Below are 72,089 nucleotides of genomic sequence, written 5' to 3'. Positions count from 1 at the left end.
TTCACATTCTTATGTCATGACATACACCATATCATATCATAATTGATCTTCATGATTGCTGGAGTCATACCTATAGCCATGAATAGTGAAATAGAGTGGATCCTGTCTTAGCCTGCTGGGTGGTACTAGAGAACTTGGTGAGTTTCAGGATCTACCTCACAGGATTATTAAGAAAGCCAAAGGACAAACATATGCTCAGGTAATATGACAAATCCTCAATGCACGCTAAAGGTATTATTGTATTATTTTACATTAAAGAGTAAACTTTTAGGAATCTTGATGACTATGCCTCCATCAATTTATGACAGTAAGTAAGAGGAATACAGACTAGCTTATTTAAGAAAAAATAGACTCTAGAATAAATATCTACCAAGTATTTAAGAAATAGATTACCATTTTGAATGAAATTTGGGAATATATGTATATATATATATAAATTGTAGCAATATTCTTCCAGTAACTCTTACTGGAAACTTGTTCAAAAGAGATAATCAGAAATGCATGCAAAAATTGATTTGCTCATTCATCAAAGACATGGAATGTCTATTAGATGCCATGCACTATATTAGACTTAATATCTATTGAATTTTTATTATAAGGCAAAACTTACCAAAGCCTAATTATTAATCAATACAGGCTATGTACCATGGAATATTAAACAATTGCAAAATAACGTTTGTCAGATGGCATTCAGTGGGTTCATATGAGGCTGTTTTATAAAAGTTATGGTACTGGAAAGCCAGAAGATAGAATCCAAGTATGCTTTACATTTCCAAGGAAATGCAAGAGAAAGCTGACACTGATTTATTTCAATGGCAATTTAAATTTTCATCTTGAGTGTTTAAAATGTGGTCAAAGATTTTAATGAATATATATTACCTAAACATTATAAGCTATATATTATGCTATGTATTATATATATTATATGTTATACATTGTATATTGTCATGTTATATTATAATCTCTATATTAACTAAGAGTACAGAAAAATTTAACTGTTGTGCTTGAAAGGAGTGGGAAGTAAAGAAATATATTCTTCCCAAATGTAGGAAAGGAAAGAACTTCTGTGTTCTCATAGGGCTCACAAAAGAGATGCAATAACATTTTGTGAAAATGTTGACATAGTTAAATCTGGGTCCTACCTTTTCCACCTCCAACAAAATACTACATCTCTCTGTGTCTCTAGATTCTCAATCAAAAAAAAATGAGACAAACTGTCTCACTGAGGAGACTTAAGCAAACAGGATTTCTTTTTCTTAAGTCCAGCCAGTTTCCAAGATCCTCTGGGGAATTCCTCCAGCAATTCTTCTAAATGTAAACCAAGCATTAGAAACATAGGCCTGGGAAATACAAGAGAAAAAAAACCAATCACCCATTTAAGTGGGTGGCTTCTGCCTCTGATTTCTCGTCCATCCCCAGAAGATAGAAATGAAACCCAGCATTTCACTAAGTGACTTTGATGATTCTCATCGATGACACTAGAGGAAGAGTTCAAGGGACCATCCACCATCCCCAGAGACCAGACCTCCTACCCATCTCTGATTTTTCATGCTCATTGAAGGATACATTGAACAACTGCATTCATAATTAGCACTTTTTGTCATTTAAAGTTCATCAGATTTGTAGTCAATTATTGGCTAAAAACATTTATTATTTGCAATATATTATTAGTTTATTATGGCTCATTGCTCTAAAATACTTCGTTTAATCCTTTGCAGGTCCTTAAACACAAATATGGCAGCTATTAGCAACCTCTTTAGTCAGGCATAAAATTGTACCCAGAGGCCTCATAAACAATCGAGTGCTTTGCAAAGATTAAATCAGTGTACACAGCTGTGAAGGAGGCCATTAGGAAATGCATTATCATTCTGTTTTACTGTTACTTTGTGTGCTACCCTGCTCTTGTCAATCTATCTAGCTAGCCTGCCTCTGCCCTTTGAGGGGAAATGCTTTAGCATCTTACTGTGGAAGAGGCAGCCACCTGGAGAGGTGGGCCCCTAGTCTCCTACAAGGGGAATTAGGTGCTGCTGATCAGGGTCAGCCTGGGAAAAGCACAGCATCACACTGCATACTTCTTGCAACAAGAGACAGGCATCTAAGTTCAAAAGAAATATTTTCTTGTTTGTCTTTATTCAATAATAAGGGAAAGGGAGGCAAAAAATATCATGGATGAAGCACTGTTGATGCTTGGATTTTCTCAAATAGGTACTTATTTATTCTGCAGAATATATTCACTTTGTAGATGGTCCTAAATCCACATGGAAGCTTTATAGGGAGCTCGGTATCTAGTGGAGGAGACAAAACACTAATCCATATCAGACACTATACAAGTGATACAAAACTTCTAGGAGAAAGGACACTTTAGCTAAGTTTAGGAAGATATAGGAAAAGCACAAGCAACAAGAGCTAGAGGAGCTACAGGGATGGGAGACAGAAGTAAATTCTAAGCTGTAGATCAGTGTATACAAAGACACTGAAGAAACCAGAGGGTAATCCTAATTAAGTCTTCCCAGGTACCTTGTTATATGGGTGGCATCCATCTACAGAATGATTCTTCCTGCCAACCATATGCAGTATGTATTGCCCTTTGGAGAAAAGTACTCCAATGAGCTGGTTACTGGTGGCTCATACCTATAATCACAGTTACTCAGGAGGTTGAGATCTAAGAATCACAGTTCCACACCAGCCTAGTCAGGAACGTCCATGAGACTCTCATCTCCATTTAACTACTGGGAAATGGGAAGTGGCACTGTGGCTTAAGGTGGTAGAGCACTTACCTTAAGCAAAAGAACTCAGGGACAGTGCCCAGGCCCAGAGTTCAAGTCCCTTGACCGACCAAAAATAATGTCTAATGACTAGAATGTAAATTCTGGATTCGTATCCAGTAGAGTTTGAGCTCCACTTTGGCTATTACCTCCTAATTAGGTTATCTTTGATCATCCCTTCTTTGAGCCTCAGCTTCCTCTCTGCAAAATGGGGTCAATAATATCTACCTCAGAGGATCTCCATGGCACTTACATAAGAACTGATGTTAAAAGTCTCTCTTGTATTATCTATCACATTGCATTGACTTATAATCTGTTGATTTCCTTCTTTATAGGTATCAACTTAAAGCCTTCCAAGATTCACCACTTTAGCCATTGCTAAGGGTAGGAAAATATCCAATGTAAGAATTTCCTAAAAAAAAAACTTCATAAACAAAATTATTTGAAGAAAGATCAGCTAAGCTGAAATGGCTTAGCTTTAGACCCAGCAGACATAAGACCTTCCTCTTTGGGAACACAAAGCCTTTCTCTCTCCATAGCTGCCCATTGACCCCTGGGATGCCTTTCTTTTTGCTTTGTTCTTACAGATCTGTGGGAGGGAACAGGCAGGAATGGCAAAGCTTAGTCTATCTAGAAACATTTCCTCATGACTTGGTATATAGAATTTGACCAGGGTTGACCCTCTGGGGAAGTCTTCAAGTCCTGTAACACATTGATGTTCCAGCTTCAATTATTTTCTAGCTGCTCCTTTGCACACATCTCATTCTCATCAGACATACCCCAGCATTTCCTTGCCATCCTCCGAGTCTGCCTGACCCCTCCTGACACTTTAAAGGCCCTCGTCCTCTCCACCCTGAATCCCCAGGTCAGCACTCATTTTACACCTAATGCATTGAAATAACTGACTTATGTCACTGTTTCCCTTAGCATACAGGGAAGGACTAAAAGATCGGGGTCCTGCCTCTTTCATCTTTATCTTCTCAGTATTTGCAATGAAGTACAGCACTTCGAAAATCTCTGGTGAATGAATGATTATGACTCTTCACATCCAAAAGAATTTCTTCAAACACTTCAGACACTGAGACCAGCTTATCATTGGCAGTAATTGAAGAGCCAATGGCATCTGCTTTCAATTACACCAAATTGAAACCCCTTTGTACAATTACTTAAAGATAAAACTTTAAAAAGATATATTAAAAGAGAAAAAAAGAAAATGGCCAAGTGCTGCTGGTTAAAGGATCCAGTCTAGTCACAATATTACATCTCCATGATAATCAGCAAGAACAACAGGCCAAAGGCAAGGTTAAGGGGTAGACCACAAACTGAGCAGACAAGCTAAGCAAGAATGAGTCCCAGAGTTCAAACCTCATGACAGGAAAGAGAGACCAAGACAGGGGAGGTGGAGAGAGGGGAAAAAGGGAAAAGGAGAAGGAGAGGGAGACAAACTGAGCAGACAAGCTAAGCAAGAATGAGTCCCAGAGTTCAAACCTCATGACAGGAAAGAGAGACCAAGACAGGGGAGGTGGAGAGAGGGGAAAAAGGGAAAAGGAGAGGGAGAGGGAGAGGGAGAGGGAAAGGGAGAGGAAGAAAGGGGGGAGGAAGGAAGGAAGGGAGGGAGGGATGAGGGAAAGGAAAGAAGGAAGGGAGAGTGAAAGAAAGGAACTAATAAAAGAAGGAAGGAAGGAAATAAAAATAGGAAAAAAGGGAGCTGAAAGATTTCAGTCTTGCTCACCATCTCTGGTGGTCATGCATATATGATACTGTTTCAAAGACAGCATAGTCAAATGAAAATAGAATGAATTCTCCAGAGAATAGAGACTTAAGTTTAAGCTAGAGTCAGTCACATGCTAGTTTCAGTCCATCTGGGCAAGTAACAATTTTGAGACTCAATTTTTGATATCTATATGATGAAATATATCTATGCAATAGAATAATCATGCAAATAATAATTTTGTGGACACTAAAGAGAACTATGTAAGATTACAATATATAATATAGCCTGTCACAGTGTCTTGGAGAATATATATCAAAAGTGATTGTCTTTTTCTCTGGCTCCTGACTGATATCAAGTGAATAAAGGGCTTATTTTTCAATAAAACTTATGTTATATCTTAGTTTGAACTAAAATATGTCTTTCTATAACTTTTACCCATTGGAGTTAGTCCTGCTTTTCAAAGCCAAACAGAATAAATCAATTCACTCTTCTAAATGAAAATCCTTCAAATATTCCTGTTTAATAAATTGAATAAATAGACTCCACTTTAATAAATTTGCCCTAGGCCTATGGGCCTTTGCAAGGTAGGCCAATATAAATGAAGATGCTGTCTGCACATGAAATGCTTTGTGGGCCACATGGCTGTCATTCTGCTTTAGACAGGTGAGCGAGGGGAGGGTCATTTAAAATGAACTGGTAGTAGTGGACAGAAGTATGAGTTTTCATCTTTCTGGATGAAGGCATCTCATCACTTGAGTTTCAGAAAATGCACCATCTTTAAATGAGTCCTATCTTCCCTTTCTCCTGCATTTTCATTCCCTCTGTGCATTTATTGAAAATATATTGAATACTAATTCTGTGCCATATAATTTGCTAAGCTGTTTCTATGCTTACTATCTTTGAGTCCTTACTCGGAGATATATTAGTGTTCCATTGTGCAAATGAGGTTCCTTTGGGTGAGTGTCAAAGTTCCAATCAACAGGGTTTGAACTCTAACTTAATCAGGTTTGTCCATTTGTGCTGTGTAATTCTATTTATAGAAAAAAATGGAGCAGGATAAAGAGAGAGAGATAGAGAAGCAGAGAAACAGGGAGACAGAGAGAAAGAGAGAGATAGAGACAGACAGAAACAGACATGCAGAGAGACAGAACAGAAGTAGAAGACACACAGATATACATAGACACACAGAGAAAAACAGAGACAGAGAGAGAGACAGAGGCAGTGACAGAGACAGAGACAGACAAAGAGATAAAAGAAATTACTTCTCAGCCTTCCCAGGCAAGGAGAAAATAGTATGAGCCAAAATTGGGCAAGATTTTGGACTCTAATATAAAACACTGGATTGTGACAAAGCTATGGAACTTGGTTTATATACGACCAGCTCAAGGCACAGCCTTCACTGTCCTTGGAGATATATGACCAATTTGATTGACTTCCAGACTCAGCAACCTGGATGCCAACGCACCACTACACGTCTGTTACTATAGGAGCTCAGGGATCATTTTTACAAGTTCGCCTAGTATTGGCTAAAACAGATGTTTGGCTTTTAAATCACAGAAAGGAAAAAAAGAATGAAGATAAGCTTGCCTATTCAGAAAAAGACAGAAAACAAAGGAAGCCCCAAGAAAGTATAAAGAAGAGAAAGCATAAAACAAAGAGACAGGAATAAGACCAAAAATATCCATTATGACAGTAAATATAAATGGTTTAATTTCCCCTAAGAAAAGACAAAGTCTTTCACAGTGAGTTAAAGGAAAAATCCTACCGTATGCTGCATGCAACAGACAAAAAGTCTAACGAAAACTGGAAGAAAAGGAGGATAAAGTTGGGCTAATATTTATCAATCACATACACAAAAATATGGCAGCAGTGATTGGCTACAGTTCAAAGATGAAATCAGGATGAAAAGCATTTTCTGAGACAAGGAAGGTTATCTTATATTGCTAAAAGCCACACTTTACAATAATGAAAGAATTAAGAGACATGCTGCTCTACAGTGGTAAAATACATAAACACAAAACTCAAAAGGAGATATAGATACATATACTCTTGATATTGACTTTAATAACAAAAAGATGAAATAGATATTATTGATACATTACATATATCTCTTAAAATTACACAATTAACTTAATTGAGTACTTAGAATTTCCAATGCACTATTCACACTATTATCTCATGGGATGCTCAAAATAGAATTATGGATTAAACAGATTATTCAATAGAAAAATGATTTTCCCTGTATTCATGACAAGAAAGCTAAAGCACAAGGAGGCTGACATATTATCTGAAATTGCATATGATCTAACTACCACAACTAGTATGAGAGGAAGGATGGCTCAAAACTGAGGAAGGTCTGCAGAGCCTTCCCTGTTAACGATTGTTTTAAACTACCACAGAGAATAAATACATATCTCCCCCACTTCTTTCTCACTACTTTCCCTCCCTCCCTCCCTTCCTTCCTCCCTCCCTCCCTTCCTTCCTTCCTTCCTTCCTCCCTTCCTTCCTTCTTTCTTTCCTTCCTTCCTTCCTTCTTTCCTTCCTTTCTGCCTGCCTGCCCTCCTTTCCTTTCCCTTCCTTTCCTTTCCTTGCCTTGCCTTTCCTTTTTCCTTCTTTTTTTTCCTTATTTCTGTACCAAGTACTGGGAGATATTCCTTAGCTTTTTCACTCAAGGCAGGCACTCTACCACTTGATCTGTAGCTACACTTCTGTTTTTTTGCTAGTTAATTTGAGATAAGAATCTCATGGAATATTTTTGCACAGGCTGGCTTTGAATTGTGATCCTCAGATCTCAGGTTCCTGAGGAGCATGAGCAGCTCCTAGCAGCATATTTCTTTCCAAGAACATAGAACAGGTGTTGGTGGCTCATGCCACTAAACCTAATCATAATAGCACATGTGTGCACATATATTATACAAAACAATCATAGGAAGATGATACCAAAAGTCTAAGCCAAACACTTGAAAACTGAGAGACCAAAAATAAGTTCAGCAGTAATTTCAGACAAAACTGAAACATTTGTCATCTTCTACTGGAAAGTAAGTGTTAGATCCTGCACCAAGGCAAAATAACAGTAAGAATTATGAAGGGATCAGTCTGCCCAGACCAGTCCAGGAATTTGGGCAGTCTCTCCCCGCAACTCTGTCAAGAAAACATTTAGGACAAGACATAATTCAGCATTCCTGTGGTTAGCCCCACTTATCCAACTAATGATGTATGATTTAACCTATCCTGTAACCGCTAAGCCAGAAAGTCCCTTCCCTTACTGGAAATGATCATACCCCTAACCAATGAGCTTGAGACATCCTTCCCCCTGCCACATACTCAATAAAAACCCTGCTGAACATGTGGTAGGGGCTCACAACTCTGACCCACTGCGTCAGTGATGATTGTGAGTCCAAGACAGAACTTGCAAATAAACAACTCTTTTGCTGTTTGCATTGGTCATGGCCTCTGGGGGTCGCTCAAGGGTATCAAGTTCGAGTCTAACAAAAGCCTATTTCATCTTTAAACTAAAATAATCACCATAATGATGGAATTTGTCTTAGCCTACAGAGGTAAATATGACACCATAATGTTTCTTTATTAGTAATTCAAAGGAGAAAAGCACAGGAACATTTTGATAGAGCAGCATAATTCCAAGTTGCAGCCTTGTAAGCTTAGTTCTGAGATGAGGTATTAAGGAAAGGTACAGACAGACAGTGCTGCCATATTCTATGAGGTGCAAAAAAATCAGTAAGTAATTAAAATAGAAGTAACAATGTAGACATAATCTCAAATAGCCACACTGGAGTAGTAGTGTTAAATAAACCTTCACATTTGGGGTGAGGTGGCTGGGTGTTTGGAGCAGAAGGTGGCTGAATGAATATGACTGGACAAAGGAAGTACTAATGCGATTAGACACTGATTAGCCTTAGAAATTCCAAGAAGGTCCACTCCAGGATAGAATCATACCTGAAAGAAGAAAATGCTATGACATTGAAAGTCATGCCGAAAGATGCACTATTCATAGCTACGTAGATACTGCCTCAAGGGAGGCTTTGAATCCTTAGTAAACAGAACAGCATTATGTTTCTGCAGTAGTCTAGATCTGAGTTTCTAAGTCTCTTAAAAATGTGCTGTTGCTTTGGTTCACCTTTTGCAACAGCGAGACTCACAGACACTATGTTAGAAATTAACTTTACAGCCTGGGGAGAGGAGAGTTAGGGAGGAGGGAAAGCGGGAGAAAAACAAGGCTGGACAAGAAATGTACTCCTTACCTTACTTACATAACTGTAACCCCTCTGTACATCACCTTTAAAATTAAAGTAACATTTCTTGAACGTGTTCATTCTCTAAAACAACAGCCCTTTATCAGTAGAGTATCTTCAGAAGGACAGCACAAGCCAACCAGGACAACAGTGGAGTAGAATGGTCAGTTGTGAGGTAATCAGCACACCAACTGTACAGGGAAGACACTGTTTGGTCTGCTCATAGTCTCTGCTTCTCTCTCTCTCTCTGTCTCTCTCTCTCTGTCTCTCTCTCTGTCTCTCTCTCTCTCTGTCTCTCTCTGTCTCTGTCTCTCTCCTCCTCCTCCTCCTCCTCCTTTCTCCGTCCTCTTCTCTCCTCTTTCTCTCCCTCTCCTCTCCTATTCTCTCTTCCCCCATCTCTTCTCCTCTCACTCTACTTCAGTCTCTCTGACTTTCCTCTTTCCTTTCCCTCTTTTCTCTCCTCTCTCTCCTTTCTCTCCAGCTCTCTCCTTCCCACCCACTTTCTCTCTAGCTGTTTCTTAGTTTTCATCTGGATCTATCAGCCTCCCTCCCCAAAGCTCAGACTAACACATACCAAGAATCCTATACACACACAAAAAAATAAGGCATTGAGAAATGTAGCAAAATATAGTACAAGAAGAGGCCACCATCTAATGAAGAATCCCCATTCCTTCTGAATTTTAAGTCCAACAGAAGAAGACAGGTTTCATAGGCAGGAAATAAGAAGAACTTGAAAAATATTCTCAATTACAGACAATAAATAGTCCTTGTGAGGGGCAGGGCACCAGTGGTTAAGGAGCAGGTTTGAAACACAGCTTTATTGATTTCTTGAACCAATACACTCATGAATTTTTTATCAGGTTTATTTCTTCCACTAAAAATATGGATAGTTTGATAAAACCTCAACCATGACTAGAATTAAGATCTGGTAACACTTTTTAAATCTTTTTTGATTGTTATTGTAAAGGTGATATACAAATGGGTTACAGTAACATGAATCAGTTAATGAGTACATTACTTTTTGAAGTGTCACCTCTTCCCTCATTTTCTCCCAGTTTTCCCCTCCTGAACCCCCGACCCCTGCCCCACGCCAAGTTGTACTGGCTTGTTTCCTTCTAGAAATGTTTTTCTTTTTCCTAGCTCACTATAACTATGTGTATGTATTCATGGATAGATTATTATAAGAATGAAATGGAAAACAATTCACATTTTGTATCCTAGATTATTATTCCATCGATACAGGTGGGAAGGGAGAGATTTTTTTTTCTGGTCCTGGCACTTGAACTCAGGGCCTGGGTGCTGTCCCTGAGCATCTTGGTGCTCAAGGACAGCATTCTATCACTTGGAGCTACAGTGCCATTTCTGGTTTTCTTGTGGTTTATTGGAGCTAAGAGTTTCACAGACTTTCCTGCCTGCACTGATTTCAAATCAGGGTCTTCAGATCTCAGCCTCCTGAGTATCTAGGTTTACAGATATAAGCCACCATGCCCAGAAGGGAGAGATTTTTGTGGAAGAAATGAGGTAGAATTGAGAAACAGTATAAACAGAGCAGCTGAACTTGAACTCAGCAATGAAAAGATCTCTAGGTGAGGACTCACACATGAGGCTTTCCCTACCAAGGAGAGAATCAGGAGAAAGTACAGAGACATTGCTTCTAGACAGCAGCCCACCTTCTCTTCTGTGGAGGGAAGTGCCCATAAAGCAGGGGAAAGGGAATTGAGGCAGAAGTATACAGTGGGAGAACTTGAGTTTGGGACCTGGATTTGCATCTAAACAAGACTATTTACAAATCATAGGAGCTCACCTGGTATGAGGTAGGGATTAATCAGTATCAGGGTGTCTTAGCACCCCTGTACCTGTAGTTACAGACCTCTAGGATTTATACTATTCCCAGTAAAGAAGCTAAGGTTCAGACATGCAAGGGAATTTGCCTTATGTCGAACAGTGAAAACAGAACAAAGCTAGGATTTAATCTCCAAGATTGCTTAACTCCAGATGAGGTTGTTGCTTTTTGATTAAGAAACTTTCAACTATTTAATAATGTGACTGATCCTTTATAAAATTCATTCTTAATAACTAAAAGACTAAGCCATACATCATAGCTAAAATGCTTTGATTTTTAACCCTTAGGTTCCATGGTCCCTCCACAAATGTTGTAGTTTGACCTGAGTACTTTGAAGGCCCAGGCCTGGTCTGCTGGGCTGTTAACCATGCAGCTCAAGTGTATATTCAGTGTGATACACTCCCATGCTCACATGCCTGCCTGCTTCCCCTTATCTCACATAATCTTGCTTCCCAACATCTTTTTTTTTCTTATTTGACTGAGTGGTCTGACCTAGAATAGCTGTGCGTGACTTGAAATGTAAGCATTCCTCTTTCAACTCTGATAAGAATCTTTTCCCTTTAATAATGATCCCAGTGGCTTCTCGCCCATTCCTTTTCATTTCTGCTAGGTGCTTTTAAGTTTGGTTTTCCTTCCACCCCCTGCAAGCTCCCCAAGGCTCAGCTTCAGAAACCAAGCTCTCCTAAGACCCAATCAATTCCAACATTCAATTAAGCTAATTTAATTCAGGTTGCCATCAATATATTTCTTAATTATGGTTTAAACATAGGTAAAAACCTAGAATTGCTCATCAACAGCCCTTAGCCTCAGCCGAAAGCTAGCATCTACCACTAAGAATTCCCATGAGTCAAATTGAAGTTCTGACAATAGAGAGAAAGACCACATGTGTATTTGCATCGAATTTGCATACATCTACATAGGTTAGTCTCTTCGAAGTACATTTCCAATTAAAATGTTATTATTTCGGCCTTGAAGTTGTTGTTTCCTGATTTTCCTATTCTCAAGTACATCAGCAACACCTGTTCACTTTGACGTCGATTTCTGCAGAAGAGGATGACAGGGCAATGAAGAAAAAGGACATCACCAGCCAGCAATGAGAGACACACATGTAGCACACACATCTGAGATGGGCTGACCCTTGCAAGTAGGAGAGAAGACCTGAGGCTATCCAAGTGGAGTCTTAGTCACTGGCAGAGCCAGTGCTATAAAGAGGAATAAAAATATACTTATGTCTGGGCTTACCTCTTATCCCTAGTTGCCTCTTACCTTCTACCTGAATATGGTGGAAGCATTTGTTTTCTTCCAATGAGCCTCTCTGCCTGAGGAAACATACATACCAGAAACATCTATCTGAAGATCTATTTATTCAATTCTCTGGCTTCAAGGGTGTCTCCAGGGCTGATGGTGCAAAAGCTACAACCCATGGCATGATTTGCCGCTTCCTTTATGACAACAATGCCTCTCCCTGGTCATGTCTTCTGATTTCACTTTGCCTTCTGAGCTCCTATTTCCTCTGGCATTACAATGTATTTTTTTCCCTGACATCCCACAAATGGCTAACTTATATACTGTATTATACGCTGAAGAGACTTTATGCATTGCTTCCTCTTATTTCCATGTTGCTGTTCAGCTCTGAACACCAAACACTAAAGCACAGCACCGTGGCATGCTCAGGACATTGAATTGAAATTCATCAGGAAGACCTGTGAAATAAGGCCTCTCTGTCTACATCTTGCTTTCCTGTCTTCTGCATTCTCCCCTCACCCCTACTCCACGTAGATCATAGAAATGAGAATGCCTTTCTAGAGCAACCCATCCGAACATAGAAAAGTTGCTTGTTGGTCTTTTCCCTTTTCCCTTGATCTTCAGGTGACAAGTTTCCTACCCCATACCAAGAGAGTAAAGAATGCCACTCTGTGTGCCAAAGAGAATTTTTACAGATCAGTTTCATTTGGATTCACCCTTCAGTTTGTTGCCATTAAATCATCCCATTTGGTCTAATCCTCACAGCTGTCCATTTCCCTGTCATTTGAGTCTTTGGATCCCCATTTCTAAAGCTTCAATAAAACTTTATTAAATAAGCCTGATCTGGTTTTCTCTTGTAACTGATCTTTTGATATATGAGTATCCATCATGATCCCTGTGATGGATGAGGAAATGGTTATGTCCACTCATCTGTACTTCCATAGCTTCTAGGGGTTCCCACTATTAAAACCCAGCAGAAATCCAAGGATCACTGTGCATCCAGAGAAGACTACCCTTGGTGGCTTGCCATAATACCATCAGCAGGAGAACGAGATGGCCCATTCCTGGGTCATGCTGCTCTTCCCTTCATCACTCAGCAGCTTAGTTTGGTTATCTGGCTGGAGGCCATTGGAAATAATGTCACATAACACATGAATGAATAGCCCCAGGGATCTAGGCCACCCTTTAATCTAATATTTTAATCATAGGATAGATTCATGGACAGTGTTAACACAACTTCTCTTGCCTCAACATAGATTGCTTTGCTTTTATTATATTTATCATCACACTCATATTTTAACCTGTTTTTTATTACTCTGTCCTGCAGCATGTACAGTAAGTATGGAAGTATAGTAAGTATGGAATATCATCTGTTTTACAGACTTAAGTATCCAAACACTTAAAAAAAATGATTGACATGTACTATGTACTCACTGAATGCATGATATGAACATTTACAACATTATACTTAGTGTGATAATTCATTAATACTGCCTATTCCCTTTTTTGTCAAATATGGTAAAGAAAATACAGTAAAATTATCTGTCAAAGGTGTAAAAATAATAGAATATGATTAATTATACTACTTTTATGACCAAAAAAGTTATATAATTCTAAATGTTTACAAACAAGACCACACTAAAACTACCAGCACAACTATGTTTATTGCAGCATTATTTACCATAGCTAAGATATGGAACCAACCCAGATGCCCCTCAGTAGATGAATGCACAATGGAATTCTATGTTTCCATCAGAAAGAATGACATTTCCCCATTTGTTAGGAAATGGAAAGGCTTGGAAAAAATTATATTAAGTGAAGTAAGCCAAGCCCAAAGAAACATTGGTCCCATGGTTTCTCTTATTTGCAATATCTAGTATATGTATGAGTCAAGCAGAAAAGGCCAGATAATGTGATGTTAGGAAAATGAACCCTTAGATATGTATTTAAATGTTTTTTTTCTTTCATGCATTTGTTTCTAACTCATTTATAAGATTATTTCTTTGTTGCTTTGTATGTCCCTCCCCCACAGTATAACCCCTGCTTTCACTATATTTGATGTCTGTATAATTTGTGGAGGAGATGGGGAAAAACAAGTCTTTTAAGGATACAGGTGGACCTGTTGCAACTAAGTTGTATTGTCAAAAACGAACTTTACAACTTTGGTGGGGGGGGGAGGCTGGGAAGGGATGTGAAGGGTAAACAAAGGAGGAGGCTGCAATGCTTGATAAGAAATGTACTCATTATCTTGCCCATGTAATTGTAACCCCTCTGTACAGTATGTTCACAAAAAATAAAAATTAAAAAAATAAAATAAAATATTCTGTCACAGAAAGTAAATATTCCCATCCCCAAAGGGAGGAAGGCCGATATAGAAATGAGGGATTAAACCACAAAAAGACCAAAGCCCAGAAGGAAAAAAGGTTAAAACTGTAATTCTATACCAAGCTAATTAGAAAATTTTCCTTATGCATTCTAAGAAGAAGAGGCTAGCACAAAATCTTTTGTATGGCTGGTTGGGATAAAGCATTTAGTAGAAGCATAGGAAAAAGACTAGTATGCCACAATATACAGGAAATGATCTTGGATGCCTAGAAAAAAAATGTCTTTTGGTTGACAATAAACAGGAGAGGCAGAGAGACAGGAACAAATGGGAAGATGTGATTCATTGAATTGCTTTTGAATTGAATAGATCCATAAGTATAAATATTTTAAAAGCAATTTTTAACAGTTTTTGCTACATAGTAGTGGTATAGTTTTCCTTTTGCTCAAGAAAAAGTTCAGTGGAAATTTACATTGCTATTGTTGAATGTGATACCTTAAGAAGGAAGGAATTAAAAGGAAATAAGCAAGACACTCTGCATTCCTTAGGAATGATACTTCAGGAAGATATACCAGGTCCATCACAGGCTTGATATGAACAAATGAACAAATGAGTGAAATGAACAGCAACCAGTGGGTAGAATCTTCAAGGTGTTGTAGGTTTAGTCTCAATATTAAGAGCTTCTCACAATTCAATTCTAATTTGTCAAGAATTAAAGCAAATGGTTCCTTTTCCCTGAATTAAAACAAAGGGTTCCTTTTCTCTAGCAGGTTTTTCAAGAAGCCATAAAAGGACCATTTTATCAAAAAATACTGTAAGAAACGGCACTTGTGGCTCATGCCTAAAATTTAGCTATGAGGGCTTCTGAGATTGAAAGAATCACAATTTGAACCATCCCGTGTATACATTTGAAACCACTTCTCAACCAATATATGGTTGTGGTAATACATATCTGTCAGCCTCGCTGACATTAGGAGGCTATGATCAAGAGGAGCACAGTTCCAAGCCAACCTGGAGGGAAATGTCTGTGTGATGTCATCTCAAGGGAAGAAGCTGGGTGCATATGTATTTGTCATCCCAGCTATGACAAGAAATACACATAAGGAGATCACAGTCCAGACACGGATCTGGGCAAAATACTCAAAACTGTATGTCAAAGAGCAAAAAGGACTGGAGGCCTGGCTCAGCAGAAGAGTACCCCCCTAGAAGCACAAAGCCCTGAGGTCAACTGTCGGTAACAGAGACAGAGACAGAGACAGAGGCAGAACAGTCGGGAGAGAGGGAGAGAAACAGAGAGAGACAGAGATCTGCAGTGGTGATGGATTTAGACCACAGACTGTGTGTGCTATGAGCAGCTAAAAGGTGGTGGTAGTCTTGTTTCCTGGGGAAAGGTAGCTGGCTCAGCAAAGAGATTTCTAAGACCTCCATATTGTTTATAACCACAGAAGCTCTGCTGTTGTGGGTACTATACATTTATTCCTTCATTTTTTTATTCATTCATTTATTGAACATGTGTGTGCATATATGTAAATATGTACATATATATATATATATATGTTCATTCCATACCATGCTTCCAACAGTGCTTCTCTAATGTAATTCCTTGAAATTGTTTTAAAGTTAAAACAAACTACCTGACACTAGAAATCTTATGACTTTAAGTCTTTGGCAATTCTACAAGTTGAGATATAAATGATCAATGTGCTACTGTGTATTTGGTGCTAATAAAGTCCCATTACTGGGCCTGTTTTCCTGTTTCTACACAGGAAGGCCTGCAAATATTACTGCTGTCAGCAGGAGCCAAATGGGAAATGGGAGAGAGACACTTCTACCTTATCTTCCCAACAGCACACTTTTAAATGATCACTTATTCTAATTATCATAACAATCCTAAAAAAGAGAGTTTATGGCTAATAAAACAGAGGGTCCCAGACTAAAAATGATTTATATAAGATCGTAAACATGACAGACTTGGATGTAAACCCCAGGCACTGTTGCCAATACCCTACTTCTCTGGGATACACTCAGATGTTTGCAAACTGATGACTGGGTTGCTTCTGGATCTCTCACATGAAAGGGAAACTTGAAACGTGAATGTGATGAGTTTCACTAGGGATGAGAAGGAAGACCTTCCTAGAGATTTTAAGGTCTACCTAGGGTGTTAAGATGCAAGAGTCTGGGACGCTAAAACAAGACCCTGAACACAGTTGATTATACTAACTTACCACTTCTTCCAGGAAGAAATAAAAAAGTAAACAATGCAATAGTTTCTAGTTGTTGTTTTTTTTTTATGGTGACAGTCTTGGAGCTTGAACTCTGGGCCTGGGCACTGACTATGAGCCTCTTTGTGCACACTTCCACTGGAGCCATAGCACCACTTCTAGCTTTTTGAGTAGTTTATTGAAGATAAGAGTCTCATGGACTTTCCTGCCCAGGCTGGCTTTGAACTGTGATCCTCAGATCTCAGCTTCCTGAGTAGCTAGGATTACAGCTATGAGATACTGGCACATCGCTAGTTTCTATTGTTGTGCTTTTAACCCTGAGAAACAAATATATTGACTTTGCTAAAACAGGGGGGCAGTTTATTCCAGAATGAAGATACCTAAGAAAAGGATCACCGGGAGTTTAGATTTTGCTGAATTTCTCATGAGAGAGAAAAAAGGCTGGAGATATATATAAGCACACAGGCCCCTCAGTGGGGCTAGAAGTGGCCATGAAAAGAGCTGAAATGAGGCAGTTAGAGCATGATGTGAAGCGAAGCTCAGCATTTTACAAATATGCTTTTCTTTGATCCTCATTCATTTCATTATTCCAAAACATCTTGTCCTATGCCCTTCAGAGACAATATTCATCTGGCAATGTAGGAATGACAAAGCTTATAATGTTCTTGTCCTCATGGACCTGATATTTTAGTGGAGAGTAATTTAGTAAATAAATAATACTCATTTCTGACAAAGGGCGATGTTAGGAAGGTATGAAGACAGGTGAGTTTATAGAATATGCTACTTCAGATTTGATTATTAGAAAAGTCCTCGAGAAAGGGAGAAAACTGCGGACTCGAATGGAATGAGAAAAAGACCATCCCCTTCTTGTCATTGTGAGGAAGAGGCATCAGGTCTTTACCTCCGATGTGGCCAGCCTGAAGATGCTTAAAGAAATCAGTTGCTCAGTCTGCACAGGGCAAAGCCTGGTAGGTAGAAGCTGGAGTTGTGTGAGCACTGAAATGCCTTCAAAGTAATTTGAGATATTCCTAAGCATAATACGGAGACCTCAGGGAGATGGAGAGAAGGACTAACATGATCTGCCTGGGATTCTGACATGATCTTTCTGAATACTCTGCACAAGACTGGTAAGGCTGGACCATAGAGACCCCAGAAGCAATCTCAATAATCCAGTGAGTTATGATGCTGGCATGGATGAGAATGAAAGGGATATGAAGTGGGTAACATGGTGATACTTTCTGAACGTGGCATATTTAAATTTTTGCTGTCACTTGGACACATGGTGGGAAAGAAGTACAGAGATTCATGTCTTGGGCCCCAACTAGGACTGGGATAGGGAATCATCAATGGAGAGGTGGTACCCACAGCTATGGAATTGCATGTACCCCTGATAATAAGTGTAGCTAGGTAAGAGCAGAGGTATTGTGTTGTCTCACAGGAGTCTGAGGAGGTAAGTATGATTACACCCACATTAGAGATAATAAGTGGCTTCAAAAAAGGTGCTTCTTGTCAGCCACTAAAATTGTTTTTTTCAGAAATTCATTGTGTTTATATAAGAGAACTTACCACAGATGTCAAACTCCTTTTATAAATATAACTTCCCTGAGACAAACTACTATACAACACTAAACAGCAATGGTCGTTAGCTACTCCATGACTTTTCTGGCATCTGTGATGTGAACAAGGGATAATCAGACTCAGATGTAACTGAAGAAAGCCAATTTTATGGGTACTAATCAGACCCCCCCTCCTAATACCAGTCCCTCCTAGAATTGGTAGTCTTAACTCCTTCTAGGACAGATGCTTCTCAGAGGTTGGCTGTGATATCTAACATAGTTAGAAATCTAGGAAACATCACCTTTCAAAGGTCTTGCTGGTGGTTGACTTCCTTGACTAAATTCAAGCTCTTTTGCTTTCTTTGCTTCTAGTAACTTCTCCACATGACTCCCTGAATCAAAAAGCCAATAGGCAAAGGGAATCAAAGATGTGCTGAGGTTTTTCCTGATAAAGTCACATGGGACCTTCCTAAGCGAAGTCACCTACCTGACCTTCAGCAGCCATGATTTCTGGGGCAGAAGGCAGACTTGCCTTTGATAAACCTCTGTTTCTAGAGCATCCTTTCCTGCCTTATTCTCATATTAATAACCTATTTTCCACCAGGCACTTTGCATGGGATTGTCATTTCAACCTGAAGGAGACAGTGATGTTTGGTAAAGGCAAAGGCACTGGGACAGTTTTTCTAAGTGCAAAGGCTCTTGGCCTGCTCTGTACCTTTCTGAATTCAGATGTTGTTTCCTGGTCTGGATGCTGAATTATTTCTTCCCACCAATTTGCCTGCTGCCTTCTCCTTTTTCTATCTCTTGATCACTTACATTTACTTCTCTAGCTAGTGGTACAGATTTATGACTTAAATCAAATATTTTGAACCATTCCTACAATTTGAGCTATACTTTTAATCACTATATATTATTAATGTTGTATTAAATGCATATCCTACATTGAGACCAGGAATCTATGTGTTAGAAAACCTAACAGGAACTTTGTATTCATTGCCTATGTTTTCAACAACTTTTTAAAGTTTAACTTTATAGATAGAAATGACAAGGCTTAGAAAGTCCTCAGAGGTAGAAAGTGATAGACTAAGAACACTTGAATTCATGTCTATCTTGCCTTGAAATCTAACAACTTTGCACCAAGTTATATAACTCACATTTATCTTTTGGGTAATTCTGCCCTTGGGTTCTCTGACCTAACTAGTTTAACTACATGCCCTGGGATCTCTTCAGCTCTAGTAATAGGCTGGCTGTCTTCATATTGTAGATGAAATATATTTTCTGAGACCAACACAGGGATTAAAGTGATGAATAAGTCAGGGGATAAGATGGTAAAGAGATGGACATGAATCTGATTTCAAATCTCCTTTACCTAATATGATCACCAAGGCTGTATCAGGATGAAGATAAGAGCTACCCCTATACATCGGCCTCTAGCAAACCTCCCATTGCTGCTCACCTCCACTCAACTGAAATAATCCAGTAATATATTTAGGCTTCCTTTAGCATCGGTATTTTGGTCTGCATAGCTTTCTCTTATTCTGATATTAAACTGGGTTTCCAACAACACTTGCCCCTACAATTCAGATGAGGAAAACAAATGAAACAGAGGTGTGTTAGCTTTTCATTGTTTTGACAAATACCTGAGAGAACCAATTTAAAAGAGGAAGGAGTTATTTTTGCTTACAGTTTCAGAGCTTTTAGTCAATGACCGACTATCTCTATTTGGGACCTATGGAGAGGAAGAATACCAGGGTGGGGGGAGCATGATGGAGGAGAGCTACTCACCCCATGGATATCAGGAAGTAGAGAGACCGCAGGGGAAGAATACAAGATCCATCTTTCTAGGACATGCCCCAGCTCTCAACAATGTCATCACAATATGATTTCTTCATGGGATTAACACATTTATGAAGTAGGAGTCCTATTCTTCAAGACTTGATCACTCCCCAAACGTTCAACAACTGGCAACCAAGCCCTTAAGGAGACCTCTCAAATAAAAACCAAAAGAGTTTAGAGACTTCCTGAGAGATTCAATGAAGGGAAGATAGGAAGTAAGGAGACTGGGCCTATGCTTCCCCTAGATAATTGGCCCTTGATTTCCCCTGATTGTTTCCCTAGATGGTTTGCTTTTATTGAACACTTTTGTTAGGTTTAATTCCTCATACCTTCTGTGGTCTGGGTTTAGATAAGCTTTGTGCTAGCTGCATTCAGGGATGCTGGTCTTTGAGACAAGAGTCTGCCAGGAGTCCTCTCACTCTCCAATAAAGACTTAAAAGTTGGCCTCTTAAATGGTAGCTTCTCCATTTCTCACAACTGAGTTTCCTTACAATAGAGATAACTAGGTCCTGGTTCTTTGTGTGCTTACATTTGTGCCTGTCTTCAAGGCAATGGAGAATTTAAAGTATACTTTGATGGGAATTAACATATTGAACACCTGCTTCATCTGGAATATGGTTTCTGTACTATAATTTTGGCATCATTCATTATTACATTTGTACATAATAGGGACTACTGTTATTCTCCATTGTCCGGATTAGAAAACGGGGGTTTAGAGAGTTATGCAACTTGTTCAAAGTCCCAGTGATCACCCAGAGTCTGGATGCACAAAGATGCACCTGACTACAAAGTCTCTCTCAAGGCTGTCTCCTGGAGTACTTTTATTGTCCATTGAATAGAAGAGGCTTAAAGTGTTGAGAATACAAGGATGCAGCCGGATGGCTCCTGTGGTTGCTAGGTAACGTCTGTTTGGCACAATCTGGTGAGCATGATTTTGGTTCTCTTGCCAACAGGAGCTGGTAATCAGGATGGCAGAGAGGCAGGCACCTACTTGCAGAACAGCAAGCCTGATTTTTAGAAGCCACAAAGCCATGTTTGGATCATTAGGATTTAAGTGTCCAACAGCTTTGCAATGACAATGTAAATATTGTGTGCTGGATGGACAGTCACCAAATGGGGACATTCTATAGTGCTGTGTGATGAAAAGCTGCCGCTTTTGAGGACTTCCAAAACAAATAAACATTCCTTATGCCAGTAAGAAAATCTCAGGAAAGACCTGTTTCACCGAGAGATGGAGCATATTGTTTTTTTCAGAAAGCTAAGATTGACTATTAGTGCTGGCAGAGAGCAAGACAGATGGCTGAGCTCAGGCACAGCAGCCCTGATCTTTGACCACTTCCATGGGTGACCTGCTGAGATAAAATAAGTAGAATTCTGCAGCCCTGAACCAAGTTCTAAGTACTTATATCCCCTGACTCAGAGATACAAGGTTGTGTTGAGACACAGGTGCTGGGGAACGGGGTTTCAAATGCATTTGCCTTAGCTTCCCTGAGCAGAAGTAAACTGGTCTCAGAGAATCTGGCTTGTAAGTATGGAAATTACTCAGACATACTTCTTCTTAGATCCTGGTGTTTTGTTTTGCTAGCAAAGGAACCTATACTGAGTAGCTTACAAACAACAGATACTTATTTCCTAGTCAAATAGGTATTAGAGGTATGATCTTAGGGTCCTAGAATTCTGAGGTCAGGGTGCCAGCATAGATGATTATAGCTGACATCTCTTTTCCTGGGCTGCAGACAGCCAGCTAGTTCTCTGGCCAGTTTGAGCATGGGTAATATCCCCATCTCTGAGGCCTGAACTCCCATGACCAAAGCCCCTCCCCAAAATCACATCTCTAAATACCATCACATTGGGATTAACATTTTAACATGGACACTTTGAGAGGACAAACATATTTGTTCCACAACAAACTTAGATTCAAAGCTTTACTCCTCCAAGGTGTGTGCTATTTGGAAAGCTATTCTAACACCTCTGAGATCATTTTTCTCATCTATCAAATAGAAATGATATTCATTCTTATCTTACGGGTTGTTGGAATGATTAATGTAATACTCTGTAGGTCCTTAGCACAATTGTACATCTTCAATAACAACTTATTATATATAATATATCATAGTATATAATTGTCTCATATGTATCATCAGTATTATATATTGTGACAAGTTTTTGTTTTATCTCCTACAAGGAACCAAACTTGTCAAAAGAGGCGAGACATGAGAATTCCAGTGTTTCTCTCAATGCATAACATGACCAAGTGGTGATCCACTTCTGGCTTAAATGCTCCTTGCAATAGTGGTGGATCAACAACTTATTTGTTAGCCAATTCAATTCTATTTATTAGAAAGGAAGCACTTCACCAACCTTAGACCATTTGCAGCACTGAACTCTGTATATCTTATTCTGAATCAGAGTCTCAGATTAAAACAATGGTAACACTTCTTGAACTTCTGTTATATGCTAAGCATACATCTAGGCAATTTCATTTTATCATTAGTAGTAGTAGTATTTATGGCAATGACCTCATAAAGTAGATAATAATGTCTTGATATTTTTGAACTGGTAAACTGAGGAAACAAAGCCACTGTTCATGTATATGACTTTGACTCACTGAAACACAGCACTTGTCTTACTCACTAACTAGAATTTACTGGCCATTTTTGGTGCTTCAGATTATTGTGTTCTAGTTCTTACAAATACAAAGGGAAATGGGACAAACTGCTCCACCCAGGGAATATGGAAGAAAATTGAGAAGATAAAGCACAGATTGGAATAAAATATTTGCTAAAGGTTTGTCTGAAAAAGAGATTATATCTGGATTATACAAATGTCTTTAGAAATTCTTTTGACTCAAAAATGCGATAACCCAATAAAAACTGATGCTCTTGCAAAGAAGATAAAGATGAAAAAATTCATGCAAAGATTCCAAAATCATTCCTTACTTGGGAGTTGTGGCTAAAAGCACATTGAGATTCCTCCACAGCCCTGTAGATTGATGAAAATTAATCGTCCAAAACATAGAAAGTGTTGGCAAGAAAAAGGAACAATTGGGACTTGAGTAGACTGCTGGAAATAATATAAAATGGTAGAACCACTTTGAAAAAATAATTTAGCAGTTTCTCAAAAAGATAAACATATACCTATCATCCAACCTGTAATTTCACTTCTAGATGTTTGCTTAAGGAAAGTGAAAACATATGTCCACAGAAACAGTCATACACAGATGTTCATCCTAGCTTTACTAGTAATATCTGGATACTGCCCAAGTGCTTAATAGATCAGGGAATAGATTTATTATTGTATATTCAGACAATGGAATATTACCCAAGAATAAGAAGGAAAGAACCACTGATATTGCTGACAGCATAGATGTATTTCTTAATATCTATGCTGAGAGAAAGAATCTGGACAAATATTTTATTCCATATGTTCCCATTTATATATGTGGCTAGAAAATTGAAACTTACTGCAGTATCATAAAGCAAGCCAATGGTTGTCTGTGTATGATTTGTATTTTTTTTTCAGTAGAGATATGTGAGGGAAGGCTAGATCATAAAAGAGCATAAGGGAACTTTGGGGTATGACAGAGATGTTTATTATCTTAACAAGTGTAAATCTATGTCAAAAATCAGCCAATTATATAGTTTAAATATGTATGTATTAATCAATTAGACTGCAGTAAAAATCTTTGTGGAAACAATATCATAAAAGGCAATATCCCCATGCACCCCGTGCCTTCTGCACCTGTGATTCAAATCTGTAGGCCTTGTCAGTCAGGGTAGGATAGTGTAGAGGTATATGTGTTATACAGAGTTGAGGATGCATGCCTTGGAGGACTACTGGGCACTGAAATTGGGGTCTGTCACCTGTTCTGGAAAGGCTGTTGGTCCTTCATGTCAGGCACAGAGATTTTTATGGAAGTAGATTTGAGACTAGAGATTACGGAGGGTGGGTAGAAGTTAAATAGGGGGGAAAAAAGAATCAAATTTACACACAGGCTTTGAATTGCTCAAAGAATCACTAGGGCACCAGGCAAGCAAAAAGAAATAGTAATATGTAAAGCAGAGCTAGGAGGTGGAACACAGCACCTGCGTGATAAGATTAGCACTTATCCCTCCTTTCATTCATCACATGTGTATTGGGCTCCCACACTATGCCAGACACTCTTCAAAATGCCTGAGGTCCAGCTGTGAATAACAGATAAAATGCCTGCTTTTCCAGAGCTCACATTCCTAAGGAATGAGAGGGAGCGCCGATGCATGCACGACGCTCCATAATATAAGCAGCGGATGTGTGCAGGGGAGGAAACACCAAGTGGGGCTGGTGATAGTGCTGGGGTCTCTCCCACTGAGGGGAACCTCCCGGGAAGTCTTCTGTGGAGCGGTGAAGGAGTCGAGTGCCAACCATTTGGACACTGGGGTAGAAAAGAAATTTTCCTCCCTTTGGTGGAAAAAAAAAGTGCAAGGGTTATAAACTAGAAACCAAACAGTGAGGTCTAGAGTCTTTCCATTATGGAATTTGGGGTAGCAATAGCGTAGTGCCTTCTCCTACTGAGCATGCTCTAAATGCCAGAAGCTTACCTGAGAACTTAAAGTCCTAGAGCAATCTCATAAGTCAAGCGTGAATTTTATTCTCATTTCACAGCTGAGAAAAACACAAATTCTGCAAGTTGCAGAACACCAGAGTCAATAATTAGCTAAGGAAGAGAATGGATCCACCAGATATACTAACTTTTGACTTGAAGCTTGGGGAGAATCAAGGGGATGTAGGTTTGTGGAGCCCCCACAATGTGATTTGGGATAAGTTATTTGACTTCACTATTATGTGGACCACACCTGATTTTTTTTCCTTGCTTAGTTCAGAAACAATGCTTTGTAAACCATGAAATTACTACATAAAAATAAAATACTTAGAACTACTCCAGAAAAATTGAATTTGACATTTTTTTCAAGCCACTCTCTCTGCTTAATGTACCATCAAAATGGAAGATTTAAAGAAACCTTTCATGGCACACACACACACACACGCACACGAGCACACACACACAAACACACACATACACACACACACACACCCCTATGTGAATCATAGGAATGGTCCAAATTATCATCCCTTCCCAGCTGAACTATGGGTCTTCCTGAAGCCCTCTGTCTATCTTCATTCTCAGCCTCTGCCATGTCAGAGTAATATCTGGAAATGTCTAATCAAGTTCTCAGAATTAGTTACCCTATTGGTAATGACTCTGAGAAATAAACCTCATCATGCCAGTGGCTGGAGAAGCTTCTTTGGTTTTTGGTTTTTTTTAATAAGTTTTTTTTATTGTGAAAATACTGTACAAAGGGGTTACAGTTACATGAGCAAGGTAATGAGTTCATTTCTTATGAAGCATTGTTGCCTCCTCCTTTGTTTTTCCCCTACCATCCCTTCCCTCCCACCTCCACAACGACACGCCACCCCCACCCCCGCCTAAATTGTAAAGTTCACTTTTCAACATAGTGTGCATCTCATTGTTAGAATGGGTCAACCTGTATCCCTCAATGGAAAAGAATTGAAAACCCAGAAGTGAACTCACAGACCTATAGCCACCTAATCTTGGATAAGGGAGCTAAAAAATATAGAATGGAAGAAAGACAGCCTCTTCAGTTAATGGTGCTGGCAACATTGGTTAATCACCTGTAGAAAATGAAAGCTAGATTCTTATATATCACCCTGCACCAGAATCAACTCCAAATGGATCAAGGACCTTGGAGTCAAAGCAGACACCCTGAAAACATTACAGGATGGAATAGGAGGAACCCTAGGTCTCCTTGGCACAGGCAGGAATTTTCCTAATAGAGACCCAGAAAAACACCAAATCAAAGAAAGGTTGGACAAATGGGATTTGCATGAAGCTGCAGAGCTTCTGCATGGCAAAGGACATAGCTAGCAAGATCAATGGAGAGGCTTCTTGTTCACAATAAGAATAGAGATGTGTACCAAAGGAAAGGGAGGCTGAAATCCAGACAGACCCTTCCCACTTTATTTCTCTGTCGTCATTCAGGGTCTCAGAGATGGCTCTTCCTGGGAAGTGAAAGTGCAAGGGTAGAATTAAAGTAGGCAAGGTATCTGCCTCTTCAAACCACCAGCTTAGAAAAAATATCCATTCATATTTCTTGGCTAGAAATAATCCTGTATATATACCCAATTCAGACAGTTATCCCCCAAGAACAATGGCACACCTAAGAATAAGGACCACAGAGCAGAGACTTTTTGTGGATAATTAGCCACTTCCTTTTTGTGGATATAGGCTCTTCCTTTTTTGCTTGGGATTCAGATGACAAAGTAAAAACTTCTTGAACATAGTTTGCAGGGCATGAACTACTTTGAGTAGGTCCTAGGCCACAAAAGCACCTTGATGGCCTGTTCTTGGTCTCAGCACTGCAGCTACAGTGGTCTCTAGATGACTGAACACAGTGAGCTCTTCAGGTTCATTTTCTCCTTTCCCATCTCAGCTTTCTCATGCTCCCAGTCTGTTGGATCTCTCCTCTCCCAAATTGGCTGCACTACTTCTTCCTGTTCTAACTGCTCTACAATACTTGCCCTGTCTCTTCCCATCATGCTCTTAAGAAACTCCAACATACTTGTCACCACTGGCTCATATTAGCATCAAATAAACAAGATTAGAGTAAGCCTTTATGGAGTCAGCGTGTTGTTCAACTACCTATGGTTGTCTAAACTTGGTCAGGTTCTTTAGAACTTCTTAACCTGTTCAGACCACATTAAAAAAGCATCATACACTGCACAGATGATCAACAATAGGCATTCTGTTCTGGAAGCTGGAAGTCCAAGAGGAGGATGCAATCAGATGCAGGTCTGGGTGAGGCCTGTTTTCGGGTTCAGAGATCATGGCTTCTAGCTGTATTCTTAAAGTAGAAGGGACACAGATCTCTCTTCAGTCTCTTAATAGGGAATGAATGCTAATCATGAGGTTAGAGAATTTCAACATATAGTTATTGTTTTATTGGGTGGAGGAGATACAAATATTCTGAACTGTTATGATCATAGCACTATGGGGTCATCAATTAGTCATAAAATACAGATAATTATAACTCATTGTTCAATGATTAAGAGAAAAGATTAAGTATGAAAAGACATGTAAAATATTTAGTAGAGTATTACATAATAATAAGCTATAACTAGTCAATGTCATTGTTGTTACTGTCATACTTTTTCACAGGTTAAGCATGAGCTTCCTTGCTATCCATCTTATTCATTATTACAACCTCAGAACAATGTCTGGGTAGATAGACAGTAGTAACTGTGGAGAAAATTAATGTAATTTAATGATTTCCTTTTGAATGGTAGGGTTTCTCAAAGAAACAAGTATCATCATTTGCCACTCTGCTCTGGCTCACATTCTCCTGTGAAAGAGACAGAAATATATGGTAGCATGATTTAACAACAACAAAAAAGAGCCTGATTCTACAGCCAGACTATGGGTGACAGCACAGCATCAACCACCTATCAAACTCACTACCACGCAGTAATCTGGCTGAGGGTCTCAGTCCTATGCAGCTTTTATGTGCGTAGCACAGTGATGTCCAGAGCATTTTGAATGCACTGTTGAGGGCTTCTTTTCATAGCAGAGAATGAGCACTGAAGTTTAGTTAACATGCCATGCCACTTCATCCTTCCTTTTCTCACTTTGGATGGATATAAAGACCTGCTATTTATGAGCTTCTCGGGTTGACTGTCCCCTTGGAAGGAGGTAGTAGAGAGCAGGTGACAGCTCCCAGGTCTCTGGCCTGAGAGGTTATGAAAGAGCATCTGGGGTGATCGCTCTGTTTCTTCCTTAGCTCTCTTGCTCTGTGCTTTCCCATCAGGTGCTGGACAGAGACACCGAACACTAATGGAGGAATCACCACATCTCCTCCAGAGCAAGCATTTACCTAATTGCAGAGGAACACATCCTGGCGGCAGACAATAAATGGTGTGTGAGGCTTCCATGAAGTGAGATGGATGGAGCTCTCCACTGCTAACCGGCCCGTAACCAGGGTCATTAATCACACACGGCACACTCATTGCCAGTAATGGACTTTACCCCAAGAAAACTCCATCCCATGGAGCCAATGGGTTAAAGAAAAGGCCTCACCTGTTATGGAAATACAGGGGTCCCTTTGGGATGAATGCTAGGCATTTGCCACCCTTCATTTGCTGAAAGGCCCTTTTTAATTGATTTTCCCTCCTGGTCCCTCTGACCTGTCAGGGAGCTTACTTGCTGACTTCTGTCTAGACCCTGAGACTTGACCTGAGCTGTATGCATTGCTAAGAAGCTTCTAGTCCACAAGGAATTTCCCTTCTCTTCTGTGCTTAACAGAAAGAAAAGTAACTAACTCAATACTGCAGATTTGTGTTGTTGGTGGTGTTTTTTTTGTTTGTTTGTTTATTTTGGGATTTTTTTTTTGCCATTTCCCCCATACCTGGGAAAACAACCTAGCATCATCAAGCTCTCAGAGTCCTTGTTCTGTGCCAGGGGATGTGTTTCCACCCATTTCCTCACTAAATTTAATCCTAATCACAATTACCATTAACTCTTCATTTTTCTAGATAAAGAGACAGAGGGTCAGAAAGGGCGAGGGTATTACCTGTCCAAGGTTATCTAGATGAAGGCAACAACATTGAAACAGGCATGCCAGATTGTAGGGCCCAGGGCTCTTTCCAAAGTTTCTGTTTTGTAATGCTCTGATCCTTTGTTTCTCTCTGGGCCCAGGATCTGAAGCTTCCTTAAAGCCACAGCTGAATCCTTGCTTTCCACTTGGGTAGCATTAGGAAAGCAGAACAGCAAAGAAGTAGGCTCGAGATAATTATGAAAAGTAGACTTTCATTTTAAAAGGCAGTTAAGTGACACCACATTGATACTCACAACTAGGTCCAGTAAATATTGCTTGACTTAATAAATAGGCTCCTGCCCAGATCTTGTACTTTGAAATGCATGGGGTGACAAGGGTTAGACGTGGTTTGCTCTATTTCCTTTCCATGAAAGAATCAAGTGATTAGGTAATTCGTAATAAATTCCTTGGCTGTGCAGAGTTTCTGCAGAGGCACTATTTACTTAATTTGATTAAGGAAGAAGAAGCCATCTGACACCCCCTTTTGGGGTGCCATATATTTTCATAAGAGCTGAGTGGTTCTGAACCAGAGGTGTTAGGAGAGCATTTTCAGGTCATCTGAGGCCTGTAATAAAAGAGCTCAGGCAATTAAACTGATTTCTTTTGTGCTGGGAGGTCATTTACAACAGAAAGGTTTTGCTGCTGTCATTCCTGCTGTCACCTTTCTGTTGTCAGAGGCCACCTGATTTGAAAAAGACACAAGCAAACCCCTCAAGTGGCTTCAAAGAGTCCCATGAACTGGCCCGGCTCATCATTCACTAGAGCTGTTCACACTCAAAGCCAGGTGTGTGTTGTGGGGGGGGGGTCTCAGGGGGCTGTAACCATGTATCACTAGTAGTGTATCACTAGAGAGTACTAGTAGTACTATTTCAGCCCTGCTCTCACTTGTCACTACGAAAACTAGTCTGGCTTGGTTGTAAACCACTAGGCCAGAGCAGCGAGTTTCTAAGAGTGCAGGTTTTATGTTAGTGACTGCTTTACTTCCCGACTCCATCCCTGTACCTGACACATAATAGGCACTTAGTACTATTGGTTATCTGAATGAAGATTGCACACAGCCCAATTCCATTTGGATTTCTTCACACGGTCTGTCCATCCTTCTCTACGCTCATGGTTTCCTTTCCTACTTCTAGGTCTTGATTCTTTCAGCTAAAATGATTTTCCTTCTCCACTTCAATATATGTCATCCCTGATGTCCCATTCAATAGTTTCACTGTTTCCTGATAGCTCTGTTTTTTTTTTTATGGTAGTCAGCCTTTTATTTGTTAAACAATACAATACAGTAGTTAAAAGAGTGAGTCTTTAATTAGAATTACAGTTCCATCATTAACAGTGAAGACTCTCTCTCCATCTTACACAATGCAGATAGCAACAACACTACCTCAAAGGTTTCTCATGAAAGAACATTCTTGACAGGTACGACCAAGTATCTGGCACATAGGAAAGAGTTGTTTTTATTTTCTCCCCATTAGAACAGAAGCTCCTTAAATACAGAAACCAGTTCTTACTTGTCTGTGTATCCCTAGTATCTGGGTCAAACCTGATAACAAACAGATAATCAATCACTATTCCTGTGCAAATGACATTAATGCTTCAGGCTGAGAAATTCTTCAGGACAGCAGAATCACAGACTCTTACTCTGTGAGAGAAAACAGCTAGTTTGAGAGGAAAAGTAAAAATAAAAGGTTAGGGAGTACAAATGGCTTATCCATTGTAGGACAAGGTAATGCACAACTGAAAGTCACATGCTAGGCAAATCGGCCTCCCCCATAGCGCCACAGACCTCATTCATTCCTTCGAAGGAATCCAGGGAGCCTTCCTCTTTCCTGCTTTGCAAATCAGTGACAAGAGAGACTTGCTTCAGCATGTGGGAAAGCTAATTAGAGCTAATTTATTATCTCTTCTCAGAACCAGGATTGTCGGGTAGAACCTGCTGGAGGTTTGAACTGCAAAAAAAAAAATGTTTTTGATTCTATTTACACATCTGATTTGAGAAGTACATGGAAACCTAATCATAACTCTAATAACATGCTCATTGGCTCGTGGTGCACTCACGTCTGCTGCCTGATAAGCTCTCCCCGGTACAGCTTGTACTCTCTCTTTTCCAAGAAGTATTCCTAGCCTATGTTCTGTATGACTAAATCCTCTCTAGGACAGTATGTGGGAGGTGAGCACATTGGGAATGGTACTTCCACTCTGGGAGACTCTTTCTTCTCCTCTGTGAAATAGGACAGTGGCATCTACCTAAGCAGGTTTGATACTACCGGAATAGTAAACCATTCAGTAATCCTACATGTAAATGGCACGGCCAAGGTAAGGTACATACAGGAAATATAGTGTAAATGTTAACCTAGTATTATGTACTTGTTTCAGTGTTTGCTGTAGAAAACTACAGCCCTGTACATGAGTCTGAACATTTTCTGCCTTAAAGATCTGTGTCAGCATCATGGGAAGGGGACTGGAATACAGACATATCTAAGCTTATTAATGAAAGCTGAAGAAAGTTTGCAATGCATTGCTATGATGGGATTAGTGTGACATGATGTGAGGTAATAGAAAGGCCTTGGTTTGAAACATGATGCAGGCTTGAATTTGAATCTCAGCTCTGGAAACCTTGAGAAAATTCACTTAATCTCCCTCAGCTCAGTTTCTGATCTGCAGTATGGGTCAAAGTCCTTTAATTATATGTCTAGAAGTCTAGTACAGTATTGCTAAGGTCTGAATGCTCATGACTCCTCCATTTACATGCTGAAAGCAAACCCCTAATATAATGAAGACTTTGGGAGTTGATTAACTTATGGGGGTGGAGACCTTATGAGTTAGACTAGTGTCCTTATTCAGGATCCCTCCCATATACATCTTTTGCCATTTTAGGACAAAGCAAGAAGGCATTCACTAGACACTAAATCTATTGGAACATTAATCTTAGATTTCCCCAGCTCCAAAATTGAAAAATAAATATCTTTTGGTTATAAGCTGTCTAGTTCTGATTTGTTGTCAGTCAGCCCAGACAGACTTACACTAGTGCTCTATCACTTGAATCACACTTACACTTATAGCTTGTTTGTTGCTGTTGTTGTTTTTGCTATTTAATTGTAGATAAGTGTCTCTTGGATTTGTCTGCCTGGGCTGACTTCCATCTGCAAAATCTTCAGATCTCAGCCTCTTAAGTAGCTGGCTCACACCTGTAATCCTAGCCACACAGTAGTACTTTGGGAAGTACTTGATAAAATTATATGCTTAAATGGAAGAATGAATGGACTATGAGCATTGTCCTGCCGCGTTTGTTGAATGAACAAGTGGACATATATCTTGAACATGGAGGAAGGGGGAATATTTAATACTGACACTGTAGATAAATACAACTTAAAAGTAGGCAGTTACCATTGGGAGGAACAAACACAGAAAGCAATGTCACTGCCTACTAGAATGGTAAGGAGTATGGATTCTAGGACCAAAGTTCAAGTCCTAGCTCTGCCATTTAACCTCTGAGATGCCCCAAGGGCTCCTTAACTCTCACATGTTTGTAAAATGGAGGACAAGAAGAGTGTTTGCATTATTAGTAAGACTGTAATGACATAAAGTACTTGCCACAAAGTAAGCTGCAACACATGGTTGATATTATTCATAGTATTATTATTTTAGGGCTTTGAATGCCATCAATAGATTAATTCAGAGGTGTATCACAGATAAATGAGCTCTTTCTTTCTATATCAGTGGTCTACAAGAGTCTCTGACACAAGTCTTTTTGGCACAGATTACTTCTGAAGAGATGTTCAGACAACATGGGACAGGAGAAAAAAAAGCACTAATGGAATGCTAGGATTTAGAAAGAACTGATGCAAGATATTAATGATATCTGAAGAAATGACGCCAACACTTTCTGAGAGTGACTGAGAGCAATACCTGGGGATGCTCACAAAGAAAGTTGATAAAGGATGGTAGGGGAAAAAACAAAGGAGGAGGTAACAATGCTCGATAGGAAATATACTCATTACCTTTCTCATGTAACTGTAACCTTTCTGTACAGTATCTTTACAATAAAAAAAACTTAAAAAAGAAAGATGATAAAGGAGGAATGGCAGCTGCCTGTAGGCCCAGACCAAGTATAATACAGAATAAGCAACAAGGCCAGAAGAAAGCTATGTATCTTGTTAAGACCCTCTGCAAGGTTTTAAATCAGCAGTGGCTTCCTGGCAAAGTGAGGCCAGGCTCCAGCCATTACAGGTTACCCAGAAGCCACCAGAGAAAAATGGAGAAGGAAAGCCTTGAAGTATGAGCATGGTCCCTGGTGAGATGCAGTTACCATAGAGACCATGGTAAGTCAGGAAGAGGCAGTGCCTGTCCTCAGAGCAGTTAACAAGATATTAGAACAAACATGAAGATGCCAGCAGGTAAGTCGAATGAAGCTGCTACATCACAGCTGTCGGTTATGCTAGGATCAAACAGAAGAGGAAAGTACCCATAAATCAGCCAGGCTACCATAGCCATTGAGTCAAGTTCAAGGGAGCATGACAAGATTTCTAACCTATGAGAGATCATATCCCCAAGGCAGGTGCCCAAAAGAATGATACCTGCATTCTCCCAGACTGGCTTGAGGACTCAAACAAGATTAGAACAAAGCAAAAGTACACCGCTAACAGGCATCAAGACAGTCACTAAGAATGTAGGTAACAGTAGTGGAAAAAAATTTACAGGATAGCAGTAAATAAAAACTCCCTAACATGTTGCCCAACATCCATTCAAAACTGAAGACAACTCGGGAATTGTAACTCAGGGATTGAAACAGGATTGAAAATAGGTGTTCCTCAGAGCAGATGCTTTGGTTTTAAAGTACTACCTCTTCACATGATCCTGAAGAGGTGAGTGTATCCATAACTACCTGCTTTATCTCCTCTCTTCCTTTTAACAGGGGAAACAATCCACCCAGATAAGCCATTCATTGTGAAGTGAGACCCGCTCCCCGTAGCACAGGAGCCCTTGTCCTGTTTTGTCTTTTATGAACAGGTCTATTTGCATTAAGTGGTGGCTTACCATCTGTCTTTGTATTTGCTTCTTTAATGCCTGGTCCAAACTTCTGCCTCCCCTCATGCCTGGTCTGTATTTAAAACGTTATATGCTGTGTCCCCAAGACAAATGTCCATTACTTTCAGCTTAGCCAATTTCTACTTTGCTTCAAAACTCAAGGGACATCTAATCTCATACCATCTTATCTCATCTCTTCCATTCACCTTACAAGAAAGTAATGCTTACCAAATACGAGGATATCTCCTAGGAGTCTTTCTTTGGTGCTTCCATATAGTCTACACATTCCATTATCAAAATGCACTGCACTGAGAAGGATTGTTTATTGATAGGTTTAGCTAGCTCATTTGATTTTAGATTCCTGGAGGACAGATTGGGTCTTGCTTACAGCCTAGCATAGTTTCTTGACGAAAGCACACAGCAGCTGCTCAATAAATATTTATTAAAAAGAAGAATAAAAGAATAAATGAAAGAATTTCATTTCAAATTTTTACCTAGGTTGCTGTATTCTGAAGGGAATTCTCCAAGCCATCAAGTTGGCCAGGAATAAAATGTTCTTGTGTGCATTACTTAATAAAAAGAGCTCTGGGTCAATTGAAAAATTTAAAGTCAATATGAAATTGATCCTCATCAGCACTTTCTCCTCCAACATATAGACAAAAGACCATTTCTGAAACATATGTATTAGTGTTGCATTTTCTGTTCCACATGCTAAGTAATCTTTGTCACCTCTCTATCTGACAATCATTAATTTATGGGCATCAGTATAGCAGCCACAGCCATCTTAGCAGCAGAAACCCAGAACAAACCTAGAATTTAAGAGCGTTCTAAGCTGCAAACAGAGAAAGTTCCTTTCCTGCTCTTTTTCCCCCCTTAAAAGTCACAGAGGACTGTTTAAATGAAGCTAAAGATGTTAGCTAGTATGTCTATTCCAGGACCCTGAGCCAACCTGCCCTCTTCTACTGTTCAGTTATAGAGAGGCAAATAACCCATCTGGGTAGCACCTTCTCAGGAGCTCCCATTCCATCTCCAGCTATGTAAATACAGATGTGTCCAGGGAAAAAAAGAAGGCAGCAGAAAGGACACAAAATGTCTCTTACTGGAAGATACTGTGCAAAAGCCTAGTGTGTTGAGTGTTACAATCTGGTGGATTAATGCCTAGCACATGTATGTTTCTTGCTTGAAGGAATGGTTGGGATGATTGTTAGACTGGTTCCAGATAGAACTAAAAAATGACTCTATACCTCGAATATATATAGAGAGAGCAGAAGAATGGCATCATGGTTTTATAAGCTTCCTTTCCTTCTCTCTGATTGTGCAACAGTGGACATAATTTAAAGCCTCCTGATCCAGAAACATGCAATGGTAATATATTATGCCTCTGTCTTTGGAGGGCAGTCTGCTAAGAACATCTATAACATGCATCTCTTGGTTGATTTGTGCGCTGAACATAAGGTAGGTCTGCAATGCCTGGTACCAAACCAAATTCACAAATGAAAGGCAATGAGGAAATGTCTCAGGAAGAATATCTCCAAATTGAATGTTCAGGCTGCAGCAACAGCAACTCTGGTTTCAAGATCCATGTTGCCTTAGACCAGGCCGCCTAAGGAGGGAAAGATTGGGGCAGAGAATAAAGCTTGGGGAGGATTTTAATACTTCTAATAAAGAAGGAACTCTATTCCAAAGTGCACCTCTTTGAAGTTGATAGTACGTATCCAGATATACACGTGTGAAATTTATATATACGCACACATGCACACAAATGCAGAAATGTATTTATGTACACACATATACATGTATGCATATATGTGTATTGGTATCATATTTTTTAAATATTAATTCCACAGCAGTATTAAAGAGAAGATAGTATCATTTCCATTTTATAGGTGAGGCTTACAGAAAATGTGTAAAATAAACATGTCCACGGCAGAAGAGCTAGGACTTGAACCTGTTGCCATAATCTTGAATTTTTAAGGCAGCTCAGTGTGCACATTTGAAAGCTAGTTACACCTTTCAGGTGTGAGAAAAGTGTTGTGATCTCCTTAGTTTGTGATTCCCTCTGTTACCTCGCTGTTCACCCTCGAGAATTACCAAATCTCCCTCACCTGAGCCAGGCCTGATTCCAAAGCCATTATTCTTTATTTAAAAAATACTAATTGAAAGGGGGAGTGGGGGAAGTAAGGGAGGGATAGTAGGAGAAAAACAAATGAGAGGATAAAATGCTTGACAAGAAATGTACTCATTACCTTATTCATGTAACTGTAACCCCCACCTACAGCATCTTTACAATAAAATAAAATTGAAAAAATATTAAGTGGCCAATTTTTCACATTTATAAAAATGTGACTGTGGGCTTAGAAATACACACACATACACACACATCACATACATACACATTCACTCATATCCTAAAGTGCCTTTAGTCTGTTTTAGGTGTCTAAGTCTATATACCTAAACATATGTTTGCAACAAAATTGGAATCTTGTTGTACATAAAATCCAAAAGCCTACCTTCCTATCCATATGTCACTAAAAACACATAACATTCTTTAAAAAGTATGTTTGATTTAACCACTACACTATTTAAATCAGAAAATTGCAATGCAACCTTTTTCTCACTTGAGAAGTTCAGGGTTTTGTCCCTTTTCAAAATCACAAGAAAATTGAATATGGAATTAAATTTATTTCATCCTTGATTCTGATATTGATCAACATGTCTTTTTAATTTAAATTTTATTGTAAAGGTGATGTACAGAGGAGCTACAGCTACATAAGTCAGGTAACGAGTACATTTCTTTTTGAATAGTGTCACTCCTCCCTCATTTTCTCCCATTTTCCCCCTCTTGTTCTAGTGAGTATCACTGCTGAATTGGTTCACCCTGTAAATCTTTTCGGAGACATACGTGGTACGCTTTGGTTCTTGGTATCCAGCCTAGCATTGAACACACCAAAGGACGTGGGTATGGAGGTCATGCATGATGATGGAATGAATGAAACCTTTTGAGAACCTTGTATTTCATGGATTGGCATCTATCTCATATAGATGTAAGAGTTTCATCCCCGAAGAAGTCTATTTCAATGACTAAAGGTGTTTTCCTTCTCATAAGGAAAAGCCATTGCCAAGAACAGCTCTCCAGAGCAGGATCTAGTACAAAAGAAAGCTTCCCCCATGAAGTCATTTTTCTTCAACTTCTGGTGGTAATAAGACTATGCAGAATGTAGAGGGGAAACATCTCTCATACCCAAAAGAATGAGAGGAATGGGTCCACTGTCTTCCTGGTAGTCTAGGTGGAGAACTCCATTATTTCCCTAACATTTATATGTTTTCCTTCAAATATATTTGCTCAAACAGAGGCATGCTCTTAAACAATGTGAATTTGGAATTACACCTCTTTCCAGCTTTGGCCTTTCCTTTGGTTGCTGGCTCAGATGCAAAGCTGGAGGTATGAAGTAGAGGCTGGCAGAAGATGCCACCTGGCTGGATAGGGATCTATTAACACATATGCCACTATTGGGCATCTTTAGAACATAGTAACATAGAACATAGTAACACAACAGCAAACTTGGGTTTCTTTTTTCTCTCTCTTTTTTTTTAATTGTGAAAATACTGTACAGAGGGGTTACAATTGCATGGGCAAGATAATGAGTACATTTCTTATCAAGCATTGTAGCCTCCTCCTTTGTTTCCCCTTCCCATTCCTTCCCTTCCCCCCCCCAATTCCCCTTCCCCCTCCCCTGCACCAAAGTTGTAAAGTTCGTTTTCAACATAACAACTTGTACTTCTCATTGTTTCAATGGGTCCACTTGTATCTCTATTTAAATGATTTGTTTTTCCCCTTCCACTCCACAAATTATACTGACATCAAATACAGTGAAAGCAGGGGTTATACCGTGGGGGAGGGACATACAAAGCAACAAAGAAATAATCTTATGAATGTGTTAGAAACAATTGCATGAAAGAAAAAAAAACATTTGAATACATATCTTCGGGTTCATTTCCCTAACATCAACTTATCTGACCTTTTCTGCTTGACTCAGACATATGCTAGTTATTGCAAATAAGGGAAACCATGGGACCTATGTTTCTGTTTATTTATACCCAACAATGACATTGGGAATCATAATTCTGTTACCCCTCAGTTCCTCCTACATAGCTGGTTTTTTTATATTGTGAAAATACTGTACAGAGGGGTTACAAGTACATGGGCAAGGTAATGAGGACATTTCTTATCCAGCATTGTTGCCTCCTCCTTTGTTTCACTTTCCTTCACATCTCCCCACCTCTGATCCCCCCTTTCTCCCTCCCTCTCCCCCCTCCCAAAGTTGTAAAGTTCGTTTTTCAACATAATGTCTTGTACATCTCGTTGTTGCAATGGGTCCACCTGTAATCCTAGTTAAACAATTTGTGTTTTCCCTTTCCCTCCACAAACTGATGCTGGTATAATTTGGGTTTCTTATAAAGAGCCCACATCCATGTCACACAGTTTTTCCATTCATTTTAAGATTACTCATTACTCATATTTTCCCCTCTATTAAAAACCTCATCCTTCTATCTGGATATCATCAAGAGTCACCTCCCTAGGGGAACTTTCTCTCCCTGATCTTACACTACTCATTGCCATCCAAATAAAGGGATTTCCAGTCTATCATCCCAGGATGCCAAGAATTTTATTACACCACTTTCAGTGTTTAGACCTCAGCTTTCAAATCTGGAAATCAAGATCATGGGTCTCTGAGGTCTTTGTGGGCTTTGAAACTTTGTCAACTATCTTCGTAAAACTGAAAATAATCATATGTATGTACTTATAAAATATCATATCACTCTTATGTATTTTAAGTGAAAAGTGATAGTAAAGGCTTCAAAACACCATATTAAATTGAAATACATTATTTAAAAAAAGAAAGAACTCTTTAGAAATTGGACATTTCATATTAGTAAATTTCAAAATTAAAAAGTCAATTTTACTTTTATAACAATTAGAAATAATAACCAAGTAGTTTAAAATATTAGTGGAAAGTGGTTTTGGAACCAGGAGAGTATGAGCATTAGTGCAGTTGCTTGTAGCTGCATGACCTGGGCATAACTTATGTCTTTAGACTTCAGTTTCCCTATCTGTAAAATGGCAGTAATGATACCATTTCCTCGTAAGGCAGCTGAGTAGGTGGCATTAGAGTGTGTCTATCAAGGAACTTCATGAATAATGAAATATGGTGAATCAGTTATGATTGAAAAGATCCAAGACATCTCTTTCTTTTCTAAGAAATATTATCACTCTTCTGGGGGATAAACATCTTAAAACACACACCTCACATTCTCAGAATCCTATGCAAGTATCTACACAGAAAATAGAAAAACAGTCTGCTAGTAAAAATCCCCCAGAAACCTTGATGCCAACCATCAAAACAATTTCAACAACCCTTCTTGGATGCCTACCTCGTGCTAAGCATTTGCCACACCAACAGAAGAAAAGAATTAGACAAACTTAGGGTCAAGTCCCAGATTTGCAAATGAATACTTCACACAATCTTGAGAAAATTGCTTCCCTCTTGGAAACTTAGTTCCCTTGTCTATAAATCAGCTGTGACAGTGCTTACCAGAAAGAATTGTTTTGAAAATTAAAATGTGACAACCCACTTGAGGTACACAGACACAATGCTTCATACATAGCGAGCACTCAACAAAAATTAGATCCTTTCTCCTATTTCTCCTTCCCTTTGAGCACCAAGACTCTCAAATTCCAAAATATAAAACATTAGTGTAAACACATTGTAGGAGCTGGGTGGCTCATAATGGGCTGATGACGGCAAAGGGTTTAACCAGAATTCTGATTGCAATATCACAACTGGGCTCCAAATGGAGCCCTCCACCCACTGTGCACATCCCCACAATATTTCACAGTGAGCATTTAAATATTTTTTTAATAAAAAGGAAGATTATTCTCAATGATGCATGTGATAAATATGCTGGCTTAAAACCTTTTAGAAATATTAAAGGTTTTACTACCCCATGTTTGACAGACTTGATTAATCCTTTCCACACAGAAATATTTAGGAGGATAGCTGTCTGTGGTTGGGTTTTAAAGCTCCAAGAGTGTTCTTTGATAAAGGCAAAGAAAAGGTAAAGAGCTATTTAAAAGAGCAGGCAATTCTCATGCTACACAAAGTAGACAAAGAATTCGAAGGCTCAGAACGCTGCACAGTATGGAACAGAGCTGGAAGTCGGGTTGGGGGTGGGGAGCAGAGGGAACAGAGCTTTAAAACCAGGCTCCTTTGCAGGAGTTTTCAAATGAAAGGCACATATCCAGCTTGACCACGGGATGTTAGGCCAAGAGTTTTCTTCTCTGCTGGATTCCAAATGGAAGATGTGGGAGGGGGTGAGGAGGCAGGGCACACACCAAGGCAGTGCAGACTTGAGAGAGGGATGAATGGAAAGCACCTTTGCCCCTGCACAGAGTCCTGACTGTTCAACTGCTTCTTTCCCACTCTGTGAGTCACCAGGGCTATTTCCTTCACAGACCTCTCAATCCCCAATTAGACTTATTATTTTTCTGTTGGTTTAACTGTTGTCAGGTTATTAAAAGTGTAATTGTTAACACACATTGATTGCACAAATTAATGCGATTCACTCTGAAATTTTCATACACACACACACACGTACACCCACACAGTGCATTGATTGTATCCATCCACTCTTTATCTACCATTCCCATGGCCTCTTTTCTACCCCGCATAATCTGTCTTCTATTTTCAAATCATTGTTTAGTTCTTTCTACAAGAATAATGTCCAAGAGATATTTTTTATCTATTTTTTTCTCCCCCACCACCTAGCCTTGCTTCTAGGTATAACAGATACCTAGTAGGTATTTATTTAACAGAAATGTGTTTTATAAATCCCTGTTAGAATGGCCTAGTGACACACAGAGTTAAAATATTTCTGTATAAGAATGATACTGACAGTTTCTCCCTGCTTCCATGCCATGCTATAAAAAAAAAAAAGTGTCTTAGAGACTGAAGCATCAAGACTTCCAAAGAGATCCTTCTCAGCTAATCCCATGGAGTGCTATTACTCTCTTCGGTGAGCTGGACATGGTTTCCAGCTCAGCCTTATGGCTTGGGAAGACTCACCAAGATCATGGTAGATACTACATTGAATAAATATTTGGAGACTAATACAGAACAACGAGAAGTACTTCAAACCCCAGTATTTTTGTTGCTGGGAGATATTAGAAAAAGGCTTTGAAGCTGAGTGAGTGATAGACACTTCACCTGAATTTTCAAGGACAACAGAAAAGGAGAAAAGATATATTCTATGCTGTGTGCACAGTTTTCAAGTGGGAACTTCCATTGTGATTCCAAATGAAACCACTCCCTCTGTTTATCACCCTCCCTGACAAAATTTCCAAGTGCCCAGCACTTGTTCTGAAGCTCTCTCTCTGACACACAGACCAATCTGCAGCCCTTGCCCCTAGTCTATTTTTATGGGAACATTTTCCCAACATGAAACACCAACATATTTGCCACAAGATATTATGGGGGCAAAGGTGTAATTCAATTACGTGACTTAATCAATTCAAATGGCTAATGTACAAGAATCTCAGGATGTCATCCTGCTTTCAACCGAGGGGTAATAATTGTTCCATAATTTCTTAATTCTCCCACAAGACAGTTTAAATTAAAGGATGTCAATTTGCAGAGCCAGGCTGCATTGTGTTCTTAAATTGGGCCTGAAATAGCCACAAGATGAAGGGTAATAAGCCAGAGAGCGCAGCCCAAAGTGCCTGGTGCTGTGCAAAATTGTTTAATACGGTCAGACCCTTTAATCTTCATATCTATTGATGCAGAAAGCAGCATATTTCTGTCACTTATGATAAGAAACATTACTTTTTAAATTCCTTGGTGAGGTCTGCAGATCTTAGGCAGCTAAGATAGCAGGACTCTCTATTTCTGTCTGTGAACATTTCTTTTTTCTTTAAATTGGTTTTATTCTAATCCATTTAGTCTCCAATCTAAGTCAGAGACAAGTAACCCTGAATGAAACCACACAAGAGAACAAAAGCGGGGTGCCTTTCTGTCCCCTGATTCTTGTGGCTACCATCCCATTGAATAAGGCCATGATTAAACAAATAATGAACCTTGGAGTATTAACTATGGGGCTAGCAGGTAAGTGGTGGTACGGGGGAGGAATTGGAACAGATCTTGAGACAGACAAAAATAGCATTTACAAGTAGAGAGTAGCAAAAAGAAGAAATGATTTGAACACTTTGCATGAAAGAGTCAAAGATTTTACTCACGGGTGTTCTTAAAAATGGTTCAGACAATGTGTCCAGGTTGGGTGGAGGTGACGTTGGGGAAAGGGGAGCTTCCAGAGTCTTGATTGAAGAAATTGGATGGTGCTTTCCCTAGATTGCCAGGGCCACAAGTCAAGAATAGTCATTGAGAGAAGCCAAGGAAATTGCTGCAATGAAAGAAAAAAAAAAAGGATGTCAATGTTGAGAGCTAAGCAACTAGGGAGAAAGGATGATAGAGTAGCAAGCTGGTCATAACAATAGAGTTTGAAATGAATGTTCCAGGATAAAGAAGTTCAAACACATGTGGTATGGGGGTGGGCATAGGCATCCAGAGTTTTAAGAATTCTTCTGGACTAAAGTGAATCCGTTTGGGTCTCAGTACCTAGTGTGTGGTACACTACAAGATGTAAACAATCTTTATTAAAACACCTTGGATTAGGTTATATATACGTAAGCCAAAATCTCACATGTAAAAATAATACATTTTTCACTTGCATGAATCTATCTGCAGGGTAAATACCTGGGAATGGAATTATTAGGCAAAACCAAGGTATACTTTAACTTTTGATAGGTAATATGTAATTATCTTTGTAAAAGCTTGTACAATTTTACATTCCTTTCAGTAATGATGAAAGGACAGTTACACATCTTTATCAATAGAACGAATCGTAATTCTTTTTTAATTAATATTTTATTGTGAATACCGTACAGAGGGGTTACAATTACATGAGCAAGATAATGAGTACATTTCTTATCAAGCATTGTTGCCTCCTCCTTAGTTTCCCCTTCCCATCCCTGCCCTCCCAGCCCCACCCCCTGCCAAAGTTGTAAAGTTCGTTTTTCAACATAATGTCTTGTACATCTCATTGTTGCAATGGATCCATCTGTATCCCTATTTAAACAGTTTGCTTTTTTCCTTCTCCATCCCAAATTATATCAACATCAAATGCAGTGAAAACAGGGGTCATACTGTGGCAGAGGGACATACAAAGTAACAAAAAATCATCTTATAAATATGTTGGAAACAATAGCAAGAAACAAAAACCATTTGAGTCCTTATCTTTGGGTTCATTTCACCTATCAACTTATCTGACCATTTCTGCTTGTCTGAGACAAGCAGAAACCATGGGATATGTTTCATTGGGCCTAGCTTACTTCACTTAATATAATTTTTCCCAAGTCTTTCCATTTCCTAACAAATGGGGCAATGTCATTCTTTATTTGAAGAGATATAAAATAGTAGCCATAGTAAGGAAATAATTATGCTGGTATTTCTTGGGTCACCATAAAATTTTAAACACAACTTTTAGTTATATATATATATATATATGTATATATATAGTTGTATATATATTTATATATAATGGGTGTGTGCATGCATATACACTCAATATTGGGGCTTGAACTCAGGACTTCATACTCTTCTTGCTTGGCTTTTTTGCTCAAGTCTGGTGCTCTACCACTTGAGTCATAACTTCACTTGCAGCTCTTTGCTGGTTAATTCAAGGTATGAGTGCCATTAATTGTTTACCTAGGCTGGCATTGAACTGTGGTTAGCCTCCTGCGTAGCTAAGATTATAGACTTGAGTATGGACAAGCCTTCATATGTATTAATCTGCATATTCTTAGCAGCGTGCAACTGATGTGGGTACTATGGTTATACTCATTAACCAGGTAAAAAAACAGAAAACACAGATAACAGGAAATTTGTTCATAGCCAGAGTAAAAATTCTAACCTCAGAACCTAAAAGTCCTTCCTCAAACCCAAACTCTTACCTTCAAAGCCCCAACTCTTATTCCAGGTGATGGCATGTTATGGATGGGAGAGTGATAAAGGTACACACAAATAGAAAGCTGAGGTGATGGTATATATAGGAAATCAGACCAGGAGAACACTTCTTTCCATCTTAATGAAAAGGGACACAGGCTATTAACTAGAGACATATTGGGCTACAGTGATTGATAAACAGAATTTTAAAAAGAACACGTTAACACATTTTTCATATTTTTTCTTCCTCTTTCACTAGAAGAACAATTCTATAAATATTGACAATGTGTTAGAGAAATAGCAGGGCAACAAAAAATGAAATGTGTCAAAAAAAAAAAGACCATAGCTCTTTAAGTAACACAGATCTGAGTTCTAATCCAAATTCTACTACTCTTTAACTGGGTGATCTCAGAAAGATTGTCTAACTCTTCTAAATCTCATTATCTTCAAATGAGTGCATAACTTCAAGAAAATATTACTAAATAATATAAAATGTAAACCATGCCAATCACTCAACAAACATCATTAGTTTTAAGTATCTTCTGCCTCCTTGTTTGATCTTACTTGTCATGTTTCTCTGCTTTAATCAAACTGGTATATTTACTTTGCTTAAATATAACAAGATAATCTAGTCTGCTAACCATTTTTTTACATTCTGTTCTTTCTTGCTGAAATAATTTTCTTGTCTCCCAAGTCCATCCTTAACGAACTCTATCATCAAACCGTCCTTAACAAACTCTATCATCAAATCATTTGAGACTACATCAAATGCCACCATCTCCTCTAAGACTTTCTTGAAACTTCCCTTCACAGTAAAATCCTTCAACTCTGTAAGTACTATCCACTCTGACATTATTAAGATGTTAATTGTCATAAGACCAGTAGTTAACACATGCTTTCCTACATTTTAGACACTGTTCTAAGCACCTTATATACTTCGTAGCTCTCTTTTAGTGCTCTCTACAAATCATACATACTATTGCTGTTTTTTCATATACATAATGATGTATAAGTCACCATTTGTGCACCTTGTCTACACACATAGCTGTACTGAGGAAACTAGAAGGGAAAGGCCATGAACTTGTAATCAAAGAATCTAGATTTCAATTTGACTCTGAACCTACCAGTTTCATCATATTTCACAATTTTCAAATCTCTCCAGGCCTCAAAATTATTTGTGAAAGGAGATACTGATACTAAATACTTTAAAGTCTTTTTTTATTTTAAGACCTGAATTAGCAGATAGAGCCATTTGAAACAGTGCTATTCAGATATTAGGGTGTTATAATTATAATCATTTAAAAGCATTTACAGCCAGGAGCTGGTGGCTCATTCCTGTAATTCTAGTTATTCAGGAGGCTGAGATCTGAGGATCATGATTTAAAGCTAGCTGAGGTCAGAAAGTATGTACCACTCTGATCTCCAATTAGCCAGCCAGAAGGTAGAAGTGGGGCTGTGGTTCAAGTGATAAAGTGCTACCTTTGATGAAATAAAAGCTTAAGGACAATGCTCAGGCTCCATATTCAAGATGGAGGACCAGTAAAAAAACAACAACAAAAATCCTATACAGACATATGATAATTTAATGTACAATCTCCCATTTGTTTTTTTGGGGGGGGTCTGGTCATGGGGCCTGACCTCTGGGCCTGGGCGCTGTCCCTCAGCTCTTCAGCTCAAGGCTAGCGCTCTACCACTTGAGCTACAGCACCACTTCCGGCTTTTTTCTTTTTGCTCATGTGGTGCTGAGGAATCGAACCCAGGGCCTCATGCATGCAAGGCAAGCACTCTACCACTGAGCCACCTTCCCAGCCCCCAATTTCCCATTTTTGAATGATATGAAAGTGATACATGTTTAGTAGAACTTACACATTGAATTTGGATCCTTTCCCAGGCTATATGTTGGCACAATTCTGTCTCTCTTGATTTTGGGAGATCAGAAGAGCTGAAGTCAACCACATCATCATAAAGAGAAATAACCCATGCTCAACAGTATACAGGGTTGCTACTACATGACATTCTATGGTTAGGTATATTAAGGGAAATTTGACTTAAAATATTTCAACTGAGGCTGACATCGGGATGTGCATCCATTATAAGTCAAGAAGCATCTTTGGATGGTTTTCAACCAAAAGCTTCCATTGCACCTTTATACATGCTATGCCATTTGCCTATACAACCATCTTTCCCTCTCACCCAATATTCCACTGCCACCTTGAAGAACTCAAGGTCTATGGCTCCAAGAATCAGCATCAGTATCTTCTGTTTTAAAAGCTCTTCCTTGACACCCTCTTTTCAGGAATTCTCCCTCTACTGTGTCATCTTACACCTTTGCTTGTCCCACTTGTTCGGTTGTGTCAGTGGTCCAGCTCCTTTTTACAATTCCTGCTCAGAACTGTGAGTTCGATGACTGAGAGTGTGTCTTAACCATTAGTCTTTCATGCCTACATGGTACTGACCTAAATGGGTATTATTAAATGTCTATATAATGAATGATAAGAGAAGAAAAGTCCCATCATAACTTACTATTGGATAGTTTACAAAAAAAGTCATTTGATCCTATAATCAAACCATAGGAAAGAAGCTATGCTAAAAGTTAATGTGCTCTAAAATAGATGGGAAGATCCTGTAAGGGACGAATTATAATCCTATCCACCACATATTTGCTTGTCACACTTCCCAGGCTTTAAAGATCAGTTTTACAAAATGCTACATTCACTAGCAATTCCTAAACTCGAGACATTCACAGACACACTGTTTGCCTGCCTGATATAAGCAGAGCATGATAAAGGGGAAAATAATAATTAACTCATAAGGAGAGGGGCAAGTCAACATTCTATTAAAAGGAAAAGAAAATCCTAAATGAATATAATCTCCTTCTATTGCGTTATAAGCATTAAAATTAATGGTGTTGGTTTTTCTATGGTTTGGAGAGTCATTGTATTTAACAAGCTGAAGTTAACTTCACAAAGGAAAAAAAAATAAATTAAATGTGCCGGTGTCTCAGGAAACTTCATTTTCTGAGTGAATAGCCAAGTTGATTCACATCACCAGAATGTCTGACAATCAGTTTTCCATACTGGTGTGCTCTAAATGGGAAGGAAACCAACTCTTCATTTAAATTATATTGCAAATCACTTCTTACTGCTGAATGCCATTCAGCGGCAGTAGGTGGCTTTCAGTCTAGGGCCCAAACCAGGACTTCGGATGATTAATGCTAATTTGAAAGGTTTTCTTGGTGGGGGGAGGAATCAGCAAACTCTCGGGTGCATATGAGGCCGAGGAAATTTTATGGTGGGTGACTGACTCAAAGGCCAACAGCATATTTGCCATCAGATAAAAATGCACATTCACAAACATACCAAGACAAGTCAATTATTCCCCGATTCACTATTCCCCGAGTCCCTTTGTATAAAGAAACCTATTTATTCTCCCCATCAGATGGATATACAGAGTCCTAGGGAAACAAGCCCTGGATTCTTCTATTCTATATTGTATTTCCCAGGGCACCTTCCATTGTGGAAATCATTAGTTTTGGTCTTTTTGTTCCCGATTTATCAAAACAGACATTTTGCTAGGGAGTTCACTTTTACTTCCAGACGTCAAAGAGTTCAGAGATGCAATTTTTTGGCCGACTGAGAAAATAAAAAATAAAACAACAACAACAACAACTGTGCTCTGTAATATTTTGATGATGGTGACTAAGAAAAGGTAGTCTACTATTTTGATGATCACATAAATATAAAATTAATGCTCAAAATTTATCTTCTTCCTCCGCTTCTCCAGTTAGGCCAAAGAAACAAACCTGTCCTCTTTTACCCTTCTCATACAGCATACCTAAATAAAATAATGCAAAAATGAAGAAATGAATGTGAATTATCTAACAAACTAGTACAAATTAACCTGAGTTATCATATTTTCTTGTCAAGTCAGCATATTCTTTGGAAAGATAACAATGGTCACTGTGGGTGATAGACTTGGGCATTTTCTCTCTCCTCCAACACACTGTAGTTAACCCTGTACCTAGGTTCTAACCCAAAAGAGCATGCTCCCTATACTGGTGATGTCCCAGACAAGGTTTGGGATTGTATGAGCTAAGATATCTGGCATGAGGTCATAGTTGCAGTGCTTAGACCTGGTTTATGCTGGACCAATTCCCTTTCTTTGAGGAGACTGACTTTCCTACTTTCTGGGGTTGCAGTGAGGATTTAGGGTAAACTACCTAGCAGCAGTGGCTGTCAGAACTGGACACTATAATTTAGAGCAATTATTGTAGCAGCAGAACGAAACCTACTTCTGAATTTACAAGTGTTTCTCTACCATGCACCCATGAAAATCAGTGAATAGTGCTTGAGATATTGGTTATCAGTATATCTAATGGGCTAATTTAGATATGCATAAATAGCTAGCATGCACATATTTTCCATTGTGTGTGTTTAAATCAATGTATTTCAATAGCGGAAAGCTCATTTCCACACAGGCCTTTGACCTTTAAAATTACTGAATGTGCTGCTCAAGTGACAGGATCTTTCTGTACCTGACACTGATTTGAGAAATTAGATGTCCAGAAGGCTAAAACATAATTTTTTGTGAGCAAGACAACAGTGTAACAAGCCTAAAAACATGTCATTAACCAGGGCTACAGCAGTCTTAGTTGTTGTCAAGGGACAAGACTTATGCAGAAACAGGCATGCAAAGCAGCTCAGACCTTTAGACAGGAAGTCACTAACAGGCCTCCATGAGAAATGCCCAGAGCCCATGGGTGTCTAAAGTTTTCTGCACACTAAGGGAAGTCCTGGTTCTCATCTTGAGTTCATCTTGGAGTCACATTGGAGTACTCTATAAAATTTCTGATGCTTAAACTCTATCTCAACCCATTTTATAAAAGCTCCTGGGTTATCAAGTTTTGTTGGGGTTGGACAAACAGTGAAATAAAGGAATCTAGCGATCCACTAATGGTCTTTAAAAGTGGTGTCCTTTGTTTAAAAAAGTATAAAAGAAGTAACAGGACAAACAACACCAGAAAGGAGATAAAAAGCAAGAAGAATGGGATGGAATTTATGGTAAAGTAAGGGGGGAAATGATAATAACAAATGCTGTCCAGAGATTTGTAGGAGTATGAGCCAGAATGGTCTTCCACAGTGAGATTGGAAAGCAACCATAGATGTGCAAAGTGCCTCTCTAGTTTTTGAGCAGTTAATACCACTCTGTGGGGGAAGGGCAAACTGGTAGACAATAGCAATGTTGGGATATGTCCATAAATTTAGGAAGGAAAATTACTTTTTCCACCGAGGTCCTTCACATCATCATTTTATCTCTGAGTACTTTCCTCCCTCTCCCGCCCATTTCATTCATATCTCTGTGTAGTTCCATGTTCAGTTCCTTCCATCTAAAAAGCTCTTTATTCCTCCACCAGGCTAATATGTCAAACATCAGTTGTGTAGTTTTTCTGGAACAACTTAATGTTTCTTTATTCTGCCAAGGAACGTTCTTCTTTGAAATCTTGGTCCATCCCTTTGGTCACAGCTATCAAGTCATGTTCATTTGTGGTTTATACATGTGCCATCCACCTGCATACTCAGTCTGAAGTATTTTTCTGTTTTCATCTTGTATCTCTGATGTGACTGCTTTTTAAGAGCCTATAGCACTGTAGTAAATATACATTGCTTTGTTATTCATAGCATCCTTCTGGTAGTCCCAGCAGAGTACTATCTGACTCACCCAATAGGATTGGGGGGGGGCAAGTATCAATCATAATGATTAACAATTGTCTACTAGCTTTGTGTGTTGACCTATCACCCAAACAATGTCATTAAGAGTCCTTCCAAGCACATGGATGACACTTGTCTATAATCCCAGATACTTGAAAGGTAGAGGCAGGAGCTTCTTGAGTACGTTTGAAGCCAGCCAGAGCAAAGTCAGTAAGACTTCATCTCAAAAAGAAAACACAAACAAATGGGATAGAAGTGTAGCTCAAGTGGTAGAGCCTTTGCCTGGAATAGGCAAGGCCCTTGGTTGACTCTCCAGTAAAGTCTATCCATATAGGCTGATATATGGATATTGAGGAGGGCCTCCCTTTCTTTTGGAGTAAGACCTGTAAGGATTTTCCCTGAAAATGCTAAAATTATGTTGTTTACTGCATTTGTAGGAGAGAAGACGGCAAAATGTTGGCACATTTATAAAAACAGTGATGTAGCATCAACAGGATTAATACAGAAATTGATCCTAGTGAAGTCTTTTTGCCACGCCGACCCCAGTGGAGTCTGCTTAGCATGGGAAACCATCTATCAGACCATGATAGGGGCTTCAGAGACCTATCTCTGAGGTTTGGGACTTCATCGAAGTCTACCTTGGAGAATAGGGATTCTAAGAGGCCTACTCCTGGGAAAAGGCTGGCAAGCCCCTGGGAAAGATGTGTTTCTGCCTATCTTTTCCTCATAAGAGTGCCTATTAATCTTTTACTGTTTCTACTGCTCTTTGTACTTGCTCATTGTCAACGTTTCCCTATACAAAGCTCTTAAGAGTGTTGACGACTCCAATATCTGATGAGTGTCTTAAAAATATGACTAACTCACCAGAGTTAAGTGCTACCCTGAAACCCCTCTTATGGAGGCTAGTAGACAAGCCATAAGCAAATATAAAAGTATTGGGGGTTTCACAAAGTCACTTCAGCAGAAGGAATTGTTTGTAAGAAACTTACAAGAAGCTGTAGGGCAACTAGAACAGAAAGAATGTATGGCAATTACTGAGATAACTACTTAGGAGAAAAAACTTCCTACTACTCTCTCATTTACTAAGAGACTTGCTAGATCTAAGTCTCCTTGGTGCTTATTATTAAAGAAGGAACAGGAAGGAAAAATCCTATGGGACAATTAAGGCCTCTATAAAAATAAGATAATGGTTAAATGGTGACAAACATCAAAACCCATTATATTTCTTAGAGATAAGCCGGAAACAAGTGCCTTTCAGGCGACCAGCTGTTGACCACCCAAGAATGAAGCCCTGCAGCAAGATTGTGTAAACTTTTGCCCTTTCAGGCAACCAGCTGGTGACCATCTAAGAACGAAGCCTTGCAGCAAGATTGTGTAACCTTTTGCCCTTTCTTATGGAGACTTTTGTTATAAAAGTTTGCTATTCTCTGCATTAAATCGCATTCAGCATCCACTCCTAATGTGTGTGAGTTGTCTGTTTGCCATCTCCCCATCCTATTCCAGGTTCCTCCCCTAGGTATCCTCCGTCGTCCCGACAGAACCCGGTCCGCGGCATCTTTTAAACACCTAAATACAACCTTGCCTGACAACTATCACCCTAAGAGTTCTTAACCCCACATGCCAATGAAGCCATAACTTTGCTTACATTAATTAGAGCTAGATTCTTGCTACTTTCGATGCAAGTTATTTGCATCCATCCAATTTATCACAATAATAAATTTTATAAAATGTCCCAGTCATAAAAAATATTGTGTTTGATTTTTCTATTTAAGAGGCCAGTGATGTAGAGAACAAGCATTTTTAAGAAAACAATGGCTTTAAAAGTATTCAACAGGCTCTGGTATATCTATAGAGTGATCTCTGGGACCAAATTAAAGATATGTAAAAAGGCAAATGCCTGAGGCTTGGATTTTTCCTCTCTGCTTGAACTGAAGTAGCGCTCTTTACCCTGTTTTATATATTGGGAGGATTCTACATCTAATTCTATTTTAGGAAGGATCTCATTGCTCTAAAACAGTGCAAAATTAATGCATTAAAATGGAGATTCCAAAATAGAACAATATTTTAAATAAAAATTTCCTGCCCATCATGGATATTCGCCTACATAGAATCATTTATTCTGTAAAGGATTCCAGGCAACTGACTTTTTTTTAATGTGTGTGTAATAAACAGACTGGACATAATTAGGAGAAAGATTAAAAAAATACCATCTTTCTTGGGATCTAAGTAGATATTTTGTCCCCAAACTCTGTGAGGCAGGAAGTAATCCAACTATTTGGTGACACTGAAAGAAATTCAGGAAGGAATATTCCAGACAGAGTGACAAAGTTGAATACCTGCTGCGGGGAAAGGTGTGGCATGTTTGGCAGACTGAAGGAGGCCATCATGCCCATGCATAGGTGTGAGGTGAGCCAATGATGCTCAGGATTGCCAGAGGAAGAAACTAGAAGGGTTTAAGCTGAAGTGACATATCTGATTTGCATTTGAAAAAGATCACTCTGAATGTCTTGTGGAGACAGGTTGGTGAGGGTAACAGCAAAAGGGAAAGGATCAGGCGGGAGGTAATCTTATACAGTGTGAAACCTGAACATCCAAGGTCTGCGGGACTGAGATTGGGGAGAGGGTTACCAGTTGCACCAATTAAAACAATTTTAGGCTGTTCAGATAACCCATTTACAGTCCACTGCTTAACCACAACATGCAGAACAGTTCCACTAATCATAGCAAGTTGTAGCAAGACAGTTTTCAAGTTCCAGGGAAGAGTTCACAGAAGGCAGGCTAGTTTTGCTTACACCTTCCTACAATGACTCAAGAAGAAGATTAAAAAGCAGAGTGGCCCTTTGAGAGCTGCAAATAGAAAATGTGGAAAGCGATTTGCTCTTTTCCTTTTGTAAGTCCTTTTCAAATGATACGTGAACTCCAAGTCTAAATGACTACCAAGAACAATTGCCAACACATCTATTGTGCTAGTACAGTACTTCTGTTGTTCTAGCAGTGATTACTAATCACTCATCCGTTCTAATTACTCATCTCCACATAAGCCATGACCACATGACTCATGACCCATGACCACAAAATCCAAGAGAGAAGCACTGATTGCGCCATCCCAATAAGATGAGGAAGTTGAGAAAAGGGAAACAATTTATCCAAGGTCACAGTGCCGGTTAGAATTGAAACTGAGTTCAAATCCAGGTATTCTGAGTATAGAATGTGGCCTTACCCAGGGTACTATTGCCTCTAAAAAATGTGAAATATAAGGAGAAGTTCTCTCTTCATTGAGATGGAAACCCTGCATTCTAACTGTTCTGTATCCCCAGTATATATCCCAGCCCCACAAAGTAATCTGTCTCAGATGAGGAACTAATACTGAGTACTGAGAATTACTGCCAGACATTATAGAATGACAAATCAAAACCTGACAAAGAAAATGAATTCTGGGATAATAGCCTCATACCAATGACATATGCCAACACAAATATTCACAGAACTATTTCTAGACGACTCCTCAGAACTCCAACAAAATATAATATGGTAAGTCTCTAGAAATCTCAAGTATATTGAGTAATGTGCATCTTTCTTCAGTGAGAGAGAACATTTCAGGGACAAAAAACAACAAAAAAAAAATCCTTCATCTACTGACGACTCCAAACCTGGTGAGTGTAAGTTAGTGTAGCCAGAGTCAAAGATAGTGCCAGGCACCTCATTTGTGAGTGATAAGTAGCTGAGTCTCTGCTTGAAATCCCTGCTTTACAGATAGGTGGGTATGGGGCCTTCGTTATGACACTTAGCTCCCAGGACTTGCTTCTTGGTGGGTAAACCATGAATGATATGATTTACTCTGCATCACTAGTATGCTTGTTGGGGAGCAGGGGAGAGAGTGAGGTCCTAGACAGGTATTCAGCTGGAGTATAGACTCAGAAAGTAGTACTGGAACTGAAAACTGGTGGTGGTAAACTTGAAAACTTAAATTTGGGGGTAAATGGCTTTAACATGAAAGTATAATTGTTGTCAGCTCGTTAACATTTTATAGAGAAATGTCACTTGCCAGTTGATAGGAAATATTAAACTCAAATGACCTGGTAAAAAGAAAATGGATAGAGACTTCAGTGGACTGGTGAGTGTAAAGTGCAGCCTCTGGCTCATACTCCAGTTTTCCTATTAGCTGTGAGCTGCGTAAGTTACTTAACATTCCTGGGCTCATCACTAAGCTTTCCCATCTGTAAAAGGGGGGTCTTAATGGTAACCATACTTCAGGAAATGTCATATTAAATGAGACAGTATTCATAAATCAATGTAGAAAAGCCTAACTCAACAAGTATTAGCTATTGTCAGTATTGTTTCGTGACTATTATCATTATTAGTCTATGGGTATCATTGTGTGTGGATTTAAGGTAAAAAAAAAAAAAGTCAGGAAACTTGCATGAACACGAAACTCTGAGCTCATGATTTGTGATTTCATGTGGTGAACAATGAAACTGACTCCAAAGATAAGCGAGCAGTTGACACTCTCATTATATTTCAGCACTGGGGCAATTCCACAGCTCTATCTGGCAGTCCTAATAGCTATAGGCTGTCTGTTTAATGACTTACAAAAACAACAAGAAAGAAGAACCATGATTTGATTCCTAAAAGTTAGAGAAAATAAAAGAGAAGGTCTCCTGTGTAGAAGGTATTGTTCTGTCCCTTAAGGCAATTAGTGTAATCTGGATGGATAGAGTACAGCACACTGGCAGATCTAGGAATTCCTTTTTCTGTTCTATCAAAGGATAATATATATTTTCACCTTCAGAAAGGTTAGGTAATTATAAATGTATTCTCCTTACTCATAATATTTTAAGCAAGTAATTGTTGCCCATGGGAAAATGTTTAATTATTTCTGAGGAACAATTGTGGCATAGAAACAAGAGAAGAAGACAGGCAGAGCGTGGAAACCATTGCTCGATTCTTAATTGTGTGGGAATCTTGTCTTTTCATTGTGGAGAAGAAAAAAAAAGCTTTTATTGATTTTTTTCCTCAATTGATTTCATAAAAAAATTCAGTTTAGCAACACTAAGCCCCTCCAATTACTGCATCTTCTCCATTCACGGGTCATGCCTTCATCATGGAAGCTTCATACATTTTAGGGTTGAGCATCCTAGCTGGTGACATTTTCCCAACACTCAGTCTCAGACCTGTGTCCCTGGATTCTCTGGCCAAAGTTTAGAAAGGAATTAGGAAAGCATGAAGTAAATGTCACCTTGGCATTGCACAGTTCAGAAGAGAGATGGGTGCCTCATTGCCTGAAGGAAGTGTGAGAACTTCAGAGGAGGTAGGCATCCTAAGAGAGACAGTACCACAGCTCTATGTTATGGATGGGAAAACAGAGTCACAGCTGGGCAACACCTTTACAACCCACTCCACCAAAGCAAGTTTTACAGAGAGGGTTTGGCTTCAAATCCAAATTTTGCAGAGGAAAAAAAAAGAGAAGCATATTAAATTGGAAAGATGAGAGCCACCGTGTCCACAAAAATGATGGCATAATCTAAGAAGTGGATCTGCAGGAAGGAGATTGGCAGAAATGAGGGACTAAGGGGTAGCTGCACAGCAGTCCTATTCCAGCCATGTGTCTGATACAACCTGTTTCTCTATTCAGGGGGCACAGAGTGTCCACAAGCAAGCAAACAGGGACCCAGACAAACCTAGCTTCCAGTATGTCTTCCTCTAACAATGCAGTGTAGTAGCATGTGCTATACCATTGTATGCTTCTGGACAACAGAGTCAAGCAAGTTAAGAAATCTTCCTCAAGACAAAAGTTTACTGGGACTTTGAATACTCTCGTTTCTAAGCTTGCTATCTACCAAACAAAAACTGAGATATTTCTGAATGTTGTTGTAGAATTTAGTGAGTTAATTAATGCACAAAATGTGCCTAGATATTTTGACATTACTGGCATATAGTGTTCTCTCTCCCTCTCTCTCCCTCTCTTTCTCTCTCTCTCCCTCTCCCTCTCTCTCCTTTCTCTCTCTCTCTCCCTCTCCCTCTCTCTCCTTTCTCTCTCTCTCCCTCTCTCTCCTTTCTCTCTCTCTCCCTGTCTCTCTCTCTCTCTCTCTCTCTCCCCCCCATGTGTGTATATACACTAACTTAGGAAAAGAATTGCATCTCACCTACTTCTTGCCACTTAGAAGATAGGGTAGAGGAAAGGATCAGTTTATTCCAGATATTCAGAATAAGATTGAAGCTTAAAAAACCTAAACATTTATGTAATGGTTTTATTCACACATATTATCAATAAATGAGTGACTTCATATGTGGAAATTTCAACTTTTTTTAAAAGCTAGATTTCCCTGATCAAGGAAATATTCAGACTTCACCGATTTCTTGAAAATATGTAAATTTTATTCCCCTTTTTCTTTTGTGAAGTGTTGAATAAACAGTTCATTATAAGAAATAAAATCTTCATGAAGTCGCTGTTTCCTAATGTCATCTAAATGTCCATGCTCTAAACCAACAAGAACAGGAATTGCTTTGGATCCTGGAGGTAAAATGAAGTGTGTGATCTGATTCTATTGTTACATGTGGAAGCCCTCAGAAAAGTCTAGCATTGTTTCTCATTCAGGTAATCGTTCTCTAAAGAATTTAGGGAATAATAATACCTATTATATGCACTAGTAAATAATTTGAGCCAACAGAAATTTGATTCCACAGACTAAAATTAGACGCAGTCAGAAGATATAGTAGGTGTTAGAAGATTCACCTTTCTTGGCCACACCTCCCTACCCCAGATGATGCATATGTGCAGACTACCTCCTCTCTGCCCTGAGAGAGGAAGAAGCCCCTACCCTTCACTGTTCTGCAGAAAGCCTCCTATGGAGTCAGGTTAAAAAAGAAACAAAAACCCAAGAGGTTTAGAGTGTGCTTCCAGTAAGTTCATAGTACTCACATTCCCTTCTATTTTAAATTTGGTATAATGTATAGACTTTTTCATGATCTGTTCCTCACATAAGCCTACAGGTTTCTTTACTTAGAATGTTCCAGGCCTAGCCACTGAACTTCTTTCTTTGTGGCTCCCTAGAAAACTCATGGCCACACAAATTCAACAGAAACCTCCAGTAACCCTGACTCTGGATTTGCTATTCTACAGTATCCACTAGCTTCCAGAAGTCCTGTATATGGAATTTCAGAAAAGGAGATGTGAGGCTAGGATTAGTGATAAATACATCCAGCGCCATTGAGCACAGGCTCACAGCAGAGTTCTGAGTGAAAATTGCAGAAGTTGGGCTACTGAAGCAGACTGTCTCCCACACAGGTGAATTTGGACAGGGCAACAATGCAACCTATGGATGTCAGAGGATCAAGGAAGGAGAAAGAGACCTGAGCCCTGGCTCTGCATCTTTACTGGGGAGGAGACAGGGATTACCTCTGGGGAAATGAGTTTTGTTATCAGTTGTCAACATCCCAAGAATGAGGAAGTCCTGTCCTGTCCCGTCTCCCTTCCCCCCTTCCCCCTTCCTCCTTCCCCCTTCCCCTGCCCCCACAAAATGTTCACAGTAGAGTCTGCCTTGCAGTCCTGATAACTGAACCAGCTCAAGGCTGAGACACTCAAGCATGCAAGTCTGCAAAGGGTCATTCAAGGGACATATGTATAGAATGCCTATCCTCCATGATGAAATACAAGACCACCCAGCCTTCATTTGTTTTCAAACTTTTCTCCATCCAGCCAAGCAGGACCAGCATTGGTCTCTCACCCCATTGTGTGAAGGAAGAGTGTAGTAGGACTGATGGCATTGCTTCCTTCAGGCCTTCCTGACTCCCCAGCACTGTCCTTCCAGTGATGGCCAGTGTGTCTCACCAAGCATCTGTATGCACTTAATCAATGCCCTCTTGTTAGGCAATCAGTAGAAACTGTATTTTCCTTGACTCTGTAGTGTAGCAACTGATATATCATAGGTGCTTAAAATACTTCTTAGATAATCTTTTACAAAAAGGAACAATGTATAACACTAAAAAGCCTACAAAGCCATTTTATCACATATTAACTATTTCATTGAACCCTTGTGCTATCCATAGAAAGGGACATTCTTATTTTTAGTTTCTATCAATGGTAGAAAATAAGGTTTGAAGAGGCTAAGTTGTCTAGCGAAGCTGTCTAGGAGCCAAGTGGAGAGCTGGAGTCAAGACTGCCCAGCATCCTTGTTACAATCTAACACGACCTTCCTCCTTATTCTTCTTTACATTCTACTCACCCAACCCTCAAAAGATAAACTTAGAATCACCAGTGCCTTCCATCCCCCACACCTGCTGTGGGGATCCCAATTAATAACTGCAAAAAGCGTTTGCTATTGTTCTGAGGAGCTGGGAAATCAATGTGTTCATTAGCAAGCCCCTCCCCACCCTGAAATCAGCTAGTAAGAGGAGGTGCTGCACCCTGTTTTCTCTATTTCTCTTCAACCATCTGTGACTAAAACTGTTGTTTGAAATTCATTCTTTCCCCAACTCTCATAATTAAAATTCCATCTCATTTCTATCTCCTTTCCTCTCACAAATATCATCCCTTACCCCTGTAAATAAAAACCCTTGCACCATTCAACCCTGATGACCTCCGCTCCTTTTTAGAACCTCCCAGCCAGCAAGAAATGGGCTTAGATGTAGGAATTCAGTGGCAGGTCTTCATTTGTTTTTTGTTTGTTTTGATAGTTATCCTTTGCACTCTCCAGTCTGAGACATGGACTCCTGGCTTGCTGGTCCAAACACTCCATTGAGAAGGCAAGTGTAGGATTCCACAACTGCAGACCCCCCCAACTTCCCAATTCTTCCCAGATCCAGAAATGGATGCAGTGTAATGGGTCAAATGAAGCTGATTTCCAAATGATGTGAGTCTGGGCTCTATGGTATATTCTGAATTTACTTGGTTTTCATAAGATCAGTCACCAGAAAGAATAAAGCATTATTTTTATTAAGAAAAAAAAAGAAACCTAAGCTAGATGCTGGCTCCTGCCTATAATCCTAGCTACTAAGGAGGCTAAGATCTGAGGATAGCAGTTCTAAGCCTGTCTGGGCAGAAAAGTTCATGAGACTCTTGTCTCCAGCTAACCACCAGAAAAACAAAAATGGCGCTGTGGCCAATGTGGTAGAGCACTAGTCTTGTACAAAGCTTGGAGATAGCACCCAGGCTCTGACTTCACGGCCCATGATTGACCAAAAAAAAAAAGAAAAAGAAAGAAAGAAAGAAGAAGAAACATATACCAATAGCAATTTTACCATACGTTGGATGGTATGTTTGTGCATATATGACTCTAAGTATGTTTTCCTAAAGTGTGGTTTATGCAGAGGAAGTTAGCAATGGTGTAACTCTTTTGAACAATGAATATGTAGTTTAAAAAATGAACACCAGAAAGCTGACACATGTGTTGTGGGAGAGGGTCAAGAGAGAGGGGATAAATAAGTAGAGAGAAAAAGAATGGGGAAATACAGTTGTAACATTCAATGTACATTTGTAAAAATAGAATGAGGTAACTTGAAGGGAGGAGGAGTGAGTCTGGCAGATATAGGTGAGAATGATGACCGAAGAGACCTTTATTTAGATGCATTATGATCAGAAATTGGTATGTTGTATCAAAATCCCTTTGCACAACTACTCAAAAGCAGAAAAAACAAACAAAAGGAAAATTTCAATTTTAGACAAAGGACATTTGTCCTCTTTACCTAGATTAACCAACATGGTTGATATTTGTCCCTTTTCCTGTACATACATTTTCCTACAACCACTTGAAAACAAGTTAGCTATGTCATTATACTTTACCTTTCAATTCCTTAGCATGATTCTTGTAAGAATTGTTAGAATCAGGATATGAGTGACATTGATCAAGATATATTGTATTCATAAACGGCTTTATTCAATGGAAACTCATTTGTACAACTACCTAAAGATAATTTTTAAGAATTCAAGAAAGGAGAGGTTGGATGATAAAAGAATCTGCCTAACCCACAATATTGAGATCAAACCTGCAGATCATATTCAGATGACCTTAATTCTTCCACCAGTGTCCTTTGTACACTTCTTTCCCAGATAGGATCCAATCAGGGACTACTTAATTGTCATTTCTTTTTTTTTGGGGGGGTCCAGTAGTGGGGCCTGAACTCTGGGCCTGGGTGCTGACCCTCAGCTCTTCAGCTCAAGGCTAGCGCTCTGCCACTTGAGCCACAGTGCCTCTTCCGGCTTTTTTTCTTTTTACTTATTTGGTGCTGAGGAATCTAAACCAGGGCATCATGCATGCAAGGCAAGCACTCTACCACTGAGCCACCTTCCCAGCCCTAATTGTCATTTCTTGTTCGCCTGCAGCCTGAAACGAGACCTCACCCTTGTTGTCCCAACTATACTGGCATACTTATGGAGTATAAGCTAGTGGTTTATCAGAGTCATCCTCAATGTAGATGATTCCATTTCCCCATCACTAATGATACTTACTTATCATTTGGTGTCCACCAGATTCCAACACTGTAAAGATATCCTCACAATAGGTTTTATAATAAGGTGCTGCTTGGGTCTGTATTGGGACCATATACATAGCCTTTCCCTAAACAACTTTTCATCCATTGCTGTAAGTATCCACTCTTTCTGTTTGCCCAATGAATTACTCCAAGAGTTGTACAATAGTAATTGTCTAATTCTGACATTCCTTGTCCATTAGGTAGTTCCTTCTGTAAAAATAACTTTTTCTCTTCTCCTCCAATTTTTAGCATCATTCCAGCATGTAGATTCTATTTTCCCCCTATTATTATAATCAATCACTGTCATGATTCTTTTTTAGTTCTAATTCAGAATATCCAAGGAGCAAAAATGAAGTCCTCCAGGCTTCCCTCTGTCTTTCTGACAGTCGGAATTTACCCTGCTGATCTTGAGTGCTGATGTTCCTACAACCTGAGAAATCACAGGAGGGATCAGGAACTAACTACGCCATAATTGTCTATTTCCATGCTCATCTCCTCAGCAGATGCTGAGTCCCTTGAAGGACTGGTCATATCACCTTCTCCCTGTGTCCTCAGCTCTCAGCAGGGGGTGGTACTCACTGATAATAGTGAATATAGCCTGGGAATGAGTGATGGCTTCAGTTACGCAGGAAGTGGCATAAAACTCAGAAAAGTCTTTATTAGAGGCCAAGTTTGGAAAATTCACTTTTAATTCACTACTTAGACTATGCCAAGCCCCTGACATAGTGTGTATGTGTGTGTGTGCATGTGTGTGTGTGTGTGTGTGTGTGTGTGTGTGTGTGTGTGTGTGTGTAGCTAGGCATTACTCTAATTTCTATCCGGCTGAAATTACTGTTTCCTTTACCTTATTGTAGGTTTACTTACAATTTTCAACTTTATAATGAAATAAAAGAGAAATATATCTAGTAGAAACTGCTTTGAATGTTGAGAGTTTCCTAGGCTTCCAACATATGGGATAATACTCTCAATTCAGGCCAGAGCAGTGAGCTGAAGCTCCCAGTCAACCACACCATATGTGGAGAAATAATCTAGCATTGCTAAGATGTAGTGTTCTGTAGTTTAGGTGTATGAGGGGAATTTTACCTTAAAATATTTCAGTTGAAGATGAAACTGGAAAGTAAATCTACCATGAATCAAGAAGCAGCTGTGGATGGTTTTGAACAAAATGTTTTCAATGTAACTTTGCACATGCTATGTCCTCTGCTTACAATGTTTTCCCTCCACCCCCTTTCCCACCATTCCTCTGCCAGGTAGCTCTATCCACTGCAGCCCTAAGTCCTCTAACACCAGTTCTCTTGTCCCATTGTGCCTGAGCTGCAGCTGCTGTTTTCAATTCCAGAACTATGAGCTCCCTAATGATCAGGACTATGTCTTACCCATTATTTCCTAAAAGTTAGCATAGTACCGACTGTCAACAAAGTGAAAAAAAATCAATGACCTAAAACTAGATACCCAAATAATAAGGTGGAGGGGGCAGAGTTACCACATCTTAACTCACTAGGCATTATGCTGCTGTTTTTTTTTTAATCTGGATGTTTTTGTTGTTTATTTATTAAACTATTGCCTTTCTTTGAGTATCCAGAAAATGCGTCATGATTCTTCAAAACCATGTTGAGGGTCATCTCTTTCCTTATCAACTGGTTGCTGAGCACTGAATAAGTGCATCCCTCCTTTAGGTCCTAGGATCCATGGTTCTACAAGTTAAGTGCAATCTGAGTTTTCATTTACTCTAGTAGAGACAGACAACAAAATAAGCAAACAAATGAGGCAGTGTGAGAACTGAAAATTGTGGTGAGCACCACTGAAAATTAACCAGAAGAGTCACCAACACATGGGCATTCATGCCTTGGGATCTATGATCAAGCAAAGTCTTTTAGCCAGAGAGATGACTAAACAGAGATCTAAAAATCAAAGAGAGCCCATTGCTAATGGCTTGTACCTTTAATTACTAGCTATTCAGAAGGCTTAGAACAGAAGGAGGGAAATTTGAGGTCAGCTCAGGAAGGAAAAATATTTGTGAGACCCTATCTTTTAAAATAATCAGCAAATATGGGATTGGAGGAGTGGTTCAAGTGGTTGATCACCAGCCTAGTGTATGTATGTATATATATATCCCTGAGCTCAAGCCCCAGTTCCATAAAAAGAAAAGGAAAAGAAAAAATATATCAAGGAGAAGAAGGAAGAGGGATGGCCCAGATCCAAAGGAAGCAGGGGATAGAATACTAATGAACATAAAATAAAGCTAATGTAGCTTGAGGATAGTGAGTGATGAGAGAGAGCTCTGGGCAGGAAGGGGCAGAGTCAAGGACAAGATCATCATAGGACTTTGGGTTTTGCAATGTGTTAGAGTTGCCTTGTAACTAAAATGGAAAACCACTGGAGAATTTTGAGCAGATGAATGATGGTATTTAATTTATGTTTTCAAAAGATCATTCTGGCTGTTCATGAAAAATGTATGGTAATAATGGCTAATGATAATAGTCAGCGTTTATTGATTGTGCTTATTACATGCCAGGCTTTTCTCTGAGCACTTACATATATTAACTCATTTAATGCTCACAATAACCATAGGAAATAGGTACTGTGATTGTTCTCATGTTGTAACATGAAGCAATTGAGACAAAGAAGCTTTAAGAAACTTGGGTAAGCCATTCAGCTAGTGTATGTTAGAACTGAGCCTTGAACCCCTGCAATCTGTCACGAGAGGCCTCACTCTAAGTAAACCTTGAAGTATAGAAGTGGGGAGACATCCTGAGTGGGGAAAGGTAGAGCGGGTTTGGCCTAGAGAAACAAATGCTGAGAGTGCTAAAGTGGGTTACAAGGTGGGGGGGGGGGGATAAGGATAAGAGGCATCAACAGTGACTTCTAAAAGTTAGTCTTCAAGAAGGCTGGTGGTGTGTCCATGTGCTGGGAAAAAATGCATGTGTGGCCGGGGACAAATTCTCATAAAGCTGTTTGTTCTTCACTTGGAAGACCATGAAGAGGTTTGGAGTTCAGGGAAGAACTCGGGGCTCCTGTTGCAAATTTGGAGACTCCCACCAGCGAGGGTACTGACAGCTATTGGGGGAGGCCTGTGTAACAGGTGGAAAGTTGGGTTTCACTGGCAAAGAAGAAAGAGAGAAGACAGAACCCAATAGGGAGAGACAGTGGCCAGAAAAGGATGGGAAAATCCAGAGAGTGTGGTATCAGAAATGCCAAGAAAAGTGCATCAGGAATGAGTTGCATGTGCCTGGGTAGGCCAATGGGAGGAAGACGGAGGCTGCCACTGCCTGAGAACACTTCAATCTCACATCACCCAAGTAATTGTATCTATATTAGGCACAGTACTATTTGGAATAAAGATTCCACTTCTCAGTCCCTTGTATAAGTTAAGTATCTCTAAGAAATGAGGTTCTATAAACATAAATGTTGTGAGAACCATCTAGAAAGCATCCCACAAGATGCTAACTTTACTGACTGGGAGGAGCTCCTTAGTCCTTTCTGCTACCTGGGATGTGACTAAGATGGTTGGCATTTCAGCAGCCACTGTGTGTGTACAAGAATTTAACTACTAGTGTAGAATAAAGAACATATACCCACCAGCATTTACCTCCTCAAAATGCCTCCCACACATATTTTGATTTATGTAATCCATGGAGATAAAAATTGCATTTCTCATTTTCTATAAGGATCAAAAAGGCATAAAAACGTGAGATGAAGTAACCTGGGCATGTTCTCATAGCTAAAACAAGACAGAACTATTATACAAATCCAAGAAGTTAGGCATTGATCTTAACTGGTCTTCCATTCTCCCTCAGATGGAAATTTGTGGTTTGCTGAACAATCAGGCTGCCTGATCTCTTATGGGATTTTACCTCACTATATGTTACTGGTCAATGCCAGGCAGAAAGTTCAATACAATGAGGCTCTAGAAAATTATAGTCTGGCCAGGCTAGCAGGATGGAGATAAAGAGGACAAGATATTGAATCCAAATATTACAGTGATTATATTGATTAGTTATAGGAAGCTAAATGAAGATGGGGAAGGGGATCCCTGGGACAACGATGTGTGTGTGTGTGTGTGTGTGTGTGTGTGTGTGTGTGTGTGTGTGTGTGTGTTGGGGCTTAAATTCAGGGTGGATGCTAGCTCAGGTTTTTCACTTAAGTCTGGTGCTCCACTTCTTAAGCCATAGCTCCATATTCAGATTTAGCTGAAGATAAGAGTCTTGCAGATTTTTCTGCCTGGGCTGGAATCAAATCACAGTTCTCCAATCTCATCCTCCTAAACTGCTACAACCTTGAAGCACCAGTGCCAGGATTTGGACTTTATCATATTATGACCCCAAGGTCTTCTTCTGCAAATTGAGAGCCCCAAGTACTATGCCACCTAAATCCCTTCTCCTGGTACTCTACAAATATTGGTTCAATGAATAAATGAAGAGATGTGTATGCACACAGGCAGCACACATTTTCTTGGCAAACACACATACAAAAATAAGAATGTAAGATGCACACATATATTTGCTAAGCAAATGAATACTGTAGGCAAAGAAAGCACTTAGAACCTCAGCAAAGAAAGTAAAAGCACATACACTCCTACACCACAACAGCACTTTATGAATACATTACATGCAAACAAAGCCAACCTGTTTTATTATTTTGTGTCCAAATGATTGGGGTTTGGCAGTACATTTTAAAATGTTGTATGAGGATAAAAGCCGGGCTCTTGGGACCATCAGTACTGTTACAATGAGCTCTAAGTCAAGGGACTTATATGGGTTGGGAATGGTGTATTTAGTGCTGGTATTTATTTAGTGGTCACAACTCACCCACATCCTCCTTATAGGCTGAAATGGTGAAGGAGGGTGATGAAGACAAAATAACTATGTGGTTACCATAGACCATTAGACCATGTAGGCATAAGGACTAGAAGTGTGATTCAAGTGGTAGAACTGTTGCCTAGCAAGTCAAAGGTCTGCAGTTCAGCACTGTCAGTTAGAGGGAATGATATGTTCCATGAGCTGTGAGAAGTTCCAGTGAACTTTGCTAGCACACAAGCCCCTGGGGCCTAGTGCGTTCTAATCAACATCATGGTATTTTCTGATTTCTTCCACTTAGAAACAGTGATTCTAAGCCAGTACAAGTGGTTCACACTTGTGATTCTAGCTACTCAGGAGGCTAAGTTCTGAGGATTGTGGTTCAAAGCTAGCCTGGGCAGAAAAGTCCATTAGATTCTTATCCATAATAAAGAATAACAATAATAGTAATAATAATAATGCCAGAAGCAGAGCTGTGGGTCACACGATAGAGCAGTAGCCTCTGACTGAAATAGCTCAAGGACCGTGCCCAGACCCCGGGTCTAAAACAAAAAATCCCCAAACAGTGATTCTAGCTTAAGTACTATTCTGAATTCTGTACTATTTTGTACCATACCATGACTTTTCTATCCAGGTCTAGAGTGGACAATGTGGTCCACAGATTCTGATGGAGGTAAAAAGCTACTCCCAACCTAGTGGAGAGAGCCATGGTAATGTTTTAATACCAAACATTATTTGTGCATTTGTAGTGATAGCTGTGCACACAAAACCACCGCATGGCCAGTCGTATAAAAGTGTAACACATACACATACACAGAGTAGGTTTCTATGGGTGTTTCCAAAGAGAGCAGCTCTGAGGAAACACTGCAAGTGCTCAGGATGCACCATTCCATACTCTCCTATTTATATGGGATCTAGCCCTCCCAACGTTCACTAACGACCCACCATCTTTCAATAAATAAATCTAAAATTCTCACTTTATCACTTAAATTAAGCACATTGTTTGTAGACTATTTGCTTTGGGGGAAAGCATATTTTTTTTTTACAAAATGAAGTGCAAGGAAACATAATGATTTAAGATCATGTAAAGATTTAAACACAACTGACCATCACATGGGACTGAATGAGACCTTCTTGGCCTCCCCTAAGCTGTGGTGTGTGTGGTGTGTGTGTGTGTGTGTGTGTGTGTGTGTGTGTGTGTGTGTATGTGTGTGTGTGTCTGATTTAATTGTGTGTGTGTGTATGTGTGCCAGGAATAGGGCTTAAACTCAGGGGCCAGGGGCCATTCTTAGCTTTTTTGGCTCAAGGTTAGTGTTTTACCCCTTGAACCACAGCTCCATTTCCAGATTTTTGCTATATAATTAGAGATAAATATCTCATGCACTTTTCATTTTGGGCTGGTTTGAACTGAGATCTTCAGATCTCAGATCCTCAGATTTCAGTCTACAGAATAGGTAGGAATACAGATATGAGCCACTGATTCTTAGCTAAGTGATTAAAAAATTTGTTTTTGAAATGGCTTTTGATTTTTTATTATTGTTTGAACATATTTGGTCAAAGGGTAATAATTCTTGAACAAGGCTCACAGTACGTAGTACTTTATAGTCATAACAGCTCAATGACTGCTTTATGTATGTATCACACTTTGTTATCATGTTTTAGAGTGCCCCCCTTCAGAACATGAAAAATAAGTTAACAAGGATGCTGTGTTCTGCCCCTAGAGCCTCCTGTCCCATTTGGACATGTCTCCACCACATCAAAGTCACATCCAGAGAGTCATACATCCCATCTACATGGACAGAGGTCCACTCTAGATGTTCCCAACACAATGACATCCCTAAACCATGCACATCTTGGACTATGTCCCTGTTCATGACTGTGCCTGCCTATTAGCATATTAGTACATGCAAACATCACTTGACATATATGAGAGATTTGCTTTCTAGTCCCAGTGTGGTGGTTGAAAGCTGAGGCTGAGAAGATAGCCCCTCCCCCCCCCCCAGGGCTACAGAGGCAGCACTAGCGTGCAACGGAGCCCTCCTCCCCTCTCTCCTGGCATGTGGCTCTCAGATAAAAATAACTATTCCTCTCTCTCTCTCTCTCTCTCTCTCTTTCTCTCTCTCTCACTCTCACTCTCACTCTCTTGCTCTCTCGTTCTCTCTGTGTCTTTCTTTTTTTAACAGAGTTACCCAAGGAACAGCTTTCTTAGGATCTTTATCCTGCAGAAGTGAACGTTAGAGTTCTCTCTGGTCAGCCTTGGGTTGACCAGAATCAGGGCTACTCATCCTTATCCCATACATTAGCTAAACCCATTAACCTGACAGGACTCTGCTCTGAAGTCCTGTTGGATGGACAAGTAACCCAACAGCTGATTTCCCCAATATAGATTTATTGCTTAATGCTAGAGAGGAGAGAAAGAGAGTGCTAGCCCCCCTCCCCATGCTGACAGGCAGCCAGCTATCCTCTCCTCCAGCAATTACTGACACTAATTAGCAGCTTGCTGCAAATCTGAGCATGGAGTGTGGCACAGGCACAATCTCTGTCTCCTGCAGTCCTCAGGAAAGGTCCCTGTCCAGGGCCTGTCTGAGAAGAACTTGGCAGCTAGGAAACCAAGCAGATTGCAAGGGGCGGTGGGGGCGGGGGGGGGGAATCTAGAAAAATGGCCCTACTACCAAGGTTCATTCTGCCTCCCAAGCCCAGCTTCTGTCTGGCCGCAGGCTCCCTCAGCTGAGACCCTGGGCTTCCATACCCAGCAGCTCTGTGGCATTGCACATCCTGGCTGGCTACAAATCATGGAGGCATATGGCTCAGATTCCTGAAGCCAAGTCATTAGCCTTCTGACCCAATTACAGGAATTATCAGGAAGAACAAAGCAATTGGGATTCAGCCAGGGCACTGCTCTTCTTCCTAGGGAAGAGCTTGGGGAAGCAGGTCTGCTTCCTGTTTTTTGTTTTTGTTTTTTTCTCTAATGTGACTGTTCCAAGATAAGGAGGCATGGCCATGATTAGAAGATGTCACTAATGAGGGTAGAAGAGACTCCTTCATAGCAGAGGGCAGATGTTGTTAAACACACACACACACACACACACACACATAAACACACACAGAACAAGAAGCAGCAGCATGGCTTTAGGTGAATCTGATTTCCACTCTGGGACTCAATGGGCTTTCTTGTTTGGGTTTTTTTTTTTAACTGTATTTTTTTTGTCTTTTCTTTTTTTTTTTTTTGGTACTGGGGATCAAACCCGGGACGTTGCGCTTGCTAGGCAAGCGCTTTGCCACTGAGCTACATCCCAGCCCTCAATGGGCTTTCTTAAAGCAAGTTACTACTATAGTGATTTTGAAAATCTTTTCCAGCATGCTCATTCCTATTTGTCCATGTGCCAGTGATATACAGAGGGTACCAGTGGCTCATGCCTCTAAAGCTGGCTACTAAAGAGGATGAGATCTGAGGATCCTAATTCAAATCCAAACTGGACAGGAAAGTCCATAGACTCTTTTTTTTATTTTATTTTTCATTGTGAAAACACTGTACAGTTACATGAGGAAGGTAATGAGTACATTTCTTATCAAGCATTGTTGCCTCCTCCTTTGTTTTTCCCCTACCATCCCTTCCCTCCCACCTCCTCAGCTACACCCTCTATCCCCCCACCCCCACTTCTGCCGAAATTGTAAAGTTCACTTTTCAACATAGTGTCTTGTACATCTCATTGTTGCAATGGGACAATCTGTATCACTATTTAAACAATTTGTTTTTTTCCCTTCCCCTCCCCATAGACTCTTTTTTTTTCTAGTGAATATTTTATTTTATTTATTTATTTTTATCATGAAAATACCATACAGAGGGGTTACAATTACATGGGCAAGATAATGAGTACATTTCTTATCAAGCATTGTAGCCTCCTCCTTTGTTTCCCGTTCTCATCCCTTCCTATCCCTTCCCATTTCCCCCACCCCCCAACCCAATCCTCCCCCCGACACACACCAAAGTTGTAAAGTTCCTTTTCAACATAACGACTTGTACATCTCATTGTTGCAATGGGTTCACCTGTATCCCTATTTAAACGATTTGTTTTTGCCCTTCCCCTCCACAAATTATACCAACATCAAATACAGTGTAAGCAGGGGTTATACCGTGGGGGAGGGACATACAAAGCAACAAAAAAATCATAAATATGTTAGAAACAATCACAAGAAAATGTAGTATATATACATAATGGAATTCTATGCCTCCATCAGAAAGAATGGCATTGCCCCATTTGTTAGGAAATGGAGAGACTTGGAAAAAATTATATTAAGTAAAGTAAGCCAGGCCCAAAGAAACATAGGTCCCATGGTTTCCCGTAGTTGCAATAACTAGTATATGTCTGAGACAAGCAGACAAGTTTAGATAAGTTAATGTTAGGCGAAATGAACCCCAGGATGAGTATTCAAATGTTTTTTTCTTTCTTGTGATTGTTTCTAACATATTTATAAGATGATTTCTTTGTTGCTTTTTATGCCCCTCCCCCATGGTATAACCCCTGCTTTCATTGTATTTGATGTTGGTATAAGTTGTGGAGGGGAAGGGCAAAAACAAATAATTTAAATAGGGATATAGTTGGACCCATTGCAACAATGAGATATACAAGTCATTATGTCAAAAACGAACTTTACAACTTTGGTGGGGGGGGGGCGGGTAGAAAGGGGGGGAAAGATGGGGAGGGATGGGAAGGGGAAACAAAGGAGGAGGCAACAATGCTTGATAAGAAATGTACTCATGTAATTGCCGATGTAATTGTAACCTCTTTGTATGGTATTATCACAATAAAAAAAAAGAAAAAAACCATTTGAATAATCCTCAAAGAAACAACTGTCCAATAAATAAGTGGGCTAACGACTTAAAAGAGAAACTTCTCTGAAGAGGAAAGAAGGATGGCCAATAGACACTTGGAGAAATGGTCAACTTCTCTAGCCATAAAAGAAATGCAAATCAAAACAACCTTGAAATACCACCTCACCCCAGTTAGAATGGCTATAATCAAGAACTCTAATAACAACAGATCCTGGATTGGATGTGGACAGAAGGTAACCCTACTGCATTGTTGGTGGGAGTGTAAACTTGTTCAACCACTTTGGAAAGTAGTGTGGAGGTTCCTCACAAGACACCACATAGAGCTCCCCTTTGACCCAGCAATCCCACTTCTGGGCATTTACCCAAATGATCACAAACAAGACCACACTAAAGCTACCAGCACAACTATGTTTATTGCAGCATTATTTCATAGCTAAGATATGTGAACCAACCCAGATGCCCCTCAGTAGATGAACGGATCAAGAAAATGTGGTATATATACACAATGGAATTCTATGTGTCCATCAGAAAGAATGATATTGCCCCATTTGTTAGGAAATGGAAAGATTTGGAAAAAATTATATTAAGTGAAGTAAGCCAGGCCCAAAGAACATAGGTCCCATGGTTTCCCTTATTTGCAATAACTAGTATATGTCTGAGACAAGCAGAAAAGGTCAGATAAGTTGATGTTAGGTGAAATGAACCCCATAGATTCTTATCTCCAATTAACCACCAAAAAGCTGGAAGTAGAAGTATAGCTTAGGTGTGGCTTAACACAAATCTTGGTGTTAAGGGACTGCACTTGCCCCTGAATTCAAGCCCCAGTACCAGAATAAATAAATAAACAGTAATATAAACTCACAGCCTAATACAGATTTCTAAAACAAGCTACATACTAGTAAAACAGATTTCTATGCAGGGGAATCCTAAGCATGCATTTTTAATTTCATTTATAATGTGAAATTGAAATCGAAAATAGACTTCATGTACCTGCATCTACAAAATGAACTAAATCAACTTTATGAACTTGTATCTTTTGGTTAGAAAAATGATTTAAGTAAAAATAAAAAAAGAAAAAGAATGCCTGGTAAAATTGAGATTGTCCATTGCAGCTATCTCCTGGATAATAAATGTTGTTGAATCTGTATCATTTAGAAAAAAAAATACTGAAGGAAAAAAAATTGCAGGTTTAGTTTCTTAATTATGTAGATTTTACATTCAATGAACTCTTGCCAAAATAAATTGCGTATATTATCTAAAAAGCAAATGTTAATTAAAACTGTATCTTGATAGCATGCTTGGTTCACAAGACAGTCTGAGCATATGAGATTGCACAGCACACATTAGCTACAATCAACTCAGACTGAGGTCTGGGTCATTTGGGTGGTTCATGGATAGCCAGACAGCATCAGCTGGTACTGGCGTCTGACAACAGTGCCTCTCATATTTATATAGGAAATGAAGCTTGATCCCAACTCACTTTTCTAGATGAGCGAAATGTCTCTGGCTGCTCCAAAGTCTCATAAATAAGACAGCTGACTTGAATTCCCATTAATTGGCTATTTAACACAAAGGTACCCAGTGGCTCACTGTATTCAAAGCACAAAAATAAAACCCCCAGCAAGGAAAATGAGATTGGGGTAAAGATAGAGAACTGGAGATCACTATATTCATCACTCCTCTCTCTCTCTCTCTCTCTCTCTCTCTCTCTCTCTCTCTCTCCCCCCTACTCTGAGCTCATATGTCCCCAGATCAGAACATCATCCATTCACCCTGATAGGTGGGTAATTGCATTCTTGAGCCACGGCATCTGGTCTTTACCGAACATCTTCACTGCCGAGCAGTGTATACAAAGAACAAGATCCAAGTGCTGCAGAATTGATTCTTCTGCCCTCTCCAAGAGGCACAGCTTCAAAGCTAGTTTAATTATAGGTGTTTAGACGTACTGAGAGGAATACCTTGGGAACAACCATACCTCAGCACTGCTCTGGCAAGGCATGTACTTTCTTTTCTATTTACTACTCCCCCCCCCCCATTTTCTACTTTAACAAAAACTCAACTGTGTGCTGCATGTAAGTGATCTGTAATCAACAGAACATTAAAATGCCACATGTTAGGAAAAGGTCAGGAGAATTTCCAGACAGGAGCCTGGAGCTACATTGTAGCCTTGAATAGCAAAGCTGTCATTTCCACTGGGTATCCAAGGTCAGTAGGCTTCAGGCCACTACCAACCTACCCTACTAGAGGCTCAGATACATTCAACAAGCTGGCTTCCAACTGCCCTGTGGATCAATAAAGAATGGCCTTTTGATGTCTACCTACAATATAAGAGTTTCTAAAGGAGAAACAGCGGTGTTGGTCAACAGACCTGGCTTTGAGTCTCATTATTACCTAGGAGGTGTATGATAGAGAGCAAGTCACTTGGGGTCTTTGAAGTTCATTATCACTACCAAAGGGGAGAGACTACATCTATTTAATCGGTACAGACATAAAGCTTCAGAAAAATACAGCAGAATACCAGAAACTTAGCAATATGCAGAAGAAGATATGATGTATTCATTTATTAACCAGGCATTCATCTATTTATCTATCCAAACTGGGTTTATACAGTTGTGTGTGTGTGTATGTGTGTGTGTGTGTGTGTGTGTGTGCACACTCGCACATATGTGTGCTACAACAATTTGAACGCAGGATCTCCAGCTTGATAGGCAGATAGTCAACCCCCTGAGCCATCCTCAGTCCTTTCTGTTTCAGTTATTTCTCAGATAGGGTCTCGTGTATTTCACCACAGATGAGTCTTGGCCT

This window comes from Dipodomys ordii, unplaced genomic scaffold, assembly GCF_000151885.1.
Source record: "Dipodomys ordii isolate 6190 unplaced genomic scaffold, Dord_2.0 Scaffold61, whole genome shotgun sequence".
Lineage (NCBI taxonomy): Eukaryota > Metazoa > Chordata > Mammalia > Rodentia > Heteromyidae > Dipodomys > Dipodomys ordii.
The sequence above is the reverse complement of the archived record's forward strand: the minus strand, read 5'-3'. Positions refer to the sequence as shown.